This window comes from Pezoporus flaviventris, unplaced genomic scaffold, assembly GCF_033815535.1.
Source record: "Pezoporus flaviventris isolate CSIRO_AGI_PZ_B2104156 unplaced genomic scaffold, CSIRO_AGI_Pfla_v1 ptg000013l, whole genome shotgun sequence".
Classification (NCBI taxonomy): Eukaryota; Metazoa; Chordata; class Aves; order Psittaciformes; family Psittacidae; genus Pezoporus; species Pezoporus flaviventris.
Genome location: NW_026892561.1, coordinates 82,533 through 154,621, shown reverse-complemented (window position 1 = coordinate 154,621; position 72,089 = coordinate 82,533). Strand labels below are relative to the sequence as shown.

Genomic DNA, 72,089 nt, shown 5'->3' with positions numbered 1-72,089 from the left:
CTCAACTTTCTCAGCCTATATTCATATGGGAGGTGCTCCAGTCCCATGATCATTCTCATGGCCCTCCTCTGGACTTGTTCCAACAATTCCATGTCCTTTTTATGTTGAGGACACCAAAACTGTACACAATACTCCAAGTCAAAACAAGCAAATGATCATTAAATATTTGCTCAGTTCTAGGTGACAGTCAAAGCCAGAAAGACCAGGTATTTGAATAAGCATGAAGTCAGATCATCATCATTTGTCCTGTAAGAGGTGCTGGATACGCACTGTTGGCTTGCTGGCCTTCCCATTGTGGCTGTCGTTGCAACAATAGATGAACGACCTCAGCTTTTGTGTCAGAGGCATTTCACTCACAAAAAGGGATCCAAATATCTTTTTTATTTTTAATTCACAAAAGCAATGGCTTTATTTAAAACCCCAACATTTAGATCAAGGGGAAATTGGAAGAAAAGTTACCAGAGATGTGATTTTCCATAGGAAACTGTTGTTTACTCAAGGATGTTATTCAGATCTCCAGCTTTTCCCTTGCCTTGATTGTCATGTGTTTATGTATCCTACCTTTTGTTTTGTACCATGCTCTTCATTTCAGATTCTGGGCATTTTCAACAGTGATTATTCTGTATGCAAGGACTGGTTATATATTTTTTGTTCCTTTGTTACTAGAAGGGGCAGCCTGTATGATGAGTAGATTATTTGGTAAAGGAAGTATTATGGGGCTGGTTGGGTAGGGCTTGTGTATCTTGAGTAAACACCTATCAAAAATATTGCCATAGCAAATGCTTTTTGGAATATTTCTGGTAATTTCTGCGCCTTTTTTAGCAGAAAACAGTCCTTGGAAAATTCTGGCTGTCAATCTTCGTAAGAACATAAGATAAGCCTTTCTGCATTCTTCATCCATCTAACCTAGCATGCTCCCTACGAAAGGGGTCCGAAGGGAATTCTAAGACTAACATATAAGAGCAGCACTAGAATGACCTTCCCGTTGCATGATCATTCTGGTTTTCAACAGTCAGTGGTTTAAGGACTCAAGGCTACATCTGGATCATCCTGTCTAATGGCTATCAGTAGTTATATTCTCCATGAATCTACATCCTTTTTTTGTATTGTCAGATTTATTATCCTTCAGAACACGGATGGAGCTTAGGACTGGATCATTGCAAGAGTACACTCTGCATTATTTATATTGAAAATATTTAATGTCTACCTCAACAACATAACTTCACTTATTCAAAGATTATATATGAGGCTGATATTCCTGCTTGAGTAAACATACATTTAGTAAGGAAAATAACAACTTATATTGCTTGAGTGCAATTTTCCAGTGACCCATAAGATCAATTGTTCTGGGCTCTCTGTAGTCTTAAGTTCTGCATGAGTTTAACCTCCATCCATGGGTCCACAGATAAAGCAGGCACAGAACAACAGATAAACTTACCTAAAGAAGAGAGAACAAAATGCAAGTATAAATTTAAATGAGTGCGTGCATGCTAAAAGCAAAGATTTCCTGGACACTTTTAAGACAGAGGAGGCTCGAATGAGAGCTGAGAATGACAGAGAGGGCAGGTACTTACCCCCTTATTCAAAGACATACAAGAAAGGCATTTGCTAGAAGTTATCATGGAAAGCCTTTTAGACAAATTAATTAAGCAATAAGACATGACAGGGTGTGAATCACTTGGTAATGATTTACGCCTATTGTGTTGTTAGGCAGGAGGCCAAAGGCCGAGTGCTGTCAAATCACCTAGGTGTAAATTATCATTTGATAATTTGAGCCCTGGAGTGCATTATTGTAATTAGAAGGTGTTCTATCATCAAAGTTTGCTACTTCATTCCATTTTTTTCTTTTCCATTTCAGCTGCATTTTGATACTTATAATTCTATCATTAAAAATTGAATTTCTTTTTATTTTGCAAGATTATTTCAGACAACTACTACAGTGAAAGGTTTTAGATAACATCTCTGTCATATACTACAGTGCATAGCAAAGGAGTCAACAATGCAGGCATGTCATCACTGTCATTTAATCACTGTGCCTTCAGTCATAAAGCCAGTTACAGGCAAAGGGAGGTGTTAGGGTTATAGGGGAATGTGCAATTTAAAATTAGTTGGAAGTTCGATGAAGAGTCAATGAAGAGGAATGAGGCAGCTGCAGGTGACTTTTCACATTAAATAACACTAAAAATATGATGAGATAATAGCATGAATTCTTCCAAGTTGCACCATCCAGACAGCTGTGGAGACCACAAAGAAAAGGCAGCTCAAAACATGATTACTAAAATTGAGAGAAGCCAACTTCAGCATGGGTTGTTCAATACAGAGATGTGAATACCACCTCCAGCTTTGGATATTCGTATAGATTGTCAGAACCTGGGAGAAGTTATCACTTTCTACTTGTCTACTTCTGTTCCTGTATGCTGCTTTCAGCTGCACACTACTACTAGAGATAGGATATTAAAGTAGCAAGGTCTCCAGTTTGAGTCAGTTTGCCATTCTTAAGTACTTACAGTCATCAGTCACTGAGAAAAAGAAAGATCTTGTCAAGTCTAGCATAGAAAGGTATGTCATGACAGGTCCTTTTTGCCTCTTTTCCATCTATCCCCCAATATAGTTACGGAAAATTATTTCAGCAAATCCAGCTACAGCTTCCTAAACATTAACCAAAGACACAGTCATATGGAATTGAACATTCTTAATGTTCTTACATGACTAAATAACAACAGCCTTCATTGCAGAATTCCTAACACTAAAAGGATTGCCCCTGATAAAAAGCAGTCCCAGGATGCAAGTATCAAGGGTGAAATGTCAAGGTCAATCAACAGTACATCTTCCCAAGCATTAGACATACTTAGAAAAAGAGAATTATACCAAGCTGATAATTCATTTGTCAACCATGATTTCAAAACCAACAAGAAACCATCTTATAAGGGGTGTAACTATAAAAACAGAATGTCTCAAATGCGTTCTGATAAACTACTGGTCTTAAAATTATTTTTTTTGAGTTTACTTTTAATGTTTGCTTATGGATGGCATATGCTCTGGTTTTGTTGTGATTCTTTCTGCATCTATTTTTTCATTCTCTTTTCATGTTGTCACAAAAGCTGCCACACATCCTATTGCATTTATTAATCAGAAGGATCCAGATAGTGTGATAGTTGGTTTTGCCATCCGTCTAGCATATTATTAGTAGGTTACGGTTTGGAAAATTGACAGAGAAACAGATGTTAGGATTATGTTATGTAGCTTGAATACCATAATGATATACAGTTGTCAGAAGCTTCTATTTTCTTTCTTTAGGAAGATGATTACTTTATGGAGGAAACGGCTCAACTTTTTACAAGCCAAAGGGGAGAAAAAAATAAAATGAGAGACCTGAGGAAAAAAAATCTAAGGAAGGAGTGATGAATGTTTAGTCTGTGTCTAAAAGTCTGTGCAGAACACATGCAATTTATGAAATTTTTCTAAGGCAATAATCCTGGCTGTGCCTGTTTCCCTCACAGATACATATTTAATGAAATAAGGAAAAATAAATCTATACTATCATGATTTGCATATCCTCAGTCTGCTACAAAGTGTGACAGGAAGGAGGCACCATTTTTTGCTAGTGGCAGCTTAATAATGTAATATGCAGAGGTCTCTCCCTTTCTAAGAAAACAGTAAGCTTGCAAATAAAGCCCTTGGGCATGCCTGGCATGTCTTCGTTCCCTTTTAGTTATGCTTATCAGTCACAGGGGGGATAAGATCTAGCTGATGTACAAAGGACAAAGGTCAAAAAAAAAAACTTTATTTCGTCTCCTTCCACCCCCATTTAGTATCTTACTATTGGACTTTTAGATCTGAAGTTATAAAACCAAAGGTTTTTATAATTGCTCTTGAGTTTGCTTGCTTTGTTGCCTGGCCACTTGCTCATATTATGTTTTAGGAAGAAACTGAAGGACTGTGGAAAATACTATGAAAATGACATAGTACTCAATGCATAAATGAACATCCATTCCTACATTTCTTTACTTCTGATTCCTCCTTTTCCTACCTATTTCATCACTTTATGTTAGTGTCAGATGTGAATAAGAATTCTGTATCTGGTAAGACATTTATATTTGGTCCCCGTCACTATAATTGAAGTCTAAATATTGAGGCACTCACTTCCTTCTGAGGTGAAATAAGTCTCAAAATAATTCCTTGAGCAGTGGAGAAGCCAGCATCTCTATCTCTTTTCCTCCAACATTCAGTAGCAAGGCTTGATACTTCTGCCACAGACATCTGTGGGAACACTCCGGGAAAAGAGAGATGTATGTGGATTGGTGTGGCACTTCACTGAGTGCAAAGTAGAGAGAAACCTTCCTACCCATACATGCGAGCACACACCCACAGTGAGCTGTTAAATGACTTCTGAAATTTCTTATTTAGAAAAATAGAAAAGATGAATGTTCAGTCATTAAAAAGCACATGACACTGGTTATGAATAGAGTAACTTGTACAAGATGATATATTCAAGTAAATCCCTAGGAAATTTGCAGAGATTTTTATTATTGATACAAAATAATCTCTTTTTTTGCTAAAGACATAAATCTCCATAATGAAATAGAGTTCGTTGCTCCAGATTTATACTCTTAGCAGGGGCTTAGATCTTTATGGATACCTCCCAAAAAAATCTAATAAGTAATAAAGAAGTACTGAGCTAATAAAGTCAACAGGTAGTTGATGCAATATTTGAATTTAGACTACACTTTTTAATTACAGGGTTACAACGCATAATACGTAGAACTGCCTCTGGACATTCATCAAAAATAACCTTCTTTTGATTTATTAACTTAGCCATTTATTTCTAGCTAGTATTACTTAATTCACAGGCAACTAGGAAAGGATGTATCTGATAGAAAAAATATTTTCATTAAGATATTTGAGAAGCAGAGTGTCCATTTCTTCCATGCAGTTTTAATCAAAAAGCACTGCTCATTGTGCTTTAAAAAAAACATGGTTATTGCCGGTATTACCATAAGATTATTAGATTAATCCACTGATTAAATTATTTATTCTTTCTTCTCTGTCCTTTTACTTATTTTAAAATATGAATTTCATGCATGTTTTTGACAATAAAGAACAAAGAAAATAGTTGGTTGACTATCAACAGCGCGGTGTTCTCTGGTTCTGTCCTCAAAGGAGCATGTTTTGTGTATTCAGCTATGCCCATCCATTCGTTGAAGTAACAAAGTTTAGATAAAAGCAAAAGGCTCAATGAAAATTCTAAATCCAAGAATCCAAGCCTTCTTCACTGTTGGGAAGACCCTGTTTCAAACTTCTGTATCTCTTTGCCAGCATATAGAAGTAACTACAATCTGAGTCTTAGCTGTGTAATTATGATCCATCTCACTAAAATCCAGTGACTACGTAACATCCAACTGCTTCTATAAATCATAGTATCATAGTATCATAGTATCATAGAATCATAGAATCAGAGAATAGTTAGGGTTGGAAAGGACCTTAAGATCATCCAGTTCCAACCCCCCTGCCATGGGTAGGGACACCTCACACTAAACCATGTCACCCAAGGCTCTGTCCAACCTGGCCTTGAACACCACCAGGGATGGAGCATTCACAGATTCCCTGGGCAACCCATTCCAGTGCCTCACCACCCTAACAGGAAAGAACATCTTCCTTATAGACTCTTTCAAGGTTTTTCAGGAAAGCTTTAGGATTTAGCAATCATTATTACAAGAGACGAACAGAAATAGTAGGTATTTGAGGTATTTGAGATGTGTTAGTGCAGTTTTATGAGATTAAACTACACACCAAAAGAATGGGAAAGAATTAACTGTCAAAGATAGCAGACATTGACTAAGGCTACAGAGAAGTGAATTGAGATCACTTCAAACAGACTACTTTATCCTTGAGGTAGATTTGTAGAAGAACTGGATTCTGCGAGTATTCTTTTCCTTGGAGAACTAGCCAGAATCATGTGATACTCTTCATAGCACTGAGTTTAACATAACCAGGAACAGTGATTTAGTGTTCCTATATATTGAGCAGATCTGTACTGGGAAACACTAGATCCAGAAGATAGCATGATACAGATTGTTTTGTATCTTTGACCTACAAGCACATTTTATAGCTGAACTGGTCTCAGGATTCTGTCTGGCTGCTGCACTGGCCTCAAAGTACAGCCCAGCTCCCTTGTACTACTTACAAGCAGTTCAGACAGAATATTGTGGGGATCGTAAACGAACAACATCTATTCCCAGGGTAAGTCAAGACTATTTCACAAGTTACTTTATGGAGCATATGGTTTTACTTGGTTATGTTCAGTCACAAAGCATCACATAAAGCAACTTAATCCAGATATTCAGATACCATGCAATGCAAATGGCGCATCATTTCCAAGCTTTAAAGGAACCTTGTCTTTTCCCCTGGGGAGCATGGTGTAGGCTATAGTTTTAAGTCAGACTTCCCATAAACTTCTAACACTCCAGCTTTCCAAACAACATGTCAGCCTCCAACTTAGTGTGATACAACTTATTATCTGTATGTCAGAGTATAAGAAAGGCACTCTGGTATTCTTCTAAAAGTATGCTGAAAAAGAAAATGAAATTGCAATCAGTAAAGAAGCCAGAATTGTTTGGGGTTTCTAGTGTAGTCCTTGCCAAAACCCACAGAGAATCCCTGAGGCCTCCTTATCTGGTGTGCTGAGTCGAAGCTTTCTGGAAACAGCAGGCTCAAAGGTTGCTAAACCAGACTCTCTCTTAGATAATTTTAAAGCTTATAACTAGGACATTTTAGTACTACACAGGGAAATAGTTCTCAGTCTCTAATATGACAGATATTGGATGTAATTATGGGGTGAGCAAAACACAAAGCATTGCTCAAGAGGTAAGGAAAGAGTTAAGCATTAGGCACTCAAAGGTAGGATTCAGTCCCAGGCTAACAGCCCTCCAACACAACTTTCCATTGTTCACAGGTCTGGTAGGCTCCTGGGGTAAAGTACTTTTTTGGCTGTTGAGATCAGGAATGCTATCACTTTTGTGATATAATTTGGGTTTCTGTGTAATTACATCCTGGCAAAAGCATATTTCTAATAGCACAGCTAGAATTTTCTGTTTCAAATGCATTGTTGACTTTACGCTGGAATGCTGTATTTGGTTACATTCCACCCTCATTATAGAGCTCTCTGTACATCCCAGAGCACAATAGCGTTATTATGCACTACCTTTGCCTCCAGGTCACGAACTATGATTATCTCTTTTCATGGCAACAATCTTTATAACCTAGAAACTACTCCCAGGGACAACATTATAAAGAAGGATTGGCATATGCATAAATAAAGATGAATAGATATTGGCACTCCTCAGAGTTTTTGCCATTGATTATGGAATGTTGATTAATGCCATAATCACTACCTCCCCTCGTAAGCGATAGTGGCATTTTGTGCTGGCTTCACTTTTCTGTCTTCACATCTGCTGCTTTCTCTCCAGTCCCTGGCTCTTGTCACCCATCTGATTCATCCTCATAGCACGATGACAAAAGTCACAATGTTTGGTTGCCAGCGAGAAAATTTCAGAGGAACAATTTTGAATCTGATTGTTCTCGACTAACATGCTGCTCCGACGGATTATAGCACTTTTCTATGCGGTTGCTTTTTGCTAGGTCCATCTGTCTGCTCTCCAAGCTGTGCTCCTAAGATTTGACATTTCAGGCAGTTCTGATTCCATTTTCTCTCATTCAGTTTCAGTTTTTCAGAACAAAAATCCAGTCAGGAAGGTTATTTGGGGAGCAGTAAGCAAAAAGTAGGACTATTGTTAGCACTCTTTCAAGCTACTAACCACAGTGCTTTGTATATTCTTGACATTATGTACAAAGAAATTATCTACAACACACCTACAAGGCAGAGTAAATAGGACCTGCACTTTATGCAATTTGAATCCAGAAATCATCCACAGAAAGACCTTACGAACCCTAACAGCTACTCCCAAAGCACTACCATAATATTCCCCATCCGTATTAGATCAATTATTTGAAAGTTCATCTTTACTTCATATAGGTTGCTTTCTGCATTTACAGGTAACGAATGACCTGTGAAATGGAGCTGCATTTTAACAGACGCGGCCACACAGACTTCACAGCACATGATCAGAACCGCTAGCGATAGAGATGGCTTTGCAGGAAGAGCGCTGTGCTAGAAATGTATGTCAGAGTAAAATAATTAATTTACATGCATTGTCATTTTATGCAACATATGTTCATTTTTTAAATACTTGCCTTGCCAGAAGCTAAGGAACCAGCCATAAAGATAAACTAAACCAGACAATGTCTGGTAAAGTTTAGAGTAAAAATTGCTCCAAGTCGTACCGCACTGTTCTAGTTCTCCTCCTGTACCGTCTAAAATCTATAGTCATATCAAGTTGATTAAGTTAGGCCAAATGATGAAAATTACTTGATATTGGTATCAGGGAAGTCTTCTGATTGCTTGAGAAGAAAATGCTTGAGGGGAGCTTGTTAGCCAGTACCAGCACAGTTTGCGTCTACATGAATGTCCAGTGAGGCTTGTGCATGTCTTCATATCTTGTGTATCTGGTGCATTATCATCTGGTATATCTGGGACAAGGAGAACAAATGGACTTTCCCTTTTTGGTGCATCTGCTGTGGGCAAGGTTTCTGAAACATTGCATTACGCCTAAATGCTAGAGGTTCTCTTTTGCAATCGTATAGCTAGGAGCAGAAAGGGAGTAAAATATGTAGACAAGGGGTGTAAAAATACATCAAAGCCAGCAGAAATGAACCTGAAAGTTTTTCCAGTTGTACGAGAAGAGAAGAGAAGAGAAGAGAAGAGAAGAGAAGAGAAGAGAAGAGAAGAGAAGAGAAGAGAAGAGAAGAGAAAGCTGGACCCTGAAAATAATTGCATGAAGAATAAGAACATTTAAAGAATAATCTTACATTATCTACAGCAAAAGATTGAAATCGGTTTTGTTTTGTTTTATAAAGGCATGCATCCAATACACAATAACAGGTTAATGAAAGAACTTATGAAACCTTTCAGAGACAGGGAATTTCCTAAAGGAAGTGGAGGTTTTACAGATGTTGTTTGCCGTTATTTAGGAGTTGGCAGAAGGAAGAACAAATACAGCAGCCCAGCAGTTCTACTTGTCTGACAATGCCACAGTGTGCAGTTGTTACTGTTCTGTTTTTTATGTCCTAGCACAGTTACATGGCATATGGATAATGAACCCAACTCTTAAATCCTGTTTTTCATGAAGCTTGTAGACCTGTGTCCATATGCTGGCTGTATGAAGTGGCCCATTATTGTGAGCCCCTGAACAGTCAATCCAGTTTCTTTCTAAAATGGGTTTGGCTGCATGAAGACTCAGGGTAAAAAAAAAAAACCAAGCAAAAGTCCTCAAGATGTATTTAAGTATGTGATAGCACAGGGAATTAATCACGCTGAGAAGGACTCCCATCAGGTGGATATAGAGTAAATCCCTTTAACATTTGCTGTGTACAATCCAGAGGGGTCAGCAAACAAGAACTGTGTCCTCTCCATGCTGAGATCAGCAGAATGGAATGGCAAGTAATATCCTACTTTGTGCATGGAGTTTGCATCAGAGCAGACTCACTGCCTTGAAGGAATCTTCAAAATCATAAAGTAATGAACAGTTTAAGTGGATGCATGAAACGGGTGGAATGCAGAAAAGGACTAGCACAGTAGGAAAAGCAAGTTTATCTAGTACAGCAGGGAGCATGATACACTCCCCGCATTTGACAGATGAGCCAGGGGCTGCTGTGTCCTCATGCCTTTCCATTTTTATAACTGCATACCCACACTGAATACAGTCTGATGTAGAAGGAACTGTCTCTGACAGATACAAAATTAGCTTTACACCAGCTCGTATGCTGATTTACACACAAGAGAAACTACAGCTCCCAGTAAGGTCTGTATCCCTTTAAGGAATTCAAATTTAATACCTGAAGTTCAGGGAATCTTTATCTACCTGATGAATGACCTTCACTGGAAAAATAATATCTGAATCAAGCTGATTTGAACATATTTATGTCTGAGGAGAACCAGGAATTCCTCCCCTATTCCCTCTATTCTTGGATAAAAGCAAAAAATTAGTTATATCTCTGTTTTTACAGGATGCCTGTTATGGACAGATACCATTTAAAAAGAAGACCAGAATAATACCATTCAGTCTGGTGATAGACTACGTAGGTAGGCTAGAACTGATCTTAGCTCAGTGTGTCTGTGTGGCAGCAGAGGTGACAAGAGAATACCATGTGCACTAAGGCAGCCAAAGAGCAATGACAGCAGGCATGATGGTAGTTGCAAAGTGCCAGCAGACTCAGCTTTGGAACAGATTTGCCAAGACTGCCGCCCCATGTGATGACACAGATTCCATGCTGAATGCACAGTGACATGGAAAATGTCTCCTAGTGGTGTCCAGGCTTCACCAGTTAACTCCTCTAATAGCTGCTCTCCCCTGACTTTGTACTGTTTCACCAGCTGTTGTGCATCTCCTGTTCTGACGGAGACACTTGCAAAGCAGAAGCCTCATTAGGAAAAAGCAACAGCATATGGGTATGAGAAGGGGGGTGTTTTAAATAATGAGTGTGTCTGCGTCTGTGTTCAGTACCTACACAGGAAGTACCATCTTCTTTAGTTACTTGAGCTTGATTCACTGTTTGTACCATTCTGTAACAAGGAGCTTCTGGACGTGTGGAGTGCTCTGAAAGATAAAAGAGCAAATACATCAAGCACAAAGTCAGTTCCATTTGGCAATGCAAAGAAACTCTAGGTAGAGAGAATCCCTATTTGGTGAAGAGTCAGGTCAGCAATCCAGCCTTACACTTCGCTCCTGGTTGTATTCCAGGGCTGAAGACATTCACTGATGCCATATCCCACATGCCCTTGGTCATCGTGCTTGTAGTAAGCGTGGTTAAAGCCCTTCCCAAATCTTCGCTCGCGAAGCCAAGCCGTCAATGCCATCATGATCTATGACTACTGAACTGTTCCTTGAAGTTTATGGCATGCTGCTAGAACTGCCTTTGGGTAGCCTCTAGACCAGAGAGTTGAAACAACCTAGTCTGTAGGAATTAGAGCTAAGGAAGGATGGACATCTCTCTGAATTTATGTGTTAGGGTAACTGTCTTTGGCGCAAACTGAATATTTTTGGGTGCTGGGAAGGAGCAATCTTCAAGATTCTCTGAGGTCTAATACTGACAGCTTGTGTGATGAATGTTTCCCTTGAGTAGGTATAGGTTCACTCAGTGGATCTTTCTCTTCTAAACAAACACTGATTTTTACCTTAAGCACAACTTAGCTGTGTTTAAGGTATGTTTAAAATTTGAGAAGTATTAAAAAACACGATGCAGACAGATACCCTAAACCCTGTGCCCTCAGGAGGCAGGTTCAGCAAGTGTTGCTTCTGTATGAAGGGCAGTTTAAGTTATAAGCAAAGTAAGCAGATTTTCTACACTTTGCTGTCTGGTTTTGCCCAGTTGGTGGGTGGCCTGGCTGTAGCGTGTGAATCTTGGTGCTCTTTGATCTGCTGCTCCTGAAATCCTCAGGAAGATACTGGGGTAAGTTCACTGTCTTTTGCCTTTCCAAGGGCCTATGGTGTGTTCAGTGTCTTAGGGCTGTCATGGACCCAAATTCATCAGTTTTTGAGGTTTATGATCTTTAAGTTCACATCCAAACAACACAAAATTTATTAGAGCCACACTAAGTTAAAGGCTTTTAACAGTTTATTAGCATTTCTCCCAAGCTTTCAGTTTATAACTGAGATAAGGATGTATTCTGATATGCTGCCTCACACCTGCCTATTATGTGTTCCATTATTAAAAGCTTTCATTTGTAAAATATCCCAGGAGATGCATGCCTTAGAGAATAACTGAAATCAGGCAGTCATAACCTATCCAATTTAATGTTTCATAAGAAGGAAGCTTTAGGATACCAACTGGTATAGTAAAAAATCACCAGATACACCACCATAACAACGCACTGAAAAAAATAACCATTAAAACTATGTTAATGATGCTGGTATCTTACATTAGGTTTCTCAGGGGTTTCTATACTGTCCTTAGCCATGTGACAGGAGCAGGGAGCAATCAATCAGTGTAAGTTAGCAGAATGGTGGAGTTTCTCCTCTAAGGAGAGAAAGCCCTCTAAGGGTTTTCATCCAACATTCTCCTCAAGTTTAGAAGCACACACACGAGCACACTCATTCCTCCTGTGTCAGGAGGTCTGTGTCAGTACAAGTTCTGAGTCCAAGGTGGTGAGGACTTGCCATTTCAGTATAATGGGTGCCACTCACTGGGGTGCATCTCACTACTGAGAAGTACAAGCATTTATAGAGGCCCAGTGGGCCATGGAGCTCAAACTATCAAGACTTATTATCATAATGGTTCTTTATTGACATGACCAGAAGTGGTGAAAGGAGGACAAGAGGAGATAGGGGAAAGGTAACTGGGTCATTCTGAGAGATTATGATATGGTGATTGTAATATAGATTCCAGTAATATATAGGCCAGGTTGGATGGAGCTTTGAGCAACTTGATCTAGTGGAGGGTGTCCCTGCCCAAGGCTGGAACTAGATGAGCTTTAATGCCCCTTATAACTTAAACCATTTTAGGATTCTATGATTCCCCAGCCTGAATATTTGTTGACAACTCATTTGGTTTTGGCTCATAGGTATTCAGATTGTGACATGAATTCAAAGGGCAGATCTGCTTTTCTGTTGGCTGGCACTTTGGTTAACATTTGCCTCTTCTACAAAGAAAAGGTAAAATGAATGTATAATACTGCTCAAAATCTGGGCTTGGTTTTGATTTCTGCTAGTTTAACAGAAAAGCCTCTGTACTTTTTCCCTAGTTATCCTTGTGTGACAGCAGTGGAACAATATGACCCTCTTTTGTCCTTGCTCTACTTACATATGGCTGATGTACTCATCCAACTGACTCCAAGCCTCTTCTCTGTCTATAACTGCAGGTCAAAACATCTATTTTGGCAATTCAGCTGCCCTCACTGCCATTTGGAAGGAGCAAGGTGGAGACAGCTGGCAGTTAGGGGAGCACTAGGAAGCATATGGTAGCTCTGTGCCGTGTTGTTGAAGAGCTCGTAGGACAATCATTTGTTTGCTTCACTGCTTTCTAAAATGTACATCTCCTTTATTTGTCTTTTCCCATAGCCCCCAGGATACCCTTCACTTCAGCAAGGGCTATTGTAGAAGAATCTTCATATTTTGAAAGTTTTTGGTTCTTTCCATGAAGGAAAATCTACTTTAGTATTATTCCATTCCCATAAATGACTAGAGAGCAAATAGGGTGGCTGATAAATAGAGGTAACTGGCCAGAAACGATTTTTCACACACTAAATAGGACAATAAAATGGTAGAAAATAGCATCTTAAATTTAAGGAATTATGTGTCTTGCCATTTGCAACTTGTGTTTTTAACATGGCAGCTGGTCGGAGGGTGAAGAGAATATGTGGCCATGCAACTTTGGCTGAGATCCTGCCTGATCCTGAGAGTTAAACACAGCCAAGCCCTGTAGTGTTGGATGGGAAACAGCCAAGGAAAATCCAGTGATTCACTAAGTGGCACTCTTCCTGCACGATTACAGCAACCCAAGTGCCAGCATGGTGCTAGGGGATAGCTTTGTTGGTGGCAGTGATGTTTTAACATGAGATATAAACTTGTTTAAAAATCTAGTGACAATTTGCACAAAAATAAGAAAGGTTTGATAATTTCTGTCTTGTAATTTCACCTTCTGCTTTCCAGTGTATGGGGCTTTCTTCCTGATACATCTTGTTGGCTGACCATGGTCGTTGCTACAATAAGCCTAATGGATTCCTCCAAGGAGGTGGCTGCACTGCTGTAGTAAATTCTGTTTCTATACACTGCCCACAAAACATCGACAGCATTTGATGAAGTGTATAATCAGAAGTTTATGCCTGTATAAAGAAATGTCAAGCACTCTAACAAAAGACAGTAATTTGGAATGTTCTTTATACCTTTCTGTGATAGAATTTCTCTTCCTTCTCTACCATAATCATTCATTCCAGCCTCTGAGTTGCAATGTAACATTCGAGTTGATGCAACTGTGTGGGCTGCTTTCTAAACCAGATCGATGAGCTGACTTGTACTAAAGAATCCTTCAAAAGTGGTTGTGTTTTTTTTTAACACAGATAAGTTCTAGTTAAGTTCAAAATGCAGCCATACAATCAGTTTCACTAGCACAGCTTTGAAGGTAATAAATCCCAATGTGAGAGCCTAGACGTAGTGGAGTAGGGAGGCAGGAAAACCTTCAGTTGATCTTTACACCAAAGAAACAGTCTGACACACATTTTACCATTACCATAAGAGTAATGCCTATGTTAAGTTTGAAGTTCTACACATGAACCTCCATTCTTTGTGTGCTTAAGTTTCCATTATCTAATTAGGACTCTGGAGTTCATAAAGGATATACAAAATGCTTTTGGATCCTTGGATTATACTTTTCCCCTGTAATACTCTATGTAATGTACAAATGGGAGTTCATAAATGAACATTTTTGCAGAGGTCAAGCTTCAATTTTGTTATTTCACTTTACAGTTTCCATTTGAAGTAACATTCCATGACACATCTAAATCCTTATACACTAGAGTCTATTCTAATAGTAGTAGGCTCATAAAAAATAACAAGACCAAATGATAACTGTCTCCTGACCCATACATCTATTTACAGTAGAAGTACTTTAATAAAGGTAGCTACATCCTCTATATCCCCAGACCTTTATTTGAACTCTGCTGTAGCATAATTGACAGACAGAATTAAAGTGTATATTAAAACCTGGAACTGAACTTTTTCAGTAGGCTCAGCTTCACCCACATCACTCATAATATTAGAAAGAATCTGTGACAATCATATTAAAATGATGCCACCCTGACATAGATTAACATAGTATGCAATTATATTTAAATGCTGTAATTGGAACTTGCTGTTAAGTGCCTACTGTCACTTTTCAATTCCCCTCAAGGCAAGTAAACCATTTCTTCCTTCGCTCTATAAATTTAATGCCATATTCTGCACACAGAAAGAGCTGGTATCTCATCAAGAGCATTTTGTTTGCCTCAAATGCTGTGAAAACACAGGCCTTGTGAACACTGCAGAATATAAATCCATCCTGGAAAATGACTCTGTTAAAAGAAAAGGGCATTTTGCCATTTCATGCTTATGAGGACAACCTGAGTCTCTGCATCTGATGAGTTTGCTAACCTGAAAGCTGTTTTGAGCTCACTCTTTTGTACACAGCATAATTAGGAATACAGCTCCTGCAGGTGAAGGCCTGATGAGCCCAATGTTACCCAGGTGTGCCTTTTTAAGGCCCGTGGATGAGGCCATGTTTTTCTGAGGGCCTCATGTCAGTAGCAGAACAGCTTTTGTTCTGATGGTGTAGAATGAAGGAGAGTTTTGTGTCACCCTCTCAGCAGAGGCTGGACTGCGGATGGGATAGGTAGGAACAAGTTATTCTTGCCTATGCACTAAATGTGAAGTTTGATGGGGAAATTGAAAGAAAATGGTGACGGTTGGTTTTTGTGTGCTTCTCAGGAAAGATTCTTCTCTGAGTGTTTCTGTAGCTTTTAGTAATGCTGTTGGTTGTTAATTGTGGTTTAGTTACTCTGGGTTTTTTTTACATTTAAGTTGGAGTCATATGTATCCTCAGTTGTGATATGATTGCTTGGTTTGTTGGATTGCATTAGTGTGGGTTAACATCTCTGCGTGCCTTGCAGTGTATAAAGAATAGCAAAGTGTTAATTAAAGCTTGCCGTTCTCATGGATCCAGACTAGTTGAAGCTGGAGTTCTGTTTTTCCAGCACAGCCATGAACACAACTACTTTTCCTTCATGTCTGTTATCAAAATGACCTAGACTTGAACTCTTCTGCGAATGGAAAACTGCTTTCGTGTAGTCTCTGTACATGAGCAGCCCAAGAGATCATAGTTAATAGGTGTGATGGCCAGTGTATGTTATGTTGGTCATGCGTGAATCTGCAATGTTCACTCTTTCTCACTGGAAACTTACTTTAAGTCATTTCATACTCAAAACCAGCAGATAAACTGTATTAATTTAAAGGTGCTTTGAAAAAGGCTGACTAGAAAATGGTAGGAAGGAAAAGGTGGGATTTCTTTTAATTATTATGACTGACTGTAACTTTACTGTGAAAATTGGTATTATACAGGCTGGGGTACAATTGGATATGCATTCTCAGTGGTGCTGCTTTTCTGTGTACTGTATTTGTGTTAATTCTACATTGTGTCTACAGGCCTATGAGTGTTTTGAAAGTGGTGGCTGTAAAGCTATACATTGATGGCTTTTATATACACACAGGAGACAAAAATCTGAGAGTGGACATTGCTCTGCATTGTACAAGAATCAGTCTACAAATCCCTTTGTATTTTCTGTCTTGAAACCATGTATTTTCCTCTGAGCAATGAACTAGAAACCAGCACACCCAGATGCTACAGTGAACCCTTGGCTCCTCCACAAAAGTTGGTCTTAAATAATACTTTTGCAGTGTGGCAAGTGCTAGAACCCCACATGGTGACCTACATGGTATTGGCTGGAGCTTTTCTTGCGAGTCTAATCCAACAATAGCAGCTGTCTCTGAATTAGTAGAGCTGCAAAACCACTAATATCTTAGCACTGTGGTTATTCTTCAGCGTACGTGATAGTAAATATGAATGTTTCAAATGGGCAATAATTCTGTCATTGAGGCTCTAGCATGTGTATTTTTCTGAAAACTGTCTTTTCTTTTTGTCCTGACATTTTTATATGCATATATATATATATATATATATTCTAATGCCTTAGTGGAGTGGTGGAAGGTAAAAGTAGTGCAACTGAAAACTCTTAAATAGAACCTGGAGCTTCTCCTCACAGACCAGAGTTCAGCTTCTGCTACGTGCAATAGCCATCATTGTATGCTAATGGCCCCATTAGAAACTACTGGGTAATGAAATGCAAGTAGTAATATGAAAACATGCAGTTGTGCTGAGTCCAAATCCTGTGTGCTCTCCAAGTGTACTTGTGTCAAGGCAAGAGTTCAATTTACCAGGAGACCCAAGAATGTCACCCTTTGTAAAAGCTTTCCTTTGCTCTGTTGGAGTCCAACAGCATTGTTAACTGGTGGGTTATTTCCAAGTGCTTTGAGCATTCTCCTCCACCCAGGATTCACTACTAGTTTATCAGAGTTTGCAGCATTGGATGCTACTTTCTCAGCCAGTATGGCAAGATTATGTAGATTAGGTCCTGCCCTAAATTATCTAAGTGACTATCTCCATTATGGAGACAACTGAGGATATTTTAGGGCTGGTGTTTGTTTTTTTTTTTCCACTGTACTTTATAATCTACTTTGTTAATTAAATTCTTTCTCTTCATAGAATATGTAGGGTGAAATTCTGGCCCCAGTGAAATCAGTGGCAAAACTCCCATTGTTTTCAGTGGGTTGAGACATCATCAAAAAGTAAAATCTAAAAGGAACAGATGCAGGCCAAGGGGCTGCAAAAACACTAATAGTCACTTTCAATCTACTGCCATGACTGAGGCTTGTATTCTGGAAGCAAGAAACTTAATCCCAATAGTAGGTGACAATGCATTTCTCCAAGGAACTAGCTGAACTGCTGGTGAGGCTTAGAGGTTGTGACAGGCCTGCTGTCCTAATTAATAACTTGTCAATCTTGGGATGGAGTTAGGCTATTCCTCAGCCTGGGACTCCAAACGTGGGGATACACAAAGGAGGGGTGAATTGAAGCTATGCACTAGCTTAAAATATCATGAAGTTGGGGGGGATTGAAGCATTTGGCATAAATGCTGTGATACTTTAATGTCAGGATATATTTGTAGCAAACATTCTTGTAGTATAAAAGAAACTGGAAGTTCAAAATTCCCTTATGCTGCTAAAGGTATGCCTAAAGGAACAGTTATATCTGAAAATATTTTTTTTATCTAGCAAAAGAAAAACCTGTTGTAGGGTTTTAGTAGTATTTAGAAGATAGGGGGGCACATTTCACAAAACTGTTGTAGTGCTGGGAAAGGTATCACTGACAATAAATGGAAGAAGAAAGACAGCATAAAGTAAGTATATGACTTCTGGGGAAATTAGGTATAAACCCAGAGTTTGAAAACAGTGATCTGAAAAAAGATACAATAGCAACTGGCCAAAACTTGTTTCAAAGCTTTGCTCAAACATTTTAATTGTGAAATCCTGCCTCACAGGGTGTCATTTTTGTCACATCTTTACAAAGAGGCATTGCCATCCGCATGATTTATATACAATGGGGAATGGAAGCAAAATGATATACCAAAGGCTGTAGCACCTACTATGGATTTAGAGCCTGCAATCCCTATATCCTATAACCAACTTTTTAAAAAGTAAATACAACTGTGTAAATGCTCCTGTAACTTCCTATCTATGAGTTGGAAAGTAGATCTGTGTTTAACTGGCAAAAGGTCTCTTACAACTCACAACTAGTGAGTTGTATGATCTATGCCCCATGCGTAGTTTCAGAGTGCAGAAACTTATCTTTTGATAATATGCAATTATTTTTCTCACCAAAATACATTGAAGATGCAAACGAGCCTTGTCTGTTTGAAAACTTCAGGAGCTAAAATATGCAGCTTACATGCCTGTTGTTGAGATATAGTTCAGATTTCTTCGGTTGTCGAGATAAGTAACTACCCGCTTCCAACAGCACGCTTGCAGCCCTAAAAAGTTCAGATCTCAGCATCTTCATCTTTTAACTTGGGTTCATCTCTAGTGTATGCTTCAAGTAGTCATTTGGATAAATTATGATTATTACACACTCTTCATCCTTTCTTGAAGAAGACAGTTCTCATCCAGACAGAATCCATCGGCCATTTGGAAAAATAGGGAGAGTGAGAGTAGAGAGGGCTTCAGCTGCCAAATGGTGCAGAAATTGTCTATCTATCTTAGTTACCCTAAATCCACCAGAGTAGAGTGTATGGGGCTTCAGCTGCCAAATGGTGCAGAAATCGTCTACCTATCTTAGTTATACTAAGTCCACCAGCCCTAGTGGCTGTATTCCTTTGAGGAAGCACTTATTGTATCATTCCAGCAGCCAGCCAGAAGGGGGAGATGACAGCCAGGTTGTTTAAAATGTAGAGGGCCAAAAGCCTCTTAATTCCACTAATCGCATCTAGCAGGAATAGAGCTTTTGCTACCCATTCTATTGCTTGGCAAAAAGTAGACTTGTAGCTAGCAGAAGTGAAGTATGAGTGGAAATGGGGAAAGAGGAGGCTTGAAAACATTGGGAAACCGCTAGGAAATTCATTTTGGGAAAACCTAAATTCTGCCTGCCCCTAAGGAAAAAGTGGCTGGATAAAGGTTCATGTTAAAGGACTGTGTGATCTGTATAAAGATCATACTAGGTTCACTTTGTTATGGGTAACTGTCAGGGCTCATAGTTATATCATCATCTCTGGAAATATTATTCTTTCCATCTTGGCTACTACATGTCACTTCTGTATTCAGCAGCAAGGTGTAAAGAGAGAAAGAATGTCAAGTGCATGCAATTTATTAAAGTTAGGTGTGAAAATATTGCATATACATTGTGTCTTGTGCCTGGTAAATGCCCTTACCTCTTCCTACTGACATTTTGCACTATTTGTTGACTATTTCAGAACTCAGTCTTTTTCAGCTGAGATTATTCTGTTACTCTGATAAAATCATACTGTTTGATAGTAAAGTTGAGAGGGAGCACTGACCTAACATGGGACTTGCCTAATGCTGGAAGTGGTTATTTGTAAGCAGATGCCACTACTAAGTGCTTAAATTGGATAATAAATGGTACCTATCTCATGAATGTAATTCCATTTAGTGTGGTGTGCAGTCTGGGATTCTTTTTTTCCTGCTTTTAGGATGTTTTAGGGATGCAATTTGCTTGTGAATCTTGCACAACTGTCACTGGTTCAGTACAGGCTTAGAGGGATTAATTCTTCTCTAGACTGTCCCAGGTGGATTTTTTTATTAACCTTTTGGGTAATAAACATTTATCTCATTTTTACAACAGTGTTTAACACTATCTATTTATGACCAAATATCTGTAAATCCATTACATGGGCTGAAAATGCACCTGCTTCAGAAAAAAAGCTCTCTAGAGAAGCCAGAGCAGCACTGATAATTGTAAACAAACCAAAACAAGAGCCCATAAAATAAATATAAAGGTATTACCTTGAGTCTCGTGTCTTATAGAACTGCTTTGAACAAAACCTCAACTACATCATAGCATGTCTATTAAAACATAAGAGGATGAATGATTTATTGTGAAACTGAGGTGAATGCTCACGTGTCCAAGCTACAATGCCTGCATCTGGGATATTGGATGTATATCAATGAATGCATGCCATTGTGCTATTAATATATTACATTGTGATCTATCAAACCATCGTCTGCCTTGTCACTTATGAATTTATAGACCCCAAAATTGTTTTGAGTGCTCTGTATGAAGAAATAATAATGCAGGTCAGCAGTGGAAGCAACCCCACTAAATCCCATACCTGCTCTAGTCTTTGTTCCCAGAGACCCTGGAGAATCAATATGCATCTTAAGAGTAAGGATGGCAAACTAATAAAGGAAAATGGGCCAAGATACTGCTTGCCATCTGAAGAACATGTCATGCTGTGTGTTGGGAATACAGCTATCCTAGAACACAGAGGGCGCATGCCAGAAATGAGCAATGCTCTTTTCAGGGGGAACAGATTCGGAGCATATGTTGATTCAATTGTCATCTTGTTTTCTTCAAGGTAAGCATATGTTTAAGAGCTCTGGATCAGAGTCCTAGTAACAGAAATGGCTATTGCCATTATTCTTTTCAAGTGTAATTGAATCTCAGGGTACAGTAGTATTCCTCTTGCAAGTCACAGAATTGGAATGGTTTGAGTTGGAAAGGGCTGTAAGCTCATCCAGTTCCAAACCCCTGCCATGGGCAGGGATGCCTGCCACTAGAGCAGGTTGTTCCAAGCCCCATCAAACCTGGCCTTGAATACTGCCAGGGATGGGGCATTTAACACTTCTTTGGGCAAATGTCAGGTCTATTGGACCTTAAAACTTTTAAGTTGAAGCTAACTTCAAGTTTGATCAAAAGCTTGGATTTAGTCAGAGCTGGGTTTCTCCTTAATAGTTAACTGCTGACCTGCTAACACATTCTGTGTGCATCACCTTTCCTAGAAGGTGATATTTCATTATTATGAAACACTACAGTTTGTCATAGTTCCCATGTCTTCCCAAAGTTGTATAAAATTTGGTTTCCTGAAAACATGCTGAACTGGAGCAGCATGACAGGAGGTACGCAATACACACGACATTGAGGCAACCTGAAATTTTGCCCTTTTAGAAACACATGTTTTTCACCTATTAAAGTAATTATTCTGGCACTTTTCCTGCTAACAGTGCAACAGTCACCATTTCTAAGTGAGCCTCTTATACCTAAAAGGTAGAAATAGGGTCAAAGAAATTGCATTGTTGCAGCATGAAAGAAAGAAGCGCTCTTTTTGCTGGGCTGATCAAATTAATTATGGTAAGTAGCTGAAAATAGAGGGAAATGAAACAGAATTAGCCCTTCAAATGATGCTCAAGGCAAAGCCAGAAATGAGCCTACTGCAGAGTGGTCCAGTGATATTTACAAATTGGTATCTTCTGCTGTTCCCTCTGGCTCTGGCTGACGTCAGTTTTGGTTGTTGATACAGGTGTCAGTTGTGGAACTGAACCATACAGGAGCTGAGGGTGAGAGCTGTGAAGTTCTGGGATGCTGCTACCACTAAGCATGCAGGGTTCTAGGGATTTTTCAGCAGTTACTAATGCTGAATTTTGATCTTTCCATTTACATAATGTGATTTTCTGTAAGTGGAAACTAAGAGCTTCTCAAGAAGTCTTGTGTTTGGATAGAATAGGTGAAAGTGTGTCAAGCCAGATTTCTGTAGCTTGTATACCTGTGCAGCCCAGAGGAGCAACTGAATCCAACACATGTAATGGAGGAACACATGTAAAGGGAGTGTGCGGGGTGGAAACTGCTGTGAGCCTTTATTTATATCAGAATAAATTATAACTGTTTATCTCCAACACTGAATCCATTCACAAGGTAATTTTGATTTAATGAGTCGTCTTCCTGCTGCTGCAGTGCTCTGAAAATGAATGACAATGTTCCATTCCCAACATAAGATATTTGATAATACTATCAATTTAGTCATATATATATATTGCTTAAAATGCTTGTCATACAGACATCAGTATTCATCTCCATCCTTACCAGAGTTAACAACATAATCAATAAACCAGATGGACTCATGTTTTGTAGAAGGTATTTTCTTAGTGCACAACTTTTGACATAATCTCAAGGAAAATAGAAGGCAAGTTAATGCATAACCAAGGAACAGATCAAGAGCATTTGCTTTGGGTTTGGGGTTACGTTTTGCTTTGGTTTTGGTTAATACAAGGCCCAACTTTCTTTGCGGAAGTCAATAACCTATACTCCCAACATCAGCAGTGGACTAAAGTTTTCCCCTCCTGTCTTTATCAGTCAGTAAATGCATTAATAGGAAGTAGGGACTGAAGCATAAAGTGTTCCCAATAGCTCTCATAATTCAGTAAAGGTCACTGGTTTTGTACTCAACCAGAAAAGACTTAACATGAGAAATTAAACAATGACTGTGTTGAAGGTTAAAATTCTTCTGTACAAGGAATTATTCCAGAGTATATGCAATAATAAATGTATATAAGGTTTGTAAGGCCCTTTTAATTTAAAATACAATGTGTTTCTTGATCTAAAGTCCCGTATATTTCTTTACATTTACATATGGATGGTTATTTCCACTTTCTAAATAGAGAGCCTTAGGCTTAGAAATACTATTTTATTTGGCTAGGTCATGTAGTGTATCCACAGAAGAATAAAGAATACAAAACTGTTCTGCTTCCTGAGCCTGACTGTACATTAACCACTACCCAAGACTGGGTAAATAAAAGGCTGATGAAAGAGCTTGTAAAGGCCTTAAAAGCCCTTTCAAGAGTGGGAAATCAACCCTTGCATAAAGAAGAGTATAAAACAACTCTTGAAGGGATGCTGAAAAATGGAGCTGTTACTTCTTGAAGGAGATGGCAAGAAAGCCACTGTAGTATCAGTATTAGGAGGTGTTCTTGAGACAAGATGAAATGTTCCTTGGGTGAACCTACATAGCCAACATGGTTGTGAGGATTATTATGATAGGAGTTCCTCTGAATAATGTGTATGTAAATCTCAACAGTTATCTATTACTAATAGAGAATTCTACATGCTGCAGAGAACTGCAGGAAAGGACTGAAATTGAGGATGACTGTTAATATTGATGGGATTTAAGTTATGCTTATTCCCACAAAGAAAACCTTTGAGGAAAATTTACTTGCTGATTGCCTGAAATGTACGATTTTAAACTTGAAAGGTTTGGAATAGTCTAGAAACATGAATGACTTCTTGAATTCAACATAAAGAAACCTGAAGTAATGAGATTGAGGGGAAGGTAATTGAAAAAAACAGGTTTATTATTTAAAAACAGGTTTATTGCCATTTCCTATATGTTATGGGGACATGAACAAAAGAAAGATATTGTAGTGATTTGAAATAAGCCATCTGAATAATAATAATTTTAAATAGCAATAACAAAACTTTGGGAAGAAGTGAAAGTTTCCATGTTAACTACTTCATTTATTAAACCAAGTATTGCTATGGCAATCAAACCCATGGGGCAAAAGGTTATTCTTCTGGCGGTGTTCTGTGCTATGTTAACAGTACAAATCCAAGCCTTAGACAACAGAATAAGCTCCTGAACTCTGTTCCAGAGTACACAGTACGCATGATTTCATAAGCAAGTTCAGTACATCTTGGGGGGGAAAAAGAAAACGTGGAAATAAAGCTTGTTATCAGACTTCAGCAGTTACAAACACACTGGGTTTGTGTTTTCACTATCCCAGTTTCCAAGTGATTTAGATTTATCAGAAAGAGTTGTGGCTTTGTCTTCTCTGTTGTAGTCCCCAATACCATGAGGTAACACAGGTGTCTAGAGTTGTGCTTATGTATTTCCTGAATCAGACCTGCAGAACCCCCTTTTCCCTAGAGAGGTGATCTGATAGGAAATGCAGAGTAATGTCAGTGGGGCTTCTTGTTTACCAAGGTAAGAATTTCCTGAACTTGAGCCCAAAACTGAACTGGTCTCTAGTTTGTATAGCTGATTCCCCAGCTACAGTAGTTAATTACGGTCAGATTGAAGGAAAATGATCAAACAGCTCTTGGATTCTTCAGTTATCTGCAGAGTCCTCTTTCTCTTAAGATGTTGAGAGTTCTTGAGGGATATGTCCCTAGTTTATCTATATTACTGCCTCACTGAACAGGAGGGACTCTATAAACGCGTTAAGTCAAAGCACTTTGATACTAGAAGCAACAAACACGTTTGTTTTGATAATATGTAACCATGAAGACCTGACTTATATTACATTCCATTTAAGGTCAGTATTTTTGAGTGTCATAATAAACCTAATGTTGCTCAGAGCTTGCCTTATGTCCTCTTCACATCTGTGTAACCCTTTCTTTTCCCTCCAGCTAACTCTTTCCTCCAACAACTTAAATTTTATCATCTTTTGTATTCTGTGAAGACAAAAACCAGCCATGTTAGTCATCTTTAAGACTGTTAGCATAACCCTTAAAGATAGAACTGTGATCCTTGCTGTCCTGCAAGGCCTCAGAGAAGCTTTATTCCTCACAAATGAATAGTTTCTCTTGTTATAAATACTTTTTCCTGTTAAGAAGTCTTTCTGATAAATTATGTTTGAGGGACTACAAGTTGCATTTGCCGGTATTCTAGTAAAACAGATTAGAAAAGGACTTTTCAAGGAGAACGTGTACTCAGGGACTGCTGGGACATCAGGCAAAGAACCACAGGATAAAATGAACATGCAATGCAATTAGTTCAAGTTTAGTAGATGAAGAATTGGAAAAATTAAATAGCCCCCTACTTTGTGGGCCACAGTGTCCTTCAAGAATACGTTTCTCAGAACTTCAGTACAGTTACTCAGTGAATACAGTGTGACTGGTAAAGAAACTTCATTTTCCAGAAGGTGAACACAAGGTCTTGACTTGGGTTCATAACTAGCAAAGAAAGGACAAATAACAGGAAAAGAGACATCACAACCGAGTGAACAGGTGCCAAAATGACACCTGGAATTTCAGGTTAGTAAGTGTGGAGTAATGCAGGGAAACAGAGCTGCTGCACAGAATGATTGCATCTAATTTCCCTGTTATCCCTTTGAAATGGGGTATTTTTTTTGAGCTGTTGTAGACAATTCTGTGTAACGGTCCACCTTGCATTGCAGACTGACAAAAAGAAAACATTTCTAGGAACTGGGGGCACAGCAAGGAACAGGTTTATGTTGTTGGGCCCAGTGCAGGCCCTAATCTGAATGCAATGAACTGTTCTTTGATCCAAATGCTTGAGTGTTTTTGAGGACAGGGCTGCTGTAAGCCTTGATGTAATTCATAAGTGATTGTTTAACATGGTGCCAGCATAGATCAAGCAGAGCTGTTGACCTGCAGCAGTCCCACTGCTATCCCAGCCACAACCAAATCCTTGCAAAACCACGAATAACTACCTGTAAAACTGGTTTAATCAAACAAGAACAAAAACGGGTTTACATGAGTGAAAAGAAATAGGTTTCACCTCCTCTGAGCGTTACAGGTGCTTAGTTAACCTCTGCTGCTGCAGGAGTTCTAATTTGCTGTGACAGTTCCAGAACTAGTGCTAAAATGGCTGTGGCAAAAATAAGTAAATAAAATGGCTCCGATAGAGTGTTTTCCCATTACAGCTTTGGCCTACCTAGAAGCCACTCGAGGAAAGCCATTTCTCACGGTGTTTCTGCCCTGTTTTATATATTTTTTTTCTTGAGTGTTTGGTCAAATCAACCTTCTGAACCAATTCAGCCTTTGCCCGCATTTAGAGATGTCAAATCACAACTGAAGGATGGAGAAGCACTCGGTTTTAATTTTTCCCATTCACAGCTGCCAAGCTACTGTGTTTTAGCACCTGCATGAATTAGTGTACTCTTCTCCAGTCGAGTACTGACTTCCAGACATCTCTAAAGCTCTTATTATGGGCTAAACCAGAAATTACTATTGGCTTCAGAAATGCTAGCTCTTCTTGTGGTCTGGATTTCCTTTGTGTCTCATCCAAGCAGAGCAAGGATGTATTCTTAGCTGGTGAAAATTAATCTGAATACACAAGAGCCAGTGATGCTTTGCTGATTTATATCTAATAAAGATCTGACCTATCTCTGAACCGCTCAACTGTGGTGTTGGCTTTCTTCCAAAATGTATTTTTTTATAACATGGTCAGGTGAGCCTTTTCCAAGCTTTAACTTCTGTAACAAATGTGTTTTGAGTGTATAGAAAGTGCTGTATTTCCATCAAGAGAGTATCATTTGCTTCTCTGAGTGGATATGGCTTATATCAAGTTTACCTTTGCATAGTCAGTTTAAGTCTCTTCTTCAGGCAACCCAAATCTTATACAAAACATCCTTCATGGCCCAGCTCCTCTAGAGTACGCAAAATTTCTGGACTCTGCTGTCAAGCTTTGATAAATACCAACCTGTGTGTCTGCTGTTAGTAAGCTGGTGCACTGGGATGAGCCCTGACTCTGTGAATTCTTCTAGCAAGCCTCTCGCTTCTATTCATAGCTCTACACACAGATGTAGCAGAAAGCCCAGTTAAACCAGAGAGAGCAGACATAGACCAAGACTCTTACAATTTGGCTGTTAAAAAAAAAAAAAGCAAGACTAGGAAATGATTTGTTTAATTTGAATTGAGTTTACATAAATACCATTTTGAAGAAACCTTCCTGACAGCTTAGTATGGTGCTTGGAGTCATTTTGTAATATACTTTGGGTAGCACTTAGCTGCCTGTATTTCTGTTCTATCCCGCATGTGGGCTCTTGTCTGGTTTCAGTGCCAAAAAACTGAGCCCCTGCTATTACTAATGTACCAATGCATCAGGAAGACCATTAACCTCTCCTTTTACATGCTCAGCCCTGGAGTGGTGGTTATTCATCAAGCAAAGCATGTTGCAAATATTCTCAGCAGGTTTTTCAGTTCTGTTTTCCATTTGCTGACAAGCTATGGTGTACTATCTTCCCCTTGTAAAGAGGAGTGAATTATACCAGATTTTTCACAAAAAAAAAAGGAAAAAAGGCAAAATAACTATTTGAAGATGTAAAAATATTAGTATATGAGGTATTACAATCCTAACAGATGGTTTTAAGTTGTAATCTCTCGTTTTTCTGAAAGTAGCTAGAAAAAAAATTGCACCTCTACAGTAGAAACCTTTCACTACTTGCTGAGAACATGCAGTTATATTAAGTTGTCATTTTTCTATAGGCTTTTCATCATTTTTATTTTTGAGGAAAAAAGACCTTTTTACTGGGAACCCATAGACATGATACAAAAACTATTTTAATAATCATTTGACTTTCAAAAAACTAAGTATATTATTTAGTATATTATGAAAATGTTCAGTATTGTTCTGATTTCCAACAGTTTACTATGAAGGTCATGCTGTATGTTTTGTCACTGTATTCAACCATAACATAGAATAGCTGAAAAAATCTACACACGGAGGATGTCCCAGACATTATTTGAAGAACTTCTAATGAGAGTGGGGAAAAAAAAGCAGAAGCAGCATTATGTGAAGAGGGGTAGTGCTAAATCTGTCTTTTTTTGCTTGATGAGACAAGGTGGCAAATTCAACAGAGGGAAAACTGCTGGGAGTCAAAGCCAACTCCTCCCAGCCATGGGGCACGAGGCTGCTTCTGTTGGAAGCTGTGTTGCTTTTTTCAAGGCTACCACAGCCTGGGGGGATGGTTCTTAGGCTTTTGCTAGCCACATCTCCCTTTTTCCTGCCAGCAGCCCTGGCCCCATTCCCATTTCAGTTTTAGCACTGTGAATGGGACTAGAACCTTGGTCAAGATGCAGGAAAGCAGCGTTAATAATAAGAGGGTCAATTGTCACTCTGCACCCCATCATGACAGAGTTCAAAGAAACTTTTCTTACATGAAACAGTTCTTCAGAAAGCATGCAGCCCTGTCCTTTAAATGGCAGGGTGCAGGAAAGGGTGGTTATGTATCTGTATAATATATCAGCTTTTGTGTTAAGAGATGCTCATACTGTTGTAGGTCTAAAAAAGACTGATTTGGTAGGTATCTAACACAAACATCTCCTTTCCATTTATTTTCTTGACGACATTTGCTATGGCAGTTATAGGAGCTGACAGAGCTAAAGAGTTTCAGAATGGTGAGGGAGAAATAGCTTCGAATATTGTTCAAGTGGCAGGACCTCCCCTTTGCACTGAACTCCTTTCTGTGTAATAGGGTTTATATTACAAAGGCACCTTACACCTACATAACGACCCTCTGATATCCATGACCTTGGGACTATGAGAGGAGAAGTGGGATATAAATCTGCTGGAGTTATCCCTGTGTCCTTATACACACACAGCATTTTTAATCTTCCCACATCAGACACAATGCATCTGATTCTGATCTCATTTTTAGTACTACAAAATGGAGATTAATTCCATCTTGATCACACAGCCAAGTGAAGTTTTGGAAGTGTACCTTTAAGAAGCATATGGCAGAACACAAATGCATTGAAGTCATCAATATTTATGGAGCAGGTAAACGCATATTAGACAGGCTAGATGCCATCTGTCAAAATAATCTTGATTCCAACTTGCTATCCAAAATGATGAAGAGTAATTCTAGGGCCAGCTCCTTAAGTCAGGTTAAAAGACAACATATTCCTGTGCCAACAAAAGTGAGATTACCACACAAACGAATACGAAAGGATGTCCTTATGTATTGAGTCACTGTCAATTCCAGACATGTAACAAAAATCTCAGACTCTGAACACGTCATGGAGTGGCCCCTAGGCACAACTTTGTCAAAGTAATTTTTTCCTTCAAGACCAAAGTGCCGATTGTTCAGAAGTATTCTGGGCAAGTTACACCAGAAATGAATTTGCTAGTGACTCGGTATCCCGTATCTTAAATCACCTATTAGAAGAGTGGACCATATAAGAGCAGCAGTGGAATAGATTAATTTTGGTAAGGAACAGTCTGAAATTTTCCCCTCTCTAAATGAATTCCAGGAAGTGTTGGGATTTAAATATTTAACGGTCTAATCCTGCATCAGTTTATGTTAATAAAAACTGTCATTAAACCTGGGGGAAGAAATTTCAGACCCTGGAAGGTAAATTTATTTTAATCCTGTTACATGGTGCTGTTTATGTTCTCCACAGAAATCCCTAAAATAAGTCAAGTGACTTGGCTTTCAGATTTGGGGGAGATTTCTTTTTCTTGCACTCGAACTTGGAGCTTGGATGGTGTTAGCCAATTAGGCTAGAATTCCAACTAATCTTAGAGGAACAACAAACCTAAGTTATATCAGGGATTTCATGTGATTTATAGTTTTAACTCAGATAACTTTAAGATCTTTTGGTTTCCTCCACAGCACAACAAAGCAAACAGTACTTTGAAGGAAAGGGGATGTGAGCGGTGATGCAGCCCAAATAGGTTGGTAGTGTAAGACTAAAGGGAAGCCCTTCCCGTAGTCATTATCAGGGTAGGTGCCAAAATACCCATTTTCGATGTTAAAGACTTGCGTATCTCAGTGAAAAAAAGCATTTACAATTCAGTTGGCTGAGACAATGTCAGCTGCTGGTTTTTCCCCCTCATCCTTAAGAAAATCCAAGTTTAGATATTTTCCATATATTTAGAAAAGTTTTAAAACGCCAGGAAATGTGTCGCACCCAGTAACCAATGGACATGCGGTTAGCAAAGCTGTTATTAAGCAGCACACAACCAAAGCCCCCAGATATCAAAGGGAAACTTTCCATTTGCACCTTGAACCAGGCCTTTAAATACAAGCCAGGTAGTAAAAAAATCAGGCTTGCTTATTACATTTATTTCTTATAAATTGCTTATGTCTTCTGCAATGTTATTAAATGCCGACTGTCTGATCGGGGGGTTCCCCTCAAATGGACTCCCTGAGTCTATTGTGTGTCGTGGCACATATCCACAAAATTTTACTTTTGCTGATTAATGCCTTCCTTAAATACTATTTAAATTTTAAAGATGAAAGCAACTATTTAGTGTTCATTTTTTCTGCTGCTGGCTCCGTGCTTTGTGAGTAATGTGAATGGGTAGTTTGTTGCTGGCTGCACAAAAGAACTTGCAACTTTTCATTTTTCCTTAGAGTCTCTATCCTCCTCATGGGGTACTACTTTGAGTGTATCGAGCGTAGTGGTGTTGATCTGTTTTGTTTTCCCACCTTCAAAAGGTGTTTATGGAATAGTAGAAAATGATACAACTTGATATTCCAGCTCCTAGGTGGCAGGGAAACAAAGAGTAAGGTTACTGACAAGTGGAGCATATTTGTTCTGTACAAGTAGAGTTTTGTGTTATCATTTTGATTCTTCAAGTTAAGCCCTTCCTGCAAAGTGCTGAGAGCCTTCAAGTATGGTTCTTCAATGAGAATTGATACTGTTTTGCTCCATCTATAAGCAAGAAGTAGTATAAAAACATCCAAGGAAGACCAAGTCTAATTTTATTACATGATTGCGCAAAATTGCTTAACCGCATCAAAGAAGAGGCGGCATCTACTCTGGGAAAGGCCTTGTAAAAGAGCTTTCAAATGCAAAATGCAGTCTTACAGGTGATTTAATCATGGGAATGCATCACTGAATGTCTGTTTCATTTATGCCTCTAAACTCAAAACAATGGGACCTTTATCAGAGAAAGAAATATTAGAACCATTTTCTTCATTAACTGTTCTTATTAGATGATATTTAGTTGTCTATTCATCTTTCCTTTTGCCTCATTTAATCAAAGCATTTTCAAAAGGATCATTATTAGAAATAAAGTATCTTCCAAGGGTCAAGAGACATTTTGATTTCTTTTTTTCTTAAAGAGTAAATTAAAATATGACTTCGAAAAGGAAGAGAGGGGTGGAATTCTGAATGAAGTTTCTTCCACAAAGTCCAGTGCATCTTGAGCAAAGGGAATATTTCCTCTATACCAATCTCTTGCTGCTGCAGCCACTGAATGTTATTTAGTGGTTGAAAAAATGGCAGTGTTCTGTTTGGTTTCCACACAAATTGGTTTGAATGCCTCTGTACATCTCACTCCTTGGTTAAGCTGGCAAAATGCACTTAGAAAACACTCAGCAAGATTTGGGTTTTTTTATTTACTAAGCAATTCCTACTTCAGGCAAATGCCACCAGGAAAATTGCCTTAATTCAATGAAACTCTGCCCCATTTTCATTATTTTAGTCTGGCATTCCTGCTTCAGCATGGGAGAGGAATAGCTGGCACAAACCTAAGCATGGCTCTGACTTCAGCTGGTCTTTGATTTTGGGGCTATTTACATTCTTTGTTAGAGCACAAAGGGGAGGTTATGGTTAATAACAAGACCTGGAAGAAGCCCGGCCACCACCCTTCCCCAGGCACAGCCCTAAGAGTGATTGCACAGAACTACTCCTCCCACATGCCTCTGATCAGCCCCTGGAACAGATTGATGCAGTCACATAACCAGGCTCATTTCAGATACCAGGAATCTTTATGAGCCATCAGTTACTGAGGGCCCAGCTCCCTGACATCCATCCCACACCATCTGAATCACCTGCCTCATCCTCCAAAGTTTCATTCTTAGGTGAGCTGAAGCATAGCCAACCCCCTCCTCCATGTCAGCAGTGATTGAAGGGGGCAAAGTGCCCAGGAGCAGGGAATTATCCTTCACAGCAGAGTGCAGGAGCCTCGGCACCAGTGGTCCTCACCATGCGTCTTCTGCCTTGCTCACAAGCACAGAGCACCAAAAAGATAAATTGGGGCTGAAGGGGGGAGCAAAGATTGACATTCCCTGCAGAGTATGTTGCAAAGGTCCAGTTCCTGTGTGATGTAGTGGCAGGAATGAGGCAGACAGAGCAGCCCAGCCATAACTTCCTGTGACACTTAACTTTTGCTCAGAACATAGGAAAGTCTAGATATATCCCTCACCACTCACAAATAAATGTGAACCTTGAATAAAACAAGTGATTAAAGGAGAATCTTTGTGGGCCTCCAGGACTCTTGCTCTGTGAAGAAGGTTTGGAGGCAGAGAGATGCTGGCTTCAAGGCTCTGTAAATGCTGACATAGACAGCCAAAGAGCTGTGATTGCAGATGGACTTGAAAATGCTAAGCAGTAGCAGAGCAAGGCCTTAAAGCTTTTTTTTTCAGTTGTCAGGCTTTTGTTAATAGTCTCTTGTTCCTTGATTAGGTCCAGAACCTGTGAAAACACTTAATTTAGATAGTTTTAAACTAATGATAAAAGGCTAAAGAGAACTCTTACTTCTGATTAACAAGTGACACGCAATTTGTCGCTTCGGAGAATCCCATGTAGTAGCGCAGTAGCTATATGCTCAGGTGTATAGTTTCAAGCTCAGATGTATTGTTTTACTCTCAGATGTGAAGGTGTTTCTGTTTGTATGCAGGCGAACTGCATAACTTCAAATGCCAGCACTCACTGAAGAGTGAATTTCTTCATCCAACTCAATAGATGCCCTGAATATAAGAGCTTATACAGAATGATGCCATGCTAAGTATGGCAGCAGAACTCCTGTATGCTGCACAGCAGATTCAATTGTGCTTCTGCCAAGAGCACCTTGACGGTCTGGTTTGCATGTTGCGGTCTTCTTTTAGCTCCAGTGTGCTGCAGCTGAATACAGTGGGTTTAGCAAAGGTCTCATGATTACCCTGAACTGAACAATGCTTCTGCAGCAAAAGCAGCCTGGGGGGCAAGCAAGTTGTCCATATTTCTCAGTGAATGAAGCTGGTATAATGTTGTCCATATTGATTTGTATTTAAATATGCAGAAATCCTTTCTCATTCTTTGTTAATTGGAGGAAGCTGACCATGACAGCCAAAGCCACAGAAGTCAAAAGGCACAGAGTAACTGAAGGAACAAGCACACTAACCTACATATTAGGAAAAACTGGGTAGAAGAATGTTAGTGCTTTCAAATTCTATTTTAAACCATAAAAAAAAAAAATCACTTAATTAAAATCCCTGAAACATCAACTTCAGGGTCTAAGTTTAGCTGACACTGTCATAAATCCGAATCACCTCTCATAAGACAATCATTTTAAATAGGTATAACCAAAGACTAATTTTGTCTGCATTTGAAATTGCAACCACAGTATCCATAGAGATGGAAGTTGAATTGTGACTTTGGCCTTTTAATAGCAAAGCTATTTCATTTGTGACTTCAGTATGCAAGCTACCTCTCTACCTTAGTGTAGAGAGGCAATGCACAGGAAAAGAAGAAGAACTAGGTGGAGGGGAGCTTGATTCTGAAGAGTAATTATTGGTGAATACTAGCAAATACTATCCTTTGTAAGCTTCTGAACACAACAAACTTGTAGCCTCTGGAGTACCGTGCAGTGTGGAGTCCCACCGCTTGCTTCCTTAAGCAGTTTTACTTGCTGCCCCAAATCTCCTCTTTCTTTAAACTTCATGAGCTAAGTGCTAGTGAAACATGCTGGCACATTATAGTCAAAGCTCAGATGTTTCCTCTTTCCAGAAATTAATTAGTCTGGACCTTTGGTCTGTAGCACATTGGAAATCCTGATGGAAAATTAGTTCAAATCCAGATTGTGAACAGTCTCTCTACTCTTATAAGAGCAGACTGTAGTTCCCCCTATCACCCATAAAAGCACATAGAAGTATTGTGTCTTCCTTATGTTCTTTCTGGTGATCCTCCAAGGATTTTGATGTTTTACATAGACCCTTGCTCAGAGTTGGGATTTAAAAGGCACAGTTTAGCTCGTATGTTTAATGGCAAGTAATAATTTTTCTATGTATATGTCCTATGGACCCTCAGCATTAACTTGCTGCTAGATAATAATTTGCAAAACCAGTGAAAGAATGACGGTCTCCTTCAATTCTTTCCTTTCCTTGGATATTTCTGTTTTCATCCTTGTAATCTAGGCTTTTTCCATGAAGAATTAAAGTTCCAGCAATAACAACTGTGCTGGAAGTGTTCTCTGGCTGATTGATAGTGCCAAAAAGCTACTACTGGAAATCTTGAAGAGAATGAGCTTACATGATTTACACCCAGTCTTCTGCATTCATGTTTTTATAGATCACACATTATCACCAAATAAAAAAACTCCCCATTGGGTACAAAGAACACACAATAACATACTTCTTGCCTATGCATAACAGCTTTGCATAGTCAGTATACTGGGTACTTTGAGGAATAAGAGGAGTATGTAAGATGGTGCAGAAGCCCCAGCACTTGCTTACTACACCATATGGTGTTTCTGGTCTTCAGGACATGTATCTGTGTCCATAAGAATAGAGCTACAAAACGTAGCCAATCATTGTGCATATGTTGGAGCTTATGAATCCTTCCAGTAGTTAGAGATGGTATAATTAGCTGCAGAAAGCATAACTGTCCGCCTCATAAAGAAAGAAAATCATCCTTTATGCTTAACAAGCTTTAAATCTTTTATTTGAAGCTGTAGCTGCTACATTACCTGAGTGTCTGCAGGCACTAAAACCATAGAGAACACCCCAAGTAAAATGTTCAGTGTTGGGAAGTCAAGGGAAGACATGGATGTGGTCTTCAAACTTCAAACTCCCATAATAGTGTTGTCCATAGCCTGTCAGTTAAAGGGCAATAACTAACAAATGTGGAAGCTTTTATCAGTCTTTGTGCAGAGTGGGAACCAAACCAACCAATCTTGCAATTTGTGAGTGCTTAATTGTGTTTGCAGGCTAGGCCTGCTGCAGATAGCAAAACAAGTTGAATTACATCCCACAGTGAAAGGTCTAAAAGTCTTTTAAAAGGTTTTACAGCATTAAAAATGCACTTAATATTTTGTTTATTGCTGGACACAATAAACTACACACATTCTGCTTTGCATATCTTCTCAGCCAGCAAACTTTTGGACTGATTGGGGGATATTTGAGAAGAGGAAATGATCCATTGCCCATTACCCTCAGTGCATTTTACAGGGACTCCCTGTCCAGAGGTACATATCCTCTCACAGCTGTGCCTTCTGTAGCTAGTAGGAGTCATTTCTTTTACTTCCTGATCTCAGGCTCCTGCTGGACTGTTTTCACATCTGTAGCAGTGTGGTTGCTAGGAAATTTCAGAGGGGCTAAGGAGGAAGCAGGAGGTGGTGACTTTGTTTAGGGCACTGCACTTGACCAGAGGGGGGGGGATCAAAAAGTATCATCTTGGAGGGGATTCTCCATCTAATTTCACTCCAGAGCCATCTGACAGCCACTTGTTATTCCCCTCCCTTCTTCCTTTGTTCCAAGGAGGAAAGAAAGGTGGAAAAGGAGCAGGAGGCTGCAAGCAAAGTAATTAAAGAAGGAAGTCCCTGCAGAGGATGTATCTTGTCACTGTGCCTGGCCTCTGCCTTCAGCAGCGTCAGCTCGCACCACAGCACACAATGCATCCCTGTATCTGCTGATGCTGTAGCAGATGTGCAGGCCCCCAGCTCTATTAAACCCCAGTTCTCTCCCTGCCTTAACTTCCCACAGATGGGTCCCATCTTGGATACTCTGTCAAGAAATACCACAGAAAAAATACACTGAAGTAGTTGTGAGCCTTCCTCCACGGTTTTTTACCTTGAAATCCAATTGGCTTGATTTATATCTGCTTTAGTCTCTTTCAATCTTAATTCTTTTTTTTGATGATTGCTTGCCTTTATAAGCAAAGAAGCAGTTGACCTTGCTTCCAAAACCATCTTGTCCAGTGTTGGCATCTTCACCTTCAACCTTCTGAAAACTAGACCAACCTTTGGAATTTTAATTAAAAGATGCATGTAAAGCTTTTTCTCACTACCACATGGCACCTGCTGACCCAAATGCCTACTGTGCCAAAAGGATGGAACCATGTATTACTAGAGAGTAATCACTAGATGTGATGCCATCCAGTTAACTCTTGTATCACTTGTACTGACTGGAAGGCTAGGGAGGGAACTGGAGAGATGAGATCTTTGCTGCTCATGTTACTGTTTGTTTTAGCGTTGCAATACATTGAGGGGAGGCAGTGATTAAATCAAATGTAGTCCCACAGCTAATGCAAATTATAGGTTATATACAGAAATGTACTAAACTGCGTAAGATGTTTAAACAATATGCTGACTAAACACAAAGAGCATTCCCGTATGTGGTACACAGCAAACACCAAGGGTAAAGTGGTCAAATAATAGTCTACAGAAATATGATTTTAAGTTACAAAAGCCAAAATAATCTTATCAGTCTGAAACTGAAGGAAAATTTCTATCAATAACCACCAAGGGGCAGTTTCTCCACTGTGGTTAGGAAAAAATATCAGAGGCTGCACCTACAAATTCAAGGGCTCTGGATAATTCTCTAGAGATGGCTTCCAGGTCTGGACTGGCACAAACATGCAGCCTTTAGCATACATTCCCAGGTGATCACATCTAACCTGTGTGGATCCCAGTCCCTGAGTCCTGAACCAGCACATGCAGTGTCTGCCTTGTAGCCGTAGTCTAACTCTGGATCAGGCAGCCACCAAGAGAATTCTTAGAACACGAACCACTGACCTGTTGTAGCAATAATGCTCTGATGCATGGACGTCCTCAGACTACTGTTACCTTGTTCTCCTTACGTTTCACAACTTCTGCTCCCAAAATGTCTTTTAAGACCCTCCTGTCCTTATAGAACTAGTATCTCCAAGGCTACACTTAACTCTTGGCTATATTTTGCTATCAAATGCTCCACTATTTTTACAGAGCTGGACACAGTGGAAATGAGAAATAATTAGGAGTAAGACTGATTTCCTTTTGAACTTATTGCTTCCTTTAGATTTTGAGATAAACTTCTTATCTTTAATGTTTAATTCTTTCAGAGAGAGGCTGAAGTTTTGAGTTTACTGGAGTTTTTGAAATCCCCAGTCTTTGTTGAGAAAGAAAGTACAAAATTGACAAAGAAAGACATTTTCTTCTGCAGCTTTTAAAGAGAGCAAGGGCATTGCAAGTGATAGAGATTAAGAAAAGAAAATTAAACTGTAAAGAAGTACTTGACAGTGTCTCTTCTGCACTTATTGGAATATGCTGCTCAAGCTAAAAGAGAGGGCAAGAGGTAATCTGCTCTGCTATTTGCTTTTAATATGATCATGTTCTTGGCTCCCACTATATCTAATGCTGCTTGTATCATTCAAATACACACCTCATTATCTCATGCAAAACCAATTGTAGTGGGTAGGATGCCTCTGAAGTTATGATATGCACAAAATATGTGAGCTCAAAGTGTATTTGCAGTCAGTGATAGTACTGCCTGCTAATATATTTTTACCCTATTCTTGGTAGTAAATATTTCTTTTCTTAAGCTTTAAAGCAGCTCAGTGGTGGAGGTTAAGTTTTGTGTAACTGATTTAGTTATTGCTGCTCTGACGTGTATCTTGGATCCATTAACTTGCGCACAGTTGCAAAATCAGTAAATAAAACGTGTAAATGTAGCTGGAGATTAAGGGGTGTCTTTTAAGCTCTCTTCATATGGTGAGTATAGGACTAATTTGAAAATCATGTGGCTAATTTGACCAAGGGTGAGGGAGAAATTAGGTTTCACTCTAAGCCTTGTTTTCAGGGAATGAAAAGAGAGGTCCAGGTTCAATGCAGCCTTCTCGAAGCATCGAACAAAATCAGTCTTTGTTCTTCCGTGAAACTTATCTGCAGAGAAGCTGCATTGCTTCCTGTGAAATACAGCCCTGCAGATGTGCTTTGCTAGTCGTCCCTCTGCTTTTGCTTCCTTTGGTCAAGTAGTCAAGAATAGCTACTTTGTGCTGGAGTGAAAATGATGCTGCTTCATTTGCCCTCTGCTGAGATGGAGCCCTGCTCACCAAAGGGACATGACTTCCTGCCAGTTACTCTGCTGTTTGTTTATTTGTAAAGTGTAATGGGATATCATCCAGTGAAACTAAAGTCTCCTTCCTTCAAACCCCAGAAAAAGGGGCAGCAGGTTCTCAAGCAAGTGCAAAGAACCTGAACTGATGCTTTAAATGCATAAATATAGGCAATATGCAGCTGGATGCAGTGGATATCGTAGATAATGATTAGTTTAGCTTTAAGAAGCATATGAGCAGAGTTCAGGAGGTAGCAGGTCCCACTTTAGTAAGTCAGAATATAACAAAGTGAATTGTAGCAAATTAAGACTTTAAGTGGTTGGGCTATAAACCAGAATAGAAATTGATTTTATAATAGTCTTGCATACTGCAAATATCCTTAAGTGCTTTATGTTTTAAATAGAGTAAATGCATAGTAAAATGAATTGCCTATTATGCACTAAATAGTACATTTGTTATTAAATCTTAGAGCAGGACAGATTTTTACTGGTATCTTTACTGTAGGTATTTATTTTGCATAAAATTCATTTTATAGCATGAAATTGTCCAGAAAACAGATTCACATTCATGGCCTCTTTGTTGGGCACAGTATAAATAGAGTCGGCAAGATCCCTACCCCAAATAATCTGTGTTGTTAGATGACAAAAAGCAGAGAGGTGAACACATTCAGCTGTATTTGTCTCTATGTATCTTTGTATTATATTGTCCTATCTAAGTGGGATGAAGTTTGCTGACTTTGGTTGCCACAGAGGTGGGTTTCAAAGCAGAGGGTGTAAATTCTCTGATATGCAGGGTGCAGGATGAAACTGCAGTCTCAAGTCTGGGGTTAATTATTGTGTTCCCAAGGCTCTCTTTTTATATCCACTCAGAGTTTCCTTTTCACCAAGTTGCATACCTGGATTTAGCAGCAGTGGCTCTTAAGTATTTCCATTATGCCCCTTTGGGTGGGCCTGGGAGCGACACAATGACAGAATAATGTAGGAGGAAAAAGAAACAACAAATGCATTGAGAATGGAAAGTTGACAGAGCTATGGAGCAAGGGAGGTTTGAGCAGAAGCTTGGATATGTGGAGAAATGGGAATATCTGTGGGATTAGTCTGTGTTACTGCTGAGAGCAGCTAAGACTGCTGAGCAAAATGATCCAGATTTGTGAAACTGATGACTGCTGGTCTGAGAAATAGTGAAGTGCAGAAAGGGTAGGACAAGGGAATGTACGGATGTGGGAGGATGAGACATGCAAAATCCTTAGAGAGGGTGAAAAACTGCTAATGCTGTCAGGGAGATACTGTCAGAGGTACAAGTGGAGAATACAGGAGTCCAGACCCACTGAGGTCCCATAGAGCTGTGTGTTGCATTGTTTGATACATAACACTCTCCCATTTTCTCTAATTTTACATTGGTTCAGTCATGTCTTCTTGGTTCATATTTGTGGCATGGCATTTTTCATAACTGCTGTCTGGGTCAGTCCACTCTGTAATATTCTTTTTGGATTACCCACTGGAGCCCTGTTCTTCCAGCACAAACACAAACAGACTCTAGCTAATGCTGTTTCTCTTTGGGGAGGTGATCATTATATTCTCAGGTGAAGCAATTACAAGAAGGAATCTTGATTCTGTGGTTTGGGGTTTTTTTTTCAAGACAAAATGAGGTCCTCTAGGTAAAATAATACCCATTCTTGACCGAGTGTGTGTATGTGCATAAAGGTGCTGCTTTACTGTTCTCCAAAGACAGAATGAAGGGCAAAAGAACTCATTCTGCCTCATTTGGAACATATTCAGGTACTGTGGGTTTGGAAACCCGACTCAATATGAGGTTTATGTAAACTTCTGAATAAAAACCATGAATGTGTGCCTGCATGCTTGTGTGAAAGCAAATAAACACAATGTGTGCCAAGTATCAGTAATCATTTTGTGACAGGGTGGCCTTACCAGTGGGTTTACTGCAGTACTTACAAGAAGCTTCTCTTTAGTTACAAAAACATAATTGTTATTTTAGCTACGTAAGAGAAACCTGTGGACTTGCACTAGTTTGGTGAAGTTTTTTCCCCATCCTTTGATAAACAATTCTCTCTCTGCTTCCTGTCATGACTGTTTCACTTTCAAGAGGCAGGATTTGCCTTGTTACTGGAAAGTATCTGTAATTTGTAGGCGTCTTATTGCTTTATGCTTCATCTTAACATAATGTTGTGCCAATTATTTGCATCCAATCTTCATATTATGATGGTAAAAACTCTGGGCCTGGTAAGTACCCAGAAGCAAGACTGTCTAACCAATGTGTAGGCAAACAATGTGCAAAACTGAGTGACAAAGCAGATTTTAGTCAACAGTGTAGGTGATGTTGGTGGGAAGAAAGGAGGGGAGGGAAATTATCTCAATTAACTTGTCCACAGTTAACTGACAGGTTTATCTCATTTTATTTTCCAAATATATTGGAACAACATTTTGTGTAAACATGCACGTGTGAGTATACTCGTAGCTCTTTGTGTTCTGTTCAGGCCTTCTTTAGAATCTGCTGTCTATAGAGCGTGTGAGAATAATTTTTATCCAGTGGAAAATAAACTGGTGGTGTGACAGGTTTTGCATTGCCATGACCTGGCTCAAGTTGGGGGAAAGGGAAGGTTATGCAGGGGGGAAAGTGTGTCCCATGTAAGCCAGGGTTATCAAAGCTCCAGCATCAACCCCAGAAATCTGTTCTAGTCCCTCCATAGCTGAGCATCAGGTTCATAGTTTAGTTAGGTTGCAGGAAGCTGAAGTAGATTACAACTATCTGAAAGGAGGTTGTAGCCAGGTGGTCCTTTCTCTTGAGTAACAAGAGATAGGACAAGAGAAAGCTGCCCCAAGTTTGAACCAGAGGAGGTTTAGATTGGTGATTAAGAACAATTTCTTCACTGAAAGGGTGGCACTGGAACAGCCTGCCCAGGGAAGTGGCTGAGTCACCATCCCTGGAGGGACTTAAGAGATGTAGATGTGGCATTTGGGGACATGGTTTAGTGGTGGACTTGGCAGAGGTGGGTTAATGGTTGGACTCAACCTTAAAAGTCTTTTCCAAACTGAGCAATTCTATGATTCTAAGTCTGGGATCTCTGAAATGGGAATATTGCCATGTAGGTCTTGACATAGAGGCTCAGCAGAGCGCTGATGAGGAAGGACTCAGATTCTTCATTTTACCATCTGGTGTAAGCCATATTCTTATCTCTGTATTCCCTTCTTAGCAAACAGTTTTCTAGTCTTGCTCAACTATAACAAGCTATTCTTGATAAGCTCAGCTTGTATGCGAAGTGTAGGGCTTGAAATATGCTCTTACCTACTTCATGTAGTTATTTATCTGTATTATCTCATGCAAACAGAGGAACTTCTTTCTTTTGCTGCTTATTGATCCCAGTAGGTGACTTACACTGAAGGAAGAAACATCTGATTTATTAGTCATTGGTCCCCTTCCTGAGGACTCGGCATCTGAAATAAATTGAATGGGTTTAATGTCCTCAGACCCAGACATAAATGTTTGTGTGTCTTGTCTTTGCAACAAGAAAAAAACCTCTGAAGCAAATTCAAACTGTCATTAGAATCATGTTACAAATAAACAAAATTCTACACAGATAAGCGTGACACGTTTCAAATTCTGGAAATGGTTTGCAAGCCATTAGATGCAGGATAAGATACAGGAGCACAGATGTAGAAAGGAAAAGTAGGGACTCTTCATCAGGGACTGTAGCAACAGGACAAGGAGTAATGGGTTCAAGCTTAAACAGGGGAAGTTCAGGTTAGATATAAGAAGTTCTTTACTGTGAGAATGATGAGGCACTGGAACAGGCTGCCCGAAGAAGTTCAAAACCAGGTTAGGCAGAGTCTTGGGCGACATGGTCGAGTGTGAGGAGTCCCTGCACATGACAGGGGGCTGGAACTGGATAATCTTAAGGTCCTTTCCAACCCAAACCATTCTATGTCTCTATGATTACTCCTAAGGAGCAGAAAAAACAAGAAATCTGTGACCATGATGTCCAGATTTTCCATCCCGAGATGGTACTATTTCCTCTAGAGACATGAGGAGACATGAGTATTTTTTGGCAAGATGTGCCTTGTTCTATCCTCCTTCTGAAAATCAGTCAAGGAATAGGAAGCTGAACACAGTTGATCTGATGGAGTTTCTCCCTCAGCAGGAGAGTTCCAGTGGCAGCTCTGGGTCCTCTCTTTCTCTCCATGAAGCCTCTAGCAGTAGTTAGGTGTCAGGAGGTTGGATGGGGAAAGACTGGGAATATTCTATGTATTATGTGGACTGATCCATAATATCTATGGAGCCAGATCTTACAAAGAAAGGCTTGATCCTTCTGCATCTCAGAAATCAGGGAAATGTAACACTGTTTGCGTGCTTTTTATTTTTTTCTGTATATGGTGGTCAACCCAACTTTTTTTTTTTGGTATGTTGGCAGCCCAGTAGATAAGAGAACACACACACACACACACCCCCCCATAGTGAAGGAGACTCATTCCAACCATTTGAGTTGAATGGTTGATCTCAGGGAACACCTTTTTCATTCATAAAAAGAAAAAGCTACTCTCAATACTTTCCAGTGTCATCCTCTGGGGCCTTGAAGGCCATGTGTCACACCCCCTTACTTTGTAGGTCTTGCTTTTATAGACTCTGTTTTTCACTCTCAGAGATTTATTGTCCCAGTGAAGAAGCGGTCTGGATATGCCTCTGCAGTAGAAATGTAGCCATGTATTTGCTAAGAACAAGCTTGTGGTTTACCAGAATATTTCTGTTTCCTTCTGAGGTTTCCAGCTAATGAAGGGGAATTTATCCAGTACATTTATGGACATTAAAATAAGAGTTGCACTCCATAAATACTCCCATTGTTGTTTTAGTTTGCAGTTTAAAACATTTTGTCAGCAGCATTGTCATCTACTGTGACTCAGCTTGTGTTTTTGCTCACAGTATCAGAGCAGCTTGCTTGTAACACAGACGTACGTTCCAGCTGTTCCTACCAAGTAGGCTTCAAAGTACATTGTAAAAGCATTCCTGAGCTTTTCAACACTGAGCACATCTGATCCCTGAGCATAGAGACAAGTTCACAGTTACTCCTTATTTGATGTCTATGAAGATAAAAGCACAGCATCTGGACTGATTTCTGGGTTGATAGAAATTCCTGCCAGCATAGAGCTGCAAGATAACCTGTCAGGGACAGGTGCTGTGACAGCAGAAGGACCACCACCTCTGTTTTACCTGCAGGTATTCAAAATGACCAGTCACCTTCTGAGAAGTTATCAGTGCTGGCCAGAAGGGGCTCCTGGTTAGGCTGAATATAGGGTGCAAGTTACTTGTTAGCAACTTCTAGAAACATCCCCCAGCCTGGCCTCCCTCCAGAGGAGCAATCATAGACAGAAAGTGTCCTCATCTTTAATGGTGGATACCTGCAGCAGGAAAAGACCGCAATGCATCAAGGTGCACTCTGTAATCACAGCATTCAGAACTTTTAATCTGTGTCCTAGAATGCTGACCAGTGCTTTCACATCTGTCAGTCAGAGTTATTCTTTGAAAAAGGAAGTCCCTTAGCACAAGGAGGAAGTCAGACCTTCAGAATTGAGGCAATAAAGAATTAAGTGTTTAATAGGTACATTGTCTAATTTTAACAGAAAAGTCCAGTGAGTACAAGAACACTTTAAAAGTTAGAAGTTCTTTATAACCTCCTCTTTGCTAGCAGTACACTGTGTTTTGTATTAACTTGATTTTCAAAAGTCTTAAAAACAGACTTTCATCACATTTAAAACCATGAAAATTTTTCAACTTGATTAGTTGAAACTTGGTCCCCTTCTTGGTGTGTTGGGTTTTTTTGCTCAACTAAAACTGCTGCAGACCTTCAAAACCTGTCTTGAAAAAGAACAGGAACCATGCAAGGAGGCAGAAGTGCAACACAGTTCACCTCCAAAGTTTCTGTGCCTGTATGGCCTGTTAACTGAAAAAAGGGTGTTTCTAGTGGTGTATTTTGAATAAACTACATTCAGAGATTTCTCCTCTACAAAGTGAGGTCCAGTGTATAGATTACACAAGAATGTAAATGTTTTGTTGTCACCAAAGTGGTGTCTTGCTGTGCTCAGTAATCCAGAGCCACTTCAAAGGATTATACTGTCTTGAGAACAAAATTTGCTTACATGCAGCTCAGCCCTTCCCAAAGCACTTCTTTAGGTATTTACCTACAGTTTTCAGCCTGCTGGCTGCCATTCAGCTGGTATTATCAAGAGGACAAGTTTGATGCTCAAGAGGTGAAGCAAAGAAATAGGCAGGTATTTAAATAGAGACATGAGCCAGCAAACAAGAGTGGTTTTAATATTAGTAACATTTTAATCTTGTTCTCTAAACAAAAGAGGATTTACTTATTCATGGCTCAAGAATTACAAATTAATGTGTGGAACTGGTGTTAGTACTGAGGGCCCTGGAAATTCCTGTGATTCAGTGTATTTATTGTTTTAATTGTTCATATTTCCTTTGCTTTGAGGGATTTGGTCTTTGAGATTAGTACGATGGTCACTGCCACATCTGTCTTGGATTCCTTATTCGTCAAGAATAGCCCTAAGCAGAGAGCATTACAGAAGTCTCTCATTAGGAAGAAGAAGTGGTTGTCTTTTATGTAGCTATAGATGATAAAAGGCACTGATTTAGCACTGCTGCCTGAAAGTCCACCAGCACTGTTGAACTCCCAGATACTGCAAGACAGTGATTTCCAGGGAGACGTTGAGGACTTGTTTATCCCTTCTGATTAATAGTAAAATCTTTCTTTCCACCATGAGTCACTTGCAAATCCTTACCAGAAACTAGAAAAAGTAAAAATGGAAAGCACAGATTCAGATATCAGTTTCCGATGGTGTGTGACACTGCAGTCTTGGAACCCAAACATAGTCCTCAGTTCCACGATGTTACCTACAAACTCAAAGGAAGTGGATATGAGACTTGCCTGTGCCTTTACAAATGTATAGTGTACCCTAGTCACGTATACAGCAAGCACCAGTTCTCAGTCTCCGATTCTGACCAAGCCTAATGATGGAAGTGTGTAGAGCTTCACCATTTTTACTTGCTGGCTTCTCTCTCCTCCCAAATCCTTTAGATCTCAATCGTAGAAAGAAATTGGAGCAATCCCACAGTTCCTACTTGTGGTCTTTGGGTCCTTTTGCACCCTTCTTCCTACTTTACCTACATTGGGAACAAGCTTGAATAGAGAGATCCAAAGGATTGTTTCTTACAGCATCAGGAAGCCTGAAATATATTGTACTTATGGCAAAACAGGACATCTTAAAGATGGGGAATGATGCAGCTGTGGCAGATGTTTCTGAATACACAGACAGAAAAGCTATGATGCTATGATTTGTGTTAATACTAGCTTAGCCATATCTCGGTCTCCTGAAGCAAAACCAACCAGTGTCCAGTTGCACCCCTGAAGATACTCAGAAAAGACAAAACCCAAAGAAGAGGCTCATCAAGTAATTCAGTTTCAGGTGCCTCAAAGTTATTCTTTATGTGTGGTATCAGCCACCCAAAACAATGGTTTCAGACCTATGAAAACAGATTGAAAGGGACTAAGAACAAGCTATTCTGTATTTCCTTTTATGACAGAATTACTTTTGAAAGAATAAATTATTTGGGGATAAGATGGTGAATGCTTATGGCTACATTCAGCAGTTGTGCCCTCCTTGAGAAAGGCTTAAATATTGACTCTCCTCTGGTAAGTCAGGAATCCGTTTCATGATAATTTCCTTCCTTAATTATCAGCAATTGATTTGCATAAGAGTCATATTGAGATTATTATATGACATGAAAACTGTCAAACATTGTTAATTTAAACAAGTTTTTAAATCAGCCAGTCTTAACCCAACTGCATATTATTGAGAGTTCAACAGGAAAACAAGAATTCTGTCCTCCTGAATGAGATCTTTTCCAATCAGCTGGCAAACGGCACAAGTTCACCTTATATATGCCAATGTACAAATATATCCAATAATAGCAGAGGGAGCAACTGTTCCACAGCTCTGCCAGTGCTCATCAGGCACAGTGACAGTAGCCACATCATTAATCTCATGGTATATTAGAAATAAAGTCACTGGAATGGAATGGTGTCAAAGGATAAATGTTTCCCCCTTTGAAAATAAACTTCTCAGTTTCGCCTCATTGTGTAGTCTCCCCCCCTTCCCCCCCCCCCCCTTCCCCCCCCTTCTATAAATCCTTTGGTTTCACCTGGCATTTAGGTAACAGGAGGAGACCAATATCCTATGTCAGAGCTCATTCTGCAGTTATCAGTTTAGCATATCCTTAAATCCCCACAATTGCTGTGCCAAGACCAATCCTTTCTGGGAGAGGTTAAACATATGCATTACATATTGAAACAATGTAAGTAGCATGTAATTAGCACTGTTTATGCATTCTCACTTTAAATTATACTTTAAAACCTATGATGTTTTTCAAGGCACTAAATGTTAGAGACGCTTAAATGAGCATTCATCTTGTCATTTTTAACTTTATTCATAAATAACACTCTAAATATATTTGAATGGTTTATTGCATTAGATCCCATGAACTGACGTGCACATTCTTCCCTTAGAGGATATAGTTCTTAATCAAACATCCTTTAAAATTATAAAACCCGTGAACATGGCAATTAAATTTACAAACAGTGTCATCGACAACTTTAACAAAAGATGTTTGGGGGAAGGGGGTTTTGGTGGGGGGGAAGGGAGGGCGTTTTTTTTTCTATCCTTTTTTTTCTTTCCTCCTCTTTTTTTTTTCCTTTTCTCAAGTCTTGTTCCATAAGGATTATAGCTCCCCTGCTGTTTGGAAAAGATAATTTCACTTGTAACACTAATAACTTGAGCAGGGAGAAGGCTGGCTGGGTGAATGGAATGCACTTCACTGCACATCTTGGCTTCGCTAGAAATCGGAAACAGATGGTCCTTGCGGCTGGCTTCCCACTCGGGCCCGCTCAGTGCCAGCCTGTGGTCGTTGGCTGGTTGCTGCTGGCACTGTGTGACTTGAACATAGTAGGACAGTGGCAAAAGAAATCAAATCTTTTTCATTGAGCAGCAAACTGTAATGAAATTTGACAGATCTGACATTCTATACCCAACATCTAGTTAGAATATATTAACCTTTTAGTTTTCTTGAGCTCCTCTCTTAGTAGTTATGAATCTCCTTATAGCAGTGGCTCTGGAGGTGGCAGGAAAGCAATACCTTCTGGGTGCCCTCTAATGTTAGAGCTAAATACATAAATAATAAGGAAATGCAGGGCTTCTAACTCTTCCCAAATTCGTATACAAAAGAAAAAAAAAGCTAGTAATACAAATAGTAATTGGACGCTTTTGTTAATATTTCATTCTAGGTAGAAAAAATAAAAGTCAAGTGATATTCCACTTCTGTGTCATAAGAGTATTTTCCGGGTACATCTTATACCTCCCACTTCAGTGAGGTAATATCTTTGATCCAGGTGCACCAAAACCGAGTTTGCAGTTTTTATAAATACTTTCATTTTTAATTCTATAAATTTGCATTTACATAGATGGTTTAGATTAGTCCGGGGGCAGGAGTCCTTATTTCCCTCTAAAAGGTTCTCCCAGACATGAGCACTATGCTTGATATTAGTCGCCATTTAGTCTTTCTCAAGACGGTCATGTTGGCTGTCGCACACTCCTAAGGGAGAGTTACCTCTCTTGGGTGAAGAGCATGTTGAAATGTGCTGAGTTATGGCCACAGATTAGAAAATAGTTGGTTATATTTAGGCTTAAAAATAAATCTGTTTCATGTTCCTTTACATTTTGGATTGATAAAGAAGAATTTTTTGCTTTTTTTTTTTTTAAGTGTTTGCATGTGTCATTCCATTCCTTTCGCTCCTTTCATCTGTTCCTCCTGTTTCCTTCAGACATGAAGTCACAGCACTGTCTGTGATGTCAGTGTGTTTCCATATTGACAGACCGTTCTGTCAGAAACAAGATCTTGATGCTTGTTTCAGATGAGGCAAAAGGGGAATACAGATGGCAAGAAGAAAATCAGAGGAGTGAGAGGGGAGTGGGGAGAAATATACACAACACAGCTACAGGGGAAAATGCAGAGTCCAAAGACAACTTTCCTGCAGGACCTTCACCATGATTATCCAAAATGTGTGTGTCATTTTGAGTATCTAGCAGAAGCTTTGCTGTTGCACTCGTTTTGGCTCAAGAGTCCTTTCAAGGTGCAGGAGCAGTGGTCACATGCTACTTCTCTCCTTGTTTACGCCTTCAGCAACAGCAGATCCTCTTGATTGAAGCCAGGATTATAGGATTTCCAAAAGCTAGAACACACTCGTTGTCAGCAACTTTGCATAAGTTCAGAGGCTGTCCAAAAATCAACTGCCTGCTCTCATGTGGCTCTTGAAGTAATTGTCGCTGTTCAAGATAAGGAAATCCTCTTCGTAACTCATCTAAGTTCAGGCTTCCCAAGGAAAACGCCTCCCAGATTAGGAACAGATCTAAAATCACACTGTTGCAATCTGCTGAAAAGCTTCTGAACAATTGGAACTGAAGAAATAGGGGAAGTGGAAAGAATAAAGAGTTAATGAGTAATGAGTACCATGCAATTAATAGATGATCTAGTAAAGAGTACTAAGATCCTAAAAACACATCTAGCAGTGAGAGCTGCCTGCAGTTCTGCTATGTTTCTTTTACCAACATGAACAGTAGAAGCCAACATTTGGAGAAACCACCCGCTATGCCAACATTTCTAAATGCTCTCATGCATTCAGTTTCCAGTAGACTGTAAAATGCCAGCTTGATACAGTCATCTGAATTAATATACTTTATTAGCCTTTTTTTAGCATTCGTTCCTGGGTTTGTACACTTGATAGCAACAATATCCTCATCTGAATATGCTGCCGAGGGAAGACGGAGAGGGAGATGTTCACGCTGTTTCTGCTGCAGCAAGTAACTCTTCTCAACAATTAAGCAAACTATTTGTGGGTACTTGGCCACTTCTCCAGCAGGAAGTCAGAAAGCAACTGGCAAGTACTTGGACCCATTGCTTGAGGCCTAAAGCTGTTGGAAAACAAATCTCCTCTCCTGTAGCCCACAAACACATACACCTAACTTACTTCCAACTTGAAATATCACTCATATTACAAACATTTTTATTCTGCAGCTGTGTCTGTACATATGTCTATGCTGGTTTTCTTTCTTAGGAACAGATCTGATTTAGAAGCAAACATCTTTGTGGCTTATTAGTCTTTGGAAGGCATCGTTTTGTCCCAGTACTATTCACAGGGAGTGTTGTGCAGAATGCTGATTGACAAGAGTTAAATTCAAAACATGTAGCCATTTTCTGGTGTGTGGTTTTTTTCCTGATTGAAGGAAAACTACTTAGATGTTTGTTTCCAAAACGGCATCTGTCAGCAATCAAAGGGGAAAAATTGCATAAAACAAATGCAATTGTTTGGAGTAGCATTTCCTGGATCATGTTAAATGCTTGATTTGCTCCCCATTATGCTCACCAAATAATTTTATTTTCCACAATAATTGCAATATTTAACATGTTGTATTTAATCTTGTTTTAATGCTATTAACAACAGCCGTTTATGAAAGGAATAATTGCTCTACGGGTAAGAACCCACCAGCCCCAGCATCAGAAAGAACAATGGCAAAGTTAACTGCACCTAATTGTTGTGAATTTAAAATGCTGTTAACTAACAGCACTCCTCATTTCTTTGCACAGAACTACTATACTCTCAGGAAGGAAATGGTTTCATGCTTCTGTCATTCATAAGCTGGAAAGTGTATGCTCTTCTAACAGTATATTTATTCAGTGTGTTTATAATTAATATTGGGAAGTCTTATATTGGTAGAGGATGATCTAAGCAGTCTGAAAGCAGTGGTTAATACAGCAATCATGGGAGTTTGTCAGTAGATGTATAAGTACATTAGGTGATGAAAAACTATACAGACCTAAGAGAGATTTATCAGAACTTGACTGGAATGGCGTGCAGCACAATGGGTATGAAATACTAAATAAATAATAAGCGGGGTGGGTGAGTTGTTTGGGTTGAGAGGTAGGAGCCGAGAGAGCAGCAGAAAATTGAATCTGACACCAATTCAAAGGCTGATTGTTACTTAAGTATTTTACTTTATATTTAGTGTGATTATTTGGAGGGAGGGATATTTCAATAAGCAGCAAGGCACAGAAAGGACAGGTAGTGTTAACAAACCTGCAGTAACAGAAGACGATAAACGCTTTGGCCAGCCAGAACAAGGACAGTTCCTGGCACTGTGTCCATGATTTGTTTTTTTTCCCTGGACTCAGACTAAAACTTAACACTTCCCATGCTAGCCAGACCCTTTCCTGTAAATGGCAGTAGGATTGTACCTGCTATCTGGAGCGAAAAAAAACAAACCGGGATGCTAAGAAGTCGCCTAGCTCATGCACTAATGTATTTTTTATGCAGTCCAGTTTAAGGCTGGGGCGAAAAAAAGGACAAACCCCTGCATGTTACATCAGCAGTTTGTGTTTACTCTGAATCATTTGCTTGTTATCTCTCGCATCACAGCAATCTGAAGGTATTAGTGGAGCTCGGTGAAAGTTAGTTCTGTCCTGTACTGAATGGCAGTTCTGTAATCTGTGCAGCGCAGTATGATCATTTTACCATAGCCCAAATAGTTAAAGAATAGTTAGTACACAAAACAGTCAAACGGAGGATTGTGCGCCCACGAGCTCCCCTCTTTGATACAAACAGAAGTGGATATTGTTTAAAATTGAGTGGATATTTTAATATGTTTTCCTCTTGTGTCCGAATCATGAAAAGATTTGCAGAGTGTGGCTGTTTTGAGTTGTATCAGCCAAAGCTCGATGGACCTAAGGTGTATTCCTGAGAGTCCCTTTGCAGCTTCAAAAGTTCATTTTTGCAAGCACTTGAGGGAAGGCACCACTGTATAGATCCAAGTGCCCTGTCCTGACGTGGTGGTGGCCACAGGGAAGCAACCGTTGCTTGTGTGATACAGCAGGGTGATTTAAATGGGAAGCATTCCCTGCCTGTTTGATAGTCAGATGTTGTAAAAGTAATACTTCTGTTGCATTTATAGCGCACTAGAAGTGGGAAATGGAGATGGGAAAATGTCTGATTATATTTTACTGTATTTTCCGGGAAAGGATTTTAATAGTGGACAATAGCAGGATTCTATAACTTTTTCAAACTGCTTTGGAGTTGTGTCAATTCCACACCTAAATTCTGGTTGTTGCAGGGAAGTTTTGCAGGAGGGAAAAGCAACCCCCTGTGAGGCTTTGCTGGGTATCACCTGATGGTGGTAGGAAGTGCAACTTTAAAAACCAGCTTTAAAAAATATGGTAGCAAAACTGTCTTAAGAATATAAGGAGGGAATTGTCCTGTTCTTCGGGAGCATTTCAGCCATTTGAACCTTCCTATGAGAAGTCATTCATTTGAACAATAAGATCTGGTATCTAAAATCAAGAAGGAACAAAAAGCCAAAACTTTAAGGTCTCAGAAAAAAATATGAAAGAGCGTTTGATTCCTTCAGAAAGCTGCTGTCACTGAATCAAGAATAAACTTGAGCAGTTTATACTTTTTGCTTTGCCTTTTACTGCTTAAATGATCAGATGTACAATTATGAGAGAAAGAAAGCAAAAAGCGTTCTTATTTTTGCTCAGTCTTTTTTCTCCCCCTCTCGGTCACGTACATGAGAAAAGTAGCTGCGATAAACAGATACTGAATCAGACTGAAAGTCTTTTTAAAAAAAAACAAAAAAAACCCACCCAAAACATTGCATGATAGTCTCTAAGCAGTTCCATCTGTCAAGCAGAAATTTTAGGCTAATAGCCTGTGGCGATCTCCCTCCGCAGTCCACTACCTGCCTTTGTCCTATTAAATCTCTTTATTCTTCTTAAAAAGGCAAAAAAAGAGAGGAAAGGAAAAGAAAGAAAAACCTTGCAGACCAAAATCATCTGAGTGATGAAGCCCCTAATTTTGACTGCCTCTCTTTGATGTTCAGCAGTGGGTTCTTATTTAGAAGAAAAAAAAAAAAAAGGAAAGAGGAGTGTGAGAGAGGGAGAGGGGGAGAGACAGAGAGAGAGAGAGAGAGAGAGAGGAGAAGACAGTGCTTAGGAGCAGATGACTTTTCATCTCCACTTCACCTTGCCACTGGGTCTGTGAGAGATTGGTTCATTGTCAAGGAGATTTTTTTTTTTACCCATGATTCCATATGGTATGGACCGGGCTACATGTTGCCCAACATGCCAGTGCAAATGTTTTCTCAATTAGGTGTCTTATCTCCCGTGAGTTAGCATCAGATGAAGCTTGCTGACAGCATAATGGCAGGGAAAACCTCCGACGGCTCCATCAAATGGCAGCTCTGCTACGACATCTCGGCCAGAACTTGGTGGATGGTGAGTTGGCAGCAGGGCTGCCTTTTTTTTTTTTCTTTTTTTTTCTTCCCTTTTCTACTTTCCCTCCCTCTTTGACAAAATGTCCCAGACCTCACATTTATCAAATTAACATTTGATTTTTTTCACACTCTTCAGTAGAGCAGCCTCACACTTGTCCCACTTGTGTGCTTTCCCCTGTGTAACAGGAGACCGTTAATGTGCACTACAGTTTCCAGAGGGAAGCTTTTTCAATTCTCCTTAAGGGGGAAAAGAGGGAAAAAAAAAAAAAAACCTATGCAAAGAAGTAGTTTTGCAACGCCTTGTGCAGAGAAACTTGTCTCAGTCGGCTGCTTAACGCTCAGTTTGTTTTACTTTATCTGCTGCTTTCAAGCATTCGTGTGCGTGTGCGTTTTTTCCCATGCGGTATTTTGTAAAGAGGGGAGGTGGAAAGTTCAGTCCGTTACAAAGCAAGTTGCTTTCCTGTCAAAGCCTGGACCGGTGCGGGAGTGTCGTGGTGTAAAATCATCACGTGTGAGAGGAGCGTGTTTTGCGAGGTGCTGCCTTTCCTCGGAGACCCTGAGCTAACTTTTTCCCTCCGCCTGTTTACGTTAGAACAGGTTACCGGGCTGTGCTGACCTGGAGCCATGTGTTACAGATCCCGCAGAGTCTGGCTCTAGCTGCTTTTGGGCGCAATTAAAGTTTCCCTAAAAGTCCCAACGTGCTCCGTAGAACGAGTTAACTAGCATGTCATGGTCAGCCGGGCCAGACAACCTTTGACATCTTGAATCTATAAGAGGTATAGTGAGTTAGGAGGATGCACAATAGCCCATTGTGGCAGAAGATGCAAGTCCTGTTGTGAGGAAGAGAGTCCTCAAATCATTACTGCCCTCGTTAGCGTGTTGTCCGTTAGGGATTAATTCGTTAGCAGCGCATTTTTAGTTTTCTGTAATTATTATTCTTGTGGCAAGCGTGAATTCTTCCAGTGAGAGGAAAAGTTTGCTGCCAGGACAATGAATGTATTATCCGCTCCTAACTGGACCGTGAACCTCAGCTCGTTTCACATAGATATCAGTTAAAAAAGGACTGGCGAGTGGAATTACAAAACAAGGCATGATCACTTTCATTGTATGATACGCTGAAACAAGTCGGGGGCTTTCCCTCCCCTTCGCCGCCCCGGACCAATTTTGGTATCATTTGGAAAGTTTAAGACCTCTGAGGACTTGAAAGACTTTTAAAAGTGAGATCCGGAAGGTTTTTATTCTGCAGCTTGGTGGTGGCCATTGTGTATATCATGTGGCTTGTATTTAAAGGTGTTTGGGCTCGGGGTTTATCCATTTTGTTTTGTCTAAACTCTTAATTTTTTTTAACCGTCTATTAGAGGTTTGCCAGCGGTTGCCAGTGAAATGTAACATGCAGCTTTTGGTTAATGGCAATAGGGAAGTCTAACCACTTTACTTATAGTACTGATTTTCCAATTAGACTTTCTGCCAGGGGAAGTTGGAGGGGGAAGGGGTATTTGCATGCACATAAACTGTTGATTATTCATGTGACTTTTTTTTTTCTAGCTTGTTAAACCCTTGTAAATAAGGCTATTGATTCTTTGTTATCATTTTCAAAGCGAAGTTTTCAAGTACCTGTTTTAACCACAAGATTTAGAGCATGCTGTGATTTATTTTTTGTCTTATTCTAAGCCATGTGTGTATTTTATTACCACTCCTCTTTTATTGTCTATCGGCTGCTTTTATGATGAGGTATGTCCGTAGTTTACTATTTCATAAGTATCCTCAAATGTTACTTAGCAGTTATTTACACCCTGTAGAAAGTGTCCGAGGAAGTTTCATTTCAGTCACATCTATTTCACACATGTTTTAGTACTGTGAATATAATATGTAATAATGCTGGAAACATTTAGTAATGCACTTGCCTAAAAATAAACAGTTTTATAACCACACATGCTGTTGTTTAGATTAAACGTTGCAGAAAGTTCTCCTTAAACTTGAACGTCACACCATTTATTTTCTAAGAGAACAAAAAAAAAACCCACCCCACTAAAATAGCCTTGTTTTGTAGAAGTTGTGCTAGCTGAAAGAGATGGTATTTTTAACTGAAATGAATAATTCAAGATCTTTACAATAGATGTGTTAATTGCAAATAATTTTCATACCAACTTTCAATTATTGATGGACTAACAAGCAGTTTTTCATACAGTCAGTGCATCTAAACCGTACAACAAAAAGTAGATATCTGTTTCTTTTTACCCCCTAAACCTCATCACAATTGCCACATTCTTTTAATCAAAAGTAAACTAGAGAGCAGATTTTAATGTTTTAAAGACAACAACAACAAGAAAAGCTTTTAAAATTACCTCATGCATCGTCTGGCTGCACAAAATCTCAGCTGCACAGTGCTAAACTTCGGTTTGGTACTGCCAGCATACAAAGAGATGAGTGAATACCCCTTGCACCCATATGGACTCAGCTGCCAGCACTGTGATATGCAATTTTGCTTTTTAATGAATCGTAAACAATTTGTGTGTCAAACGAGGGAGTTTGTTTTCTTTCTGGAGCAGGTTCGAAATCCATTTTGAGCTCTAGCTGGGTACTGTACTGGAGTATTATGCCCAAATTTAAAGGTTCTGTGTCATTTTGATGAAAAGACCTGTTATAATGAAAGAAACGGCTTTATAAAAGGCTGGGGGTAGTAATCTCTCTCTCTTTCTTTCTTTCTCTCTCTGTCTCTCAACCTCACACTCTCCCTCTTTCACTCCAGTCTATAGCATGTTTATAGCTAGCTGGAGATAATGGAGATTGGGTGATTGCATGATTAGGAAAATGAATGGATTTTAGCATTGGGCAAAGCAGCTTGCATTTTTGAAAGGTGCCTTTAAAATGCAGAGTTCTAATTTTGACCTTATTTTCTTTCATAGATAATCTTTATTAATGCTCCTTTAATTCGGTTTCCCTCATTGCAGCTAGTTTTTCTCTCCAGCCATCTGATGGAATGGCTAATATATTTTATCTTACTTGCCAAAATAGTGCGAGGTCAGAGTAAAAGAAAAATGTTATTTATCTTTCTTGGAGACAGTTAGAAATGTTTCAAACTATTCCAGTAGAACCCGCAGTATTTGTACGTTTTGGCAATAATTGCATCTGTCACCACAGTTTTCAGGCAATCTTTTGACACCCAAATCTATTTTTTCTTATGCTTTTATCAAGTAAATGCAGCAGCAGTTATTTTGGCTATATTGTAATGTGAGATTTTAGCAGAAAACTTCCTCCAAAATGCTGTAAATTTGTGTGAGAAGGAATTATATATCTTTAATGTGTATGTAATAGCAAATACTTCAACCAGGGTAGCGGGCCAAAGATAGGAGATGATTTATTTTGTTGGAAATGTGATCATTATTTCTTAATCATTGGCACTTCTTTGTCAAATTTACTGCTGTCATAGAGACACTAAAGGGTTAGTCATAGAAAAGTTTCAGTACTGTCTTGCGTTTGTAACAAATATGTGCAGCTGTGCTACTCTTATAAACATTTATCTCAAGCTGATTATTTTAATTATTTGCTCTAGCAAGCCAATGTGATGTGACTATTCTATATGTTTAATAAGGGATTGTCTGCAAAATTCCTTTGCACAGGGTTATTGAAATACAAGTGCAGCAAAGGTGTAAACTGGAGGGAAACTCTCCATGACAACACAAAACTAAAGACCTTAGACCAAATTCTGCTCAGGTTTTACACTGCCATCAGCCTGGAGTCGCTGTGTTAAGAGGAGTGGAGCGACTACAGGTTTACTTACCTGAGCGCCTGGGAGCCAACTTTGCCCTATAGTTTGAGTTATCTCAGTCCAAAGAGTTTCAAACCCCAAACTGTTTTCCTCTGTGAAACATCTGAGGAAAATGGCCTTATTAATAAGTTAGGAGCCATTTCAAAGGACTCCATGTCCGAGTTAGCGAACTGCTGTTATTGAATGCGACAGCTAACACAGGTCTTCAGTCATTCTCCAAAATAATTGTTTTCTAGTTTTATTATCCAGTTATCGCTCCATAGTTCCGTGTATATGCCTTTATTTTCTTGAGATACCGTAAGTTTAAAACCCAATTTGTTAAAGACAGTCGCACTGGACTTGCTCATTTTGTTACTTGAAAGGTGTTTAACTCGCCATCATTTTTTCCCTTAAGCTCTTCGTAAATGCTTTTCTTTCACACATCTGTGCTCCATTTTTGTAAGGAATAGCTGAAATTGCTCAGGTAATTTATGCAGTAAAAAAATAAAATTTCAGAATGTTACTAGTATTCCCTTCTATTAAAAATTAGTGGAATCTTCACTATAAATCTCATTGTAAATGAGATTAAAGGTAATGGCACACCTAATAAATATTTAATTTCATCATATGGGAAGCTAATTGTTACTGTCAAAGCTAAAATAGTCCAACGCATGAAACACTCACAAGTAGTATTTCTTATTTAAATCCCTGAGTGTATCTATACATACTTGCATATATGTTCTCTCACCTAAGTTTATCCTGGTGATCCCCACATGCTGTGGAACCATTTGTGGCTTTGCCGATTTGTGCTTCCTACTTACAATTATCTGTATATCAGAAATCATACGGGTATTACCAATTATCCTGCTCCTGCCTCTATAAAAACAGTGTTAACAGTGAACCGTTGCAGAATGGGGTTTGTTTTATACAGTAACTCTCGTGTGTTCATACACTGCTCTATAAATGCTTTCAATAAAATCATTCTTTCTCAGAGTTGCTAAACTCCATGTATAACTATTTAACTTGAACATACATATTCAGTGCATGGCTATACACACATTATAGTATCTTCATTTTCTGTATGTGACCTCCTTTTACCTACAAGGATTTGCCCTAGTTATTTTCTACTCTTTTCCTTCACCTGTCCTGAATATTGCCATGAATGTTTCTAATTTAAAGCTAGAGGACTCAGTGGCTGATTAGAAGACAGGAAATTGGAGGATTAAACTGTCTGGTTGAACTTCCTTTACTTATCAGTACTGAGTAACTTACACTGGATTATAAACTCATTGGGACAATTTCTACAATGTATCAGTACTTCTGTTTTCTTAGTCTTTATTTTTCTGGAGAAAATATGGGAAGTTTGTGGCTAAAAACAAATACTTTTTAATAACACTGAAGCACTGGAGGCTTAAATTGAATTTGTATAAATGTTTTCAAATATGAGAAGCCATTCAATTTTAAATCGTGCAGGTCTATAATATATATTTTAAATTAAGTTTAGTATGTAAACAACCAAGCAACAGATACTTTTGGGGAGGGGGGGTGGGAAATGACATCATTTTAGTAAGAGGAGAATGCACCATGTTAACCCTTGTTCAACCCTCTTCCCCTCGGAAACTTTCGCATTTGTTGTAGCACAATGGTGTAGCTATAGGACACCTTGAGGAAGGGCAAGAGGGAAAAGCCAGTTTATCAAAAAAACTTTGTCTGAACTCCTAGTGCTGCCCTTTGAGCTGGGAGCCAGCGATCTGATGTCTTTGCCCAGCATTTACTGGCTGGAAGGATGTTGTGTAGATAGCTGTCTTACCAGGAGGATAATGAAGAAGAGCACAGCTTTGTACCCTTAATTCCAGAGTTTGTTGTGGCCGCTGGTTATGAAATTGTTGTAATAGTTGGGAAAAGCAAGTAATAGGAGGATCTATTTTGTGAAGGATAAATAAGAGAACTTCTAATCTCAATCCATGCTATACCTAAGGTATAAGGCAAAAGAACCGAAAAAAGAAGCAGTGCCTGAAAGGTCTGACACCTTGATCTGAATCCGAAGGCTGTGAGACTAATCATATACTGGGTCTTTAAATTGATTGGGATGGTTGTGGTAGTTTCTGGCCATCTGATCCTGCCCTTCACTAATACTGGGTGTAATTGAAAATGGAGGTGAGAATAAAAAAATATTCTGAAACTTTCTGCTGGCAAAGTCCCAGTAGTTTCCGTACGAACAAAAAACCAGCCTGAAACTTGCTGTAAGTCAGGAAGTAAATATTTGTTTTCCCTTCCTTTATAGGGAAGGAAGAAGGTAACATTTTTGGTTTATCAAGAGGTTCCCTGTGTTTTAATCCCAGTGCGAAAAGAATTCCGCTGTGCTGCTAGAAGTGTGCTTCACTTCTCTCCCTCAGATGTGGTCACTGACACTGCTTAATATTTAAAGATGATTTTAGGATGAATCAAGATGTTCCTTTGTTGATATTTGAAGTCAAATATGCTACTCCATAACAGCATGTTTTGGATTGATAATATCTTTATTCCCGTTAATGCCTATAGAAACTTCCCTTTCACAAATACTGCAGGTAATAATTACAGGACCCACTGCAAATGTTAGAGCTCCTTGTGCATGTACATAATAGCATGTTTTGGATTGATAATATCTTTATTCCCGTTAATGCCTGTAGAAACTTCTCTTTCACAAATACTGCAGGTAATAATTACAGGACCCACTGCAAATGTTAGAGCTCCTTGTGCATGTACATGCACACTTTATGTACGCAATATGCTTACACGTTATCCACCCAGGAAAAGTGGAGGCCCTGCCGGACTCCCAAGAAATCCAGCTGATCTCAGAGCAGCACGAGCTGGTCTGATGGCGGTGTCTTCGGAGCAGGAGCTGTATAAGCCTGCCGGAGCTCTTTTGCAAAAGGTTTTACAACTTCTCTTCACTGTGATGAAGATCTCTGGATCTATTTTCCATAGAGTAGATTATGGAAGAGTAGTTTTCAATAAGGTAAAAATCATTAGAATAGATTAAATAGATGTGTTGGCTAATGGGGTGAGATTCAAAATATTTTGCCTGTATAAGCATGTCTGTTGTTCTTTGGTGGTTGTTTTTTTTTCAGAGGCTGTGAAATGCAAAGTTAGCAATACAACTAGATATGGGTGGAAGTGTTGGATGGTACAGATGGCACTATAAGCTTGTAGACTTTTTACTACCAATAATTGCAATGCCCTTTCTTTCAAAGGAGCGCAGGTTGCCCTTGATGTACGCAAACAGCCATATTAATTTCACAACCCAATTGGAATCGCACACACGGATTGAGGTTGTCAATAGGAGCAGTGTGGAAATTAAGAGCACAAATAGTGCTCACAAATAGGCCTTTCTGCCTTAAACGTGACTAACCGAAGAGACACGGGGTGTATCTGGTCACTAACAGTACTTCCATAACTTAGCTGTGAGTAAATTAGAGGGGAGTTTTTCCATGTTTTAGTTTAAATCCAGAATTCAATTAGGCTGGAGAAAATGGGCCTGATTCTGCATGGAAATATGTTAATAAGTATTCCTCTTTAGTGAAGAAAATAGAAAGTACAGCATGGCTTATTATTTTACATCTAGGAAATATAAAGACTAGCCCAACATGACCCATATTAACCTTTTATGTTCAATAAGAAAGGAGAAAAATTGTTCCATTTGATTGCTCACTTATTCAACATTTATGTTTGCTCTTGGGAACACATAAAAACAACACACGTGTACTTCTGTTTGTCAGTGTGGTTTTTGTTTTACTAGAAACTTTCTTTTGTGATACTATTTGAAATAATAGGTTAAGAAGAATAGGTTAAGTGTGGTTATTTAGGACAGTGACTGCAAGGGAATGTCTAGGGTTCCCACAGGAGCACAAACAGAACAAATTCTCAAGAATTATAAGCAAACACAAGTAAAACTCTGCTGATGATGAGGACTTGCAGTTTAGACAAACTGCAATGCATATAAGCATTGTTTTAGGACTTGTTGCTTCCTCTCCTTTTATCTCGATTTCCTAAGGAAATGAAGCTTAAAAGGTGAGCTGTCTGCCTCTTGCAATGAAGGAATCTGTAGCATAAGACATTATTTAACATGCCCAAGGAATTCCCTCATGTACAAAAGTTGATGAATATTTCTTATACAGTTTGAAAGAAAATAGTAACTTTCTTACATATTATAACTCTCGCCTGTTTTATAGGTACAGATTTTTCACTATGGAGATACATAGAGATGTTGAAATTTATTCTATTCCTACGGACACCCATTCTTTTCATTCTTTATTACGTTTTCTAAGAGTCTTCTACAAACGAATTGGGGAGATATCTTCCACAGAAGTACATGGGCATGTAAGAAGAGGACATAGATTTGAAATGGTGGGAAGTCCATGGTGAAGGCCTGGCTCCTGGCAAGTGACGTCGTTTGCCAGTTTATAAGTGTGTTGAGAAGAGAAAGTCTAAAGTATAGAAAGGACCGACCAAAGCATGGGTATTCAGCACAGGCACCGTAAAGGAAACAGAAAGGAGTGCAGACTTTGATATGAGAACATGTTTTCTGTCACTATGAAGAGGAGTGGCCAAGAGATCCCACCTGAGCAGAGACAGTGAAGCACATTTTTAGCTCCTTCTCCAAATCTCTCTTTGAAGTTGTTTCTTTTTCATTACTTAAAATACCATTCAGTAACATATGGGCTACCAACTGCTCTGGTCCTCCAGTAACTGGACCGCTGCACAGACAAATCATTTTGTGGGTTTATTTTCCTCTCTTCATATGCAAAATCATGGTTTGAATTGCAGAGTAGTAGCTCATTCACCCAAACTTCTGCACTGGGGAAACTCTATAGCCAGAAGCCAAAGAGCCATAGGACAACAGCAATGGCTGAACAAAACAAGGCTCTGTGCCACTCCATGAGATGTCCCTCATGATCAGCAGAGCAACCACTTTGAATTGCATCTGCTCAATTTGAAAATACCATGGAATATTTTAGGGAGTTCTGCTATAAACTCTGATGTAAAGTGAGAGAAGGAAAACAAGAAAAAAAAAAAAAAGAGCAAAGCCCAGGCTGATGACTTGCTCCTGTGGCACTAGGATTCAGAAAAGCCTAATGCTTCATTGTGCATGGTGTCCCACAGCCCTGTGTCCTGGTGTCTCCCACTTGCAGCTTGACAAAGTCTGTGGTTTCACAGCACATTAATCTTGGGAGCCACGTGCCCTTATGGAACCGATTGCTCCCATCTTTGAACGGTGCAGCCCAACTTTCTGACACTTGTCCTACCACATCTGTTTTCAGAGGTGCATTATGATCATGAAACTGATCCTGTGTGAAAAAACCAAGATCTTCACTACAGTGATATGCAGAGACACTGGGAAGGAGTATTTACCTAGTCAGAAAGTGAATGATTGGCTGCCTAAGAAGGGAAAGATTGATGGGATGGGAATTCTTATTTTCCCTTTCAACAGGATAAAGGGCTGGAGACAAAATGAGTTGAAGCTGTACCCTGAAAAACAGTGTGAGACAAGGCCTTCTGGAATCTGAGAAATAAACAGACTGATAAGGGTGGGATGACAGAGCTGCAGAGTTTTGAGGATGGTGACAATTTCAATTTGATGCAAACATCTGTTCATGTGCTTTGGATTGAACTAATCAAACACCTGCACTTCCATGTATGTGTTCATGCTTGCTAATGTCTTTGTTCTAATGAGTTTTCTGGGTGCATGCTCCAGGATGGGTGTGCATGAGCATGGCTTAGAATTATTATTTATAGGCTGTAGGTGTTTGCACCTGCAAAATGCAGGTGCCTGCTTGAATGCGTGTTCTGACAAGCAGCTATGCAATGTGTTTCCCTTGGTTTTTGTAGAGGTCTGCCAAATCAGTCACTAATATCTTTGTCTTATCCTTCCTGTCTGTGGAGTAGAACAATAAAACTCACATACCTCAAAAAAGGGCGTTAGAAGTTAATTAATGCATTTCCAACATTATCTGAGGACAGATACTATGACTGCAGCACATTATTTTATAGAAAAGTTACTTATGATTATAAATCTTTACAGAATTAAGGATCTAAAGGCAGCAAAGACCTAATAGGCTGTGGAGTCTTTCCATTTACTAGCAGTCTGTGTTTTACTGTTTATTTATTGCTGACTCTTATTTTGCCTTTAAGCCAAACACTATGGGTTACTCATATAGCATATGCTTCTTCACTCTGCACATAAGTAAAAGCAGTGATCTCCAAATCAAGAAAATATTATAATGAAACTTGACTGGGGATGCCTGAAGTGGTACGTATGCTCACACTGAGTAAGACACAGAGGTCTGTGTGCACACCACTTTCATATGAAGTAGGAGTTTGGTAAATTGAGTGGATTACTGGGATTTCATTAAAAATTAAATGTACAATTATTTAGATGAATTTTTCACATATGCTTGTGGGCAAACAATTTTTGATTAGTTGTTGACATATAGTACACACAGTGCGTGTGTGTGTGCGTGTGCACATGTATATTTACATGCACGATATATAAATAAAATACAGACAGTAATGCAGTGTTAGGGAAGTCCACTGGTAGTCATTAATTTGACAAGTCTCATATATGGGAAGAACAGTCATCCTCAGACTGAAAAATTGTTTTTACTACATCACATGAAGACTTATTTATCCAATAAGTAGTATAAGAGCTCATCCCAGCTCATTTTATCTATCTCTTTGAAGAAGTTTCTCTTCCAAAGGATGCCGTGTAAGGAAAGCCATGCAGTGCCTTTTTTAGCTGTGCCTGTCACTGGCCTGGGGTTGTGGGATTTACATCAGTGGAAGGAACTTTCTCAGTTTGATTTTAATTAGAAATCAGGTGCTAAAGCTGGGGAAAAGATTTGTAAAGATCTGAAGTGTCTGAAGAGGAGCGGCTTGAATAACACTGTATTAGTCATGAGGCAAGGAAGGAAGAATGTTGTCATGATTTGAAAGTAACATTGTTCAGTAAACGAAGATGTGTGAAGCACTTGCTAAACTAAATTAGTTCCGAGGTTTGGTGCACATTTGTATAATTCTGTTCATTGAAGCTTTGAACAATTGAGAAAGAAAAAACAGAAACACATCTATTAAGAAAAAAAACCCACAACTGCTTGAATTGCGTTCTGGTGGTGTTTATCTGCAGTGATTCAGCTGCCATTTTTCATAGACAGAATAATTAATAGGCACAAATAAGTGAATACAAATAATCCAGTGTAGTTTTACCCTGAATCTTACTTTGTGGTGCTGCTCTAATGAAGACTTTGCTTTGCCTCATACAAACTGAAGTTGTAGAGAAGGTTTAGGACAATGTGCGTTCTAAATACTCTACAGAGGCTGTTCCTCAATAGATGACCTTTTTCCTAATGCATGGATTCAGTATGGAGAAAAGGTAAATCTTGCGGCTTGAGTGTCCCCTGTAGAATATCATGAAGTGTAGCTATATACTTTTTATTATATTATGATTAATTCTTCTAAGAGTTGGTGCTCCCACCTCTTCCTGGGGAAGAGGGATTGCTGTCTGCACTCCTGGGTCATGTTCTCAACTCCTTTAATACACCTCTGACATTTACCTGTCTATTCAGGATCTTTACCTTGGTGCCATTACACTTGTTGCTGACTTACTCGGTTAAGAAGTACAAATAGCCCCAGCATTGCCAGCTGCAGTCCCAGGCTGGATCATTACTCCAGATTTGAGGTTAATCAACTGCAAATTCCATTAGCTTCATACAGAGTGAAAATAAAGAACAGACGGTCTCGCATGTGAGCCAGAAGTCAGGTGCAGCACAATACGGCCAGCCTTCAGGTAGAGGCATTTTTTCCCTTCAGCTAACATCTCTGAGATGAGACCGAAGGATCACATCAGAGATTTTAATGGAGGCTTTTTGGACTCCCATCCTTTCCTCCCCTTTCTCTCCACTTCCAGTTGCTAACATCAGGTCTTTACTTGATTCTGGTGGAGCTTTCACCCCTTTTTTTCTCTGAACACAGAGAAAGTCATTGCCAAGAGTTATATTCTCAGACATCTGTTCTTTACCTACTTGTTGATTGGGCCAGCAACTTGCTTTATTGTTCAAGGAAGTGCTGTGTGAAGTTGGGAGGGTATATGGGAGAAGCTTGCAGTTGAAGACCCATTAAGATCCCAAACTTGCAAATGCTGAAAAATGCACCTCATGAGCTCTGCTATTGATTTCAATAGGACTCACAATAGCAAAGCAGGACACACAGGAGAGCAGTAGCACGGACCAGGCCTAGACGCTTCCCTGCTGCTTTTATTCTGTGCGCTGTCTCCCCCTTACCCCTCAGATAGTGCTTTTGCTTGTCATTGGTGGCTTTCTTATGAGTCCATTTAAAATCTGTTTAATATTCCTCTCCTTTTTGCATGTGCTACAAGCAGTCAATATTTATAGAAATTAAAAAAAAAAGGAATCTGAAAATAGTGCCTCTGATACATCTCAGTTCTGTACAGCAAAAGCTTTCCTATCAAAGGAAAGAACTGTAGGAAAGTCAGATCTGTGGCCAGAAGTTGAGATACTGCTGTGCACAGACTGCATGGCACTTCCCAGGCTGAATTCTGACAATTCACATCAGCACGGGGCTTGCCAAAGTTTGTGTGCTGTGGCTTTTCCCTTTTCTTTGCATCTATGTCTCTTCACCCAGTTTTGGTAGGGAAGGGAGGTGCCTGCTTATGTGTATGTGTGTGTATCTCCTTATATACATATGTTAGATTATCACTGGCATGCCATTACAAAAGGTTAGGGAAAATATTGCTGCCAACAGAACTGAAGATTAAATAATTCAATTTCTGGGAACTGTAAACTAACAATCACTATCACAAATGGGCCCTTTCTAATCATAGTTTGTGGAGGAATGAAAGATGCAATTGTCTGGAATTGATGAATATGGGATCCATGCTGGCTTCAGGGTCAAAGGTGACTTCATGCAAAGGTCCCTTTCTCTCTGGCACTGCTTCCTTTGTATAGCATAGCTTGGCAGCTATCTCTTTGCACTTCGGCTACCTGCCAATGCAGCTGGTACTGTGCAACTGTCTGGTACAGACTACAAAGCATCACTCAGCAACCAGCAGCTCCGCATGGGGCCCCTTTTCTAGGATGACAAAGAAAGATGGGCTATACATTCTGCCATCTATGCCCATTAAAAAGACTCTTAAATTGCATTACTACAAGTTATTGTTAATTATGTAGTAGTCACTGGATCTCTATGATCCTTGTAGGGGTTGATAATCTTTACTGTAGGCTGGCAGTATAAGCAATCAAGAGGGAAAAGTCAGTATTTTGTGGTGTAAAAAGTAAGTACTTATGCAGTAAGTTGCTTATGTGTAGCCATATGAATGAAACCTTCATTTGGTTTTTGTACGCCACAGGTTTGTGGCATATGCAGGAACAAAACTGATTGAACTAGACAAATTACTTGTGAAGTTGTGTCCTTATAGTTTCAATATTCATGTTACAGCGAAGCCTGAGAAGTGTTTTTGTTGGTAAGCATTTATCCTGAAAGCTTTGCTGGTTGCTAAAATGTGCCTTGAGCTGAAACTGAGATGGAAGAAAACAAAGTTCCTTGGCTACAGTAAAATAAACAATTTCAGTTTAGAAATCATAAAACTAACCAGTGTTTAAACAACAGGATTCTGATCATGAAAGTGGCATCACTGGCAAGCTGACAGGACACTGATTATCCTGAATACTTTTTTTTTTTCTCAGTAGTTCATTTTCTCCCTGTTCTTTTTGTTGGATGCACTACAAACAATTTCTTAAGGAAATCTTTGTGCCTCCTAAAGCTGAGGTCCTGGTTGTCTCCTGAGGAATGGCCAAGCTACTTCTGTTCCTCACTGATGAATTGTATTGCAAGTAAATCTGCGGGCCTGATTCCAGTGGATATTTTCCAACTTCTGTAAGTCCATCAGTGTTAACATAAATAGCTGGAATAGCTAATCTGGGGCAAGCTTGGATTCACCTTCAATGAGACTTACTACATAGATCCAAGTTACTTGAACTTAAATATCTTTGGCCAACTGCTTAGCTTCTGTCAACTGGCACAGCTCTACTGAAGTTAATGGAGATGTAGCAACTTACTCCTCCTGAATTTTCCATGATGTGTTTTTCCTAAGATTCCAAGGAGAATTCTGTAAAGAAAATGATGGGACTTGATTACTCACAAATGGTTTTTTTTTACCCCCCTTTTTTCCTGCTTTCCCTGTGTTATTTATGGTCTTGCACTTGCCTCCTGGAGAGCTGGCAGGCATCCTAAGATGTACACCAAATTCTGGGGAGGAAACAACACCATTTCTGCATAGTAGCACTATGGGAGCTGCTCTGTTGAGCCTCTTTTATTTCCTCTTTTGTTCAAATTACACAAAAATCTGAGAGACACAAGATACAACAGGAGGAGATGAGAACCTTCAGTCTTCAGTTTCTCTCTTTCCTCCTTGCGTCTAATATTCCTTTTCTTGCCTTGTTCCGATATCGGCTATTTGAAATAGTTATATATAATTTAACATTATACAAAAGTATTGTCATATCAAACATAGTGAAATGGATTCCAAAAACACCATCTGGTATTTGGGAATGCACTGTGAGTTGGGAACGTGAGAAGAGATATTCTTTGCCACTTTGCTTGGGACCCAGCCATTAGCAGTGTAATTGCCAAGAAAAGGTGACAGGCTTCAGGCTTAATGCAAGTGGGTTTTTTTTTCCCCTCTCTCTCTCTTCCCCAGTCTGTTAACTCTATGAGTCCTCAACTCAATGCAAAATAGGCTGTACGGGCAATGTAATAGCAAAAAAAAAAACCACAATAGGCTCCCTTAAATTAAAAGGCAGGGCAGAAAATTAAAACAGTTACAGAGCTCCTATAAGAAGACTAGAATAAGTGAAAGCAAAATAAGCTTGTTGAGAGGAGGAAAGAAAACAAGACATGTATGCTTTAAAGCTGCAGTGTGCCGCACAGAATTGTTCTCTTAAGTAGTGGATTTGTAATGATTAGAGTTTCCCAAGCTTTATGCAAAAGCTCCTTTCAAAGCCATCATTAGTTTCCTCTAATCCACCCAAAATTGCAAAACGCATATTGTGAAGGTCATCTGTGATCATTCTAAACCTGGTTTATTTGATGTTATCTCACTTCCTCCTCTGTATCTCAATCTATCCCTTTAAGGACGGAGGGGGGAGAAGAGAGAGGGTTTAATAAATTAAAATCTCAGATTGATTTCTATGGGAATATTATTCTGATGTGTAAGAATCCAAAGGGCATGCATAGTGCAGTTTATATAATTTCACATTGCTAGACTGTGTGCTACTGTTGGCAGGTGTAATTCTAATAACTTTTGCCAATATTTCTCACCTGAGAACCAAATCAAACATGAGGGAAGTGCAAAATCAGAGATATTTGAACAAGGATCAAAGTCTCTGTATTACATGCAGGCAGGCAAATAAGCTTCGCAGCAGAGGATGAAAATAGGCAAGTAGCACAGAAAGGTTTTAATCTTTATTGATTTCCATCTACCATTTGAATTACAGCCTTATATTAATTCTGAACTTAAGAAAAGGCCACATCGATTTGTTTCGGTATGTCAGAAACGGCGATGCTACAATAGATCTGCTATTAAATTACACAAAATAAAATGATTTCTGGTGGGTGTATCTAATGCTTGCCAAATTAGATGAAATGAAAGCTAACCCTCTTAGTCTAGCTGTTGTTTTTAAATATTTATGTCTTTAACAGACATTTGTGTATGCCATGAGGGGGACTAGAAACTCCTTTGCTATCAGTCAGCTTATGTAGACATGCAAAATTCTTACAATCTCAGTCCCAGACTCACATGAAACGCTTGTCACCGCAAGTTCTTTCCATTTCTTTGCACTAAGCTTTTGCCGATTCACCACGCTGCGTTTTGGCTCCTGTTACTTATTTATTTACTGCAACTGCATTTCACTGCAAATGAGTTCTGTGTGCAACGTTTAGTCTACAAGGTGCAGCGCAGATTTTGTCAGCAAGGACTTCAACCCTTCAGTGCAGGAAAGGTGCTGGCAGGCCCACTGGGTGCCAGATTGCTTGAGGGACTGAGAGAGAAGCTGCGAGCCCAGCGCTTGCCCTCTCTGCTGCCGACCAGCAGCCACGAAGCTTTGTCCCGACAAAAACACCATAGAGGAAAAGAAGTCAAACATCACAAAAGGATCTTTCTGTTCTTTAGGAGAGTTTAGGATTGGGGTGGTGTTACCCCAGCCCGGCTCGACGTGACCTTCAGTGTCCTTTGCTTTCAAAAAGACAGTGATGGTCTCCAATACGTCTTTCATTTAGTACCAGGTTTCTTGCTTTGAAGCTTGTCGATTGAAGCGGTCCCCAATGCACTTAGTGTCCCAAAGCCTCCTGACTAAATAACCCAACCTAAGCAGCCCAGAAGAAAGATAAAGTTCAGATTTTTATCTTACACAAACAAACACTTTTCAGCTAAAATAACTCTCTAACAGAGTGTTGTATTCTGAGTCTTGTTCAGTATCTGCTGCTCCAGGAGCGCTGGCTTTGGAAGTGTGGCTCTGCTTGGGACAGAGGGTGAGGGATGCATCCAACACGTAGGAACACCGAGGTTTTGTGTGTACAGAAACGAAGGCCATACGGTCAGTTCAATGACAGAGGGACAGACCACACATGGGATTCCTGATTCCTACTCAAAGAATCCAGAAATGCAAAAAAATGGGTTTGTAATTTAATTTATGAAGGGGTGGACTGACCTATGAAAACTTCATGTGAGAGATAAAGGCCCTCAGTACGAATGAGATGTAATATTTCCTGTGTTACAGTTCCTCCTGTAACAGAAACTGCAGAAATTCTCTTTTATTTTCTTGATTATGCTTTTCTTTGACCTTTTCCTATCGAATGTATATTTTATTTAATGGTTTTAATCAACAACTACAGTTACAAAGAATTGGCTTCTTTAGTAAGTTAATACCACAAAAGTGTGTTTTAACCCTCCTTTAAGCAACTGCACCCTCTGTGAACTAAAACCTGCTGCTATGATTAGTAGCAGAAATACCTGTATTCAGTCCAGATCCTTCCTTATTTGTACTCTTTGTACAGCTTGGCATAGCCCAGGGACACCTTGGCACAAGCTGGAGCATCCCATTCCCATGTATGTGCCACCACCAGCCAGGGACCTGGGTTGAGGCACACGGACACTTTCTTGGGTGGTAAACTGCCAACTCCAGCAGCTTATAGCTTTTTATCACCTTAACAGGAATGTGCCACCCACAGCAATGTGGAATTATTAGATCTTTCCCATCATCTTTTTTCCTTCTGCTTAGAGGGCTCTGCCTCTTTTTCCCTTCTCATCCTATACCAGGCTGGGGTTTTGTTTCGCTCTCCAGTAACATGATGACAAACTGCAAATGAATAATCAGAAGTACTTAGAATTAAAATGGCAAAAAATATTATTAGTTGCGGCCCCCCCATCCCTACTCCCGCTCTGCTCTCCCGATTTCCCCTCCCTCCTCTTTTGACGGCAGGCAGAGAATGCAGATGCCAAGGCAGCGGAAGATATTTTTAAGCAGGAGCATCTGGCTCCTTGGCAGACTTCACAGGCAGTTGGTTTGGTTGTTTTGGAGTTGCCTCTGGGTCTGTCACATGTTTTGGCATCTGACTGATTGTCTGGGCTGCCTCCTCGTATTGGACATATTTTTTCTTTGACTCACCTTTGATTCTGAATTGTCTCTTTATTTGTGTTTGCCAGTGAGCAGCAACTTCAGCTGATCCTGGGCTTGTTTATATAGAAATAGTCCCTGTCTCTCCCGTCTGTGGCTCACAGGAGCCCCATCTCTGCTACCAAAGGTGCTTGCTGCGAGCGCGGCTTCCTTGGGATTTGGGTCAGGCTTCGAGCACTCCCTGGGAAGGAAACTATTCCAAGGAGGAGAATTTTCCTGCATCCAAATAGGCGGCCAAATCATGGCGATGCCGTCCCCACTTTATGCTGCATTTTTGTATGCTTTTTAAAAAATACATATATATATCTATATAATATTATTTTATTGGGGGAGGGTTTGTCTTAAAACAACATTGTTGTTCGATTAGATTCTGTGCAGGGTATGAAAAACTACTTGAACTTACAGATCGGTTCCCTGCTGTTTGGACAGAAAGTTTAATGCTTGCCAGCGTTTCTTTCCTTAGCACAGTAAACCCTGGACAAAGCTATTTTTTTCCCTCAAAAAAAAACCTTTTTTCACCCAACATCAGAGCGAGGTGGTGTGGAAGCCTGTCCCTGCAACCTGCCCCAGCCCACGGAGCTGATGCAGGGATTTTGGGACTACCAGGGCAGCGAGGCTGGCAGAAACAGGTGGGCTCACAGCAGGAAGCAGCAGCAAAAACCCCACCACAAGTTCTGCTGGGATTCTTTTTGAGGTGGCCAAAGTAAATCTAATTAAACCAGAGCATGTTTAAATGAGCTTCATTTAATGTGTGCTTTATATAGCTCTGCTATTAATAACAGCAGTTCTTGGCTTTATCATTAGTGCTACAGTTTTTCTGTCTTAGCTGATATTCGCAGGGATTGAATGGGTTACTTAGCAGAAAGATTTGGGATGGGTTTATATTTCTAAAATGCTTTGTATCTGTCCTGTGAATTAGTCCTTCTAGTATGTACTCAGGAGGCACAGCAGAGGCTCATAGATGAGAGAGAAATCAGTGCTTTCAAGCTAAAATGAAATCGTATTCCTTAGAGAAAGTGTCCTTCTTTTAAGGAGAAGTAAATAGAAGGGAGAGAAGATACTACTTTTTAAATACATTCGTAATTCTTTGAAGGTAACTTCATAAAAAAGTGGGTTTTGTTAATTTGACATAAAGGCATCATCTAACTTTAATGTTGTTTGGGAGTTTTCCTTAATCACACCAAATAAAATTAAACTCATCCAGGAGAGGGTAGGGAAAAACATAAGATGACGTTTTAAAACAAAAGCTCCCATATGTGTTTTTCATTGGAGTTAACATATTGCCTAAATGAGAAAGCTTGTCTCTCACTGACTTACCAATTTTGCCTCATCAGGTACACGTTTGGAAGACCTGTGCCTATTATCGCTGTAAATAGTAAGGATGTTGGAGGCTCTAGGGAGTTGGCACATATGAAATAAAGCTATTTCTTTCTAGGGCAGGTCATTTTGGCTATATCGCTGTCTCTTCCTTCTACCTGTATACAGCAGTGAACAGCTGAGTAGCTCCAGAGTTAGTCTCCAGCTACTTGGAGTTCACCGAGAAAAATTAATGGAAAGACTTTAAAACATGGGGAAAACTACATTTGCAGTAACTTGTGTGTGTGGAAAGGAAAAATGATTTTCAAACTAATTTTTGTCCCTAAAGCAGTGACTGAAGGAGCAGGCAGGAAAAAGCCACAAGTCACCACACACACTTGCACATATACACACCTTGCATCAAATTATTTTTACCGTCTTATCATGAGTTTTATTCCAGGAAAAGCCCCAGATCTATACAGGAAATTTGCACTGCACACAATATGACATACAGATTAAAGTATATTTGCAGCCCTCATGTTTGCAAAAGGAAGCCTGTGAGTACAATAAATGCCTACGTTCTGAAATCTTAAAAAGCAAATTACAGTAAAACTAGCAAAAACCCCCTGTCTGCACTGTGTTGTTAAACTCATTTTGGTATTCGAGGGAATGTGCATCATAAATTTTGAATAGATGGGATTAGCAATATCATGAGCGGGAATCCTAACGGACCAATCTCCAACAAGGAAGGAACCTTGTAAAAGACATTTGCAATAAATCTTTCCATGGGTCTTGGCACTTGAATGTAACTCTGAAGATTCCCTAATAGGTTTTCCAATGAGAAAAGAAAAACAAAAAGCAAACAGGTCCTTTTGGGCTTTTGATACTGTGAGTTGGTTTTGTGATCTGAAAGCACCATATGGGTGCTTTCACCTTTGTTTCTCAGCACCTGCAGCATTTGGA

General features: G+C 39.5%; 1 long non-coding RNA gene across 1 annotated transcript; it reads left to right on the top strand.

Moving 5' to 3' along the window:
* The first annotated feature begins 15,365 nt into the window (after positions 1-15,365).
* Positions 15,366-54,289, top strand: LOC133268255 (uncharacterized). The gene is made up of 3 exons (XR_009743018.1): positions 15,366-15,477; positions 52,235-52,359; positions 52,495-54,289. It is a non-coding gene; the product is annotated as an uncharacterized LOC133268255 (long non-coding RNA).
* Positions 54,290-72,089: the final 17,800 nt, after the last annotated feature.